General features: G+C 51.5%; 1 protein-coding gene across 1 annotated transcript; it reads right to left on the reverse strand.

The window, feature by feature from the left end:
* Positions 1–11,255: 11,255 nt before the first annotated feature.
* Foxo6 (forkhead box O6) lies at positions 11,256–31,567 on the reverse strand. The gene is made up of 2 exons (XM_059256092.1): positions 31,154–31,567; positions 11,256–13,327 (listed from the first exon to the last, which is right to left on the reverse strand). Exons 1-2 carry the CDS (start codon positions 31,565–31,567, stop codon positions 12,062–12,064), a joined length of 1,680 nt encoding a protein of 559 aa, XP_059112075.1. The 3' UTR covers positions 11,256–12,061.
* Positions 31,568–71,518: the final 39,951 nt, after the last annotated feature.

Below are 71,518 nucleotides of genomic sequence, written 5' to 3' on the forward strand. Positions count from 1 at the left end.
GCTATGTAAATGTGGTATTTCCCTCTCATCACCCCGACTGCCTGCCTGGCTCACATTTAATTTGATCCACAGAGGCGTCTCTACAGAGTCACTCATCAAAGCTTGAAGACAATTAGGTGAATGTCAGGGTGGCCCAGGCTCCTCGGGGCAACCAGAATCTGGAGCTGGGCTGTGAAGGATGGGGATAAGAGGCCAAGTTAGAATCTCAGCCACCCATGGGGCTTGCCCAGGCTTAATGGTCCACTCCTGCTGGGGAACCAGAAGTCTGAACCAGTGTCAGCTGCCCGGAATCCTACCTTGAAGAGAGCATGGTGCTCCTGCAGCGGAGGACTACTCCTCCTGTCCCCACCCAAGGCACAGAATGCAAGAACTACGGTTTGGAGGAGCCAAGCACTATACTGGGTCAGGGTCCCCTGAGAAAACCACACATTCTTTTCCCAGACACTCCCTGGCCCTGCCCAAGTCTGCTCCCAGAGGGTCTGTCTGCCGAGCTAAAGTCCAACCTTGTAGCCCTCCCTCCTGCCTCTCTGCCTCTCCAGTGTTTCTTCATAGCTTTGATCATTTTGTGCTGTTTTTCACCCGTTTCCACTGCCTTCCTTCACCCTCAAACCTCTTTCCTGGGCCCTTCCTCTGCGTCCAGCCTCCTGTAGCTTAAGCCGCTTGACTCTAATTTGCCATCTCAACCTCTGGGGCTGACTTTGCTCTGACTTTGGCCCATCCTCCTGGATGCCTCTCCACTGCCCCCTAGTTGGCCCCACCTCTCTCATCAACCTCTCTAGTTATTCCCCTCCTGCTCAGCTCCTACCAGCAGGCTGTCAACACATTTACTCTCCCCCTTTTAATGAGAATAAAATAATTTATTTTGGGTTCTTTTGTAAGTGCGGTGTTATAAGTATGCACACACTTGGGGTGGGGTGGGGGCATGCGTGCATACTTATACACGTGCAGAAACAAGAGGAAGACACTGGGTACCCTTCTGCATCACTCTCTGCTTTATTCCTTTGAGACAGAATCTCTCGCTGAAGCAGGAACTCACTGTTTTACCAGCCAAGATGGCAGCCAGCAAAGCCCAGCAATCCTCCTCCCCCTACCCACCCCAGCACTAGGGTTACAAGCATGTACAGTCATGCCTAGGTCTTTACATAGGTGCTGGGGATTTGAACTCAGGTCCTCACACTTGAGCAGCAAGCACTCTTATCCACTGAAGCATCTCCCCAGCCTTTAAAATATCTTTTAAAACTACTTTCTCTTAATAGCCCAACTTCTGCCCTATTCTTCACTCCATAGAGAAGCTTCTAGAAAGCTGTCTACACTAGATGCTTATACTTTTTCTGCCTCTCGCGTGCTCCTCAGCCCATTCCAGTGGAATCATCCTTGCCAAGGTCACTGGCAACTTCCATCACTCTATCCCTGGCCCCGCCTCAACTGGATGCCAAGGTACCAGTGGGCACTGCTGCCCTTGCCTTTCCTGTTGGCTCTCGTTGCCCCCACCCCATCCTCTGCCACATTTCTAATGCCTCCTCCGCCCTTGCCTCACAAGGCTCCAGCCCAGGCCTTCTCCCTGCTCATCTCTCACAGGACCCTAGTCATATACTTCCGGCCCAAGGCTTCAGAAACTTCCTACATCCGCAGTTCCAGCACAGGGCTGTCTCGTGAACTAGGATCTGACCATCCACCTTTATCTCACGGCATTGCCTTAACTGTCATCAGACCTCCCTTCTGACCTTTGCTCCTGGATCCCCCAACTTGATGACTGAATGGATGGTCTATCACTTCTCAGTCTCCCCAGACACAGCCTCCTTCTCCCATGCTTCCACACAGAATATTGAGGAGTTGTCTCTGAGACTGCTCTTTCTGTCTGCTCAGGCCACAGAGTACCCACGGTGCCCTGAGGCATCATAAGCTGTCTACCTTTGGGTGTTTATCACCCTTCCACACCACACCACCACCACCACCACCCCACGGAATGACATCTTCTTTCCTGCTTGTCTAAATCCATAAATCCATCCTTCCTCCTTTTCTCCAAAGCTGGTCTCCAACCCTTTCCCAGGAAGCCCCCGATTTCGGGCCCAGCTGGCACGACTGACTCCCACCCAAGCTGAGCATTCAGCAGTCACCTCCACTCTCCTCCATGTTCAGACTCCGCGTGATTTCCCAGGCTACTAGCTGGCAAGTGGGCCATGTGACTACCCCTAACCAATGAACTGTGAACAGGGGTAAATGACTCCTATCTGGCCAATCCAGAGGAGCAGGTATCTGGCCTTCTTGCTGTGATAAGTCTTCAAGACCATGGCAGCAGAGAACACCAAGTTACTCCCAAAAGGACAGCAGCCCTGAAGAGAGAGGCCTGTTCTGCTGCAGGCTTGGTCTGAACAAACAACAAACCTGTATTCATATTCTAAGAGGGCGGGGGAGGGTTGTTTGTTACATCAGCCTTGTCTTTCCTGTCCTGACTAACAAAGTCATGTCTGCTACTACTTTCCCTGGAGGTAGCTAGGGGATGGTCCTCAGCTCCTCATGGGGTGGGTTTGAAAGTCTCACACTCTGTGAGTGCCTACTGAATGCCAGACTCATTATGAGATCTTCCAACACAGCAGGGCTCAGTGTATCAGAGAGAAAAAGACAACTATATTCAGCGGCTGGGGTTCTGGGCACTGGCAAAGTCTGGAATGGGAGTCACTTTCCCAGAGTTGTGAATTGTAGTAGCCCTATCCTGCCCAATTATAAACATTACGACTTTGGTCCCTAGAGAAGGAAGAATCGGGGCTCTGGAAAGGGCACAGGAGAAATGGGACCCATGACTGTAATATCCTAGTGTTAATATCATAACTGTGACATCAGAGACATTCATGTGTGAGTGTCGAGCACTACTCCAACGACATTCCCTAGATACCCGTATGTTCTCCCAGCAGCAGCCTATGAGGCTACTCACTCACATACTACAGACAAGGGTATTGAGGCAGGGCGGAGGTAAGGAAGTCATTATGAACAGCAAAGCCATGACTTTAAACTAGGATTTGGCTTCATCCCCATAATAGGGTTCCTGGGACAAGGGTAGTGTGGGGTTCTTCCCTCCCCAGGCCAGAACCTGGCTGGATTTGGGCTTTCAGGGCTAACGTGAGGGCAGAAGCCAGGGGAACTGGTTTTCTGACTGTGTCTTGGGAGATCACACACACACACACACACACACACACACACACACACACACACACACACAGCTCTTTGCAGGGTGGGGGTGGGGGAGCGGGGAGCAGGCATGAAGTCCAAGCATGGACACAGCCTGTTACAACCTTTGCCCCAATGCAGGCCCTAGACTGTTCTGGCACCCAAATGGCATAAGAACTAAGCCAGAGGCCGTCCGTTCTGTGACATGGGTGGGAGAGACAGATGTGGTGGTGGTGTGGGGGGTTGGCTTCCAAAAGCATGCTCAGGGACAGCAGTGTGTAAACAGGCCTTTGGAGAAATAGGCCGGAGAATGGTGGAGAAACAGGTACACACGCCATGGGATACTCACCTGCCACTGCCAGGAGCCTGCTGGCAACGGGTATTCCCGATGAGGAGAATCCAAGGCTGTGTTGTGACTATGTGGGCGCTGAGGTTCCTCAGCTCTGTGACACCTCATTCCAAAGAGCTCAATTAATCGCATATCATAACCTCCTTTACAAATGAGGAGGCTAAGGGTCTCTGAGAAGCTGACTGCCCAAGGTCACTCCACCAGTGAAGAGCCGAGTCTGGCAGAGTCCAGGTTCATGCACTGCTCACAGCTCCAGCTGTTCCCAGCAGTGCCAGTCCTGATGAGAGAATTCCCCACGTCCCCAAGGATACCTCCTACTGGGGGATCAGGTTACCTGGGCCTCCTGAAGCCAGGGTGAGCCCTTGCCTCACACGCCCACCCGTGTGCTAGGGACAGAAGGGGGACTTTATGTGCAATCTGCCAGACTCTCCAGAAAGCACTTAGGTTTACGATGTGCATGAAATTGATCGCCAGTTGGCGCGGCCCCCGCTCACTCAGTGCCAGCCTCTCGCTGGCAGGAGGCTATCCCCACCCCCACCTTCAAGGAGCATCAAAGCCGCCTGCCAAGGCCCCTTGTGAGGGTCCTTCTCCAGGAACAAGTGCGGAACGGAGGGAGGAATTCTGCCCAAAGGCCTTTCCACTGTGTACACCCCCCTCACTCGCCCCGTGAGAGTTTAAATAGCTACGTGTTTTATGCCAATTTCAGCCTCTTCGGCTTCCTCTCTAACGAGCCCGATGCTTTCAAAGGCCCCACTAATTGGTGTTTGTGCCTCACACGCCACGACACTTTGATAGTCACTTAGGACGTTGGTCCATCTATCACAGCCCCAATACGACGAAGTTCACCTGGCTGCACCAGGGTTTCCAGCCTGTGTGCGCTGGTGCACGCATGCACATAAGTGTGGGTGTGTGTCTATGTGCCACGTGAGGACACACAGTTGTCTTCTTTCCTGTCAACAGGCTGTCTCTGTCTGGGCACACCCCTGTGCACATGTGCACAAATGCTCCTTAGAGGGTAGCTCTTGTGTACCTCTGTGTTTGTATGTCAGTGTGAGTGTGCATGGGGATGTGAATCGGCATATATGTAGGCTTTCCTGGACAGGAGGATCTGTGTGCACATGTAGCAGTGTATGTGTGTTCATGCATGTACATGTTGGGGGGGGTGTTTGCCCATGGGTATGTCCATGAGAATACTTGCAAATCTAGTAATGAGGTAGTTCACGTGGATGTGTAGGGTTATGTCCCTTAAGCACAGGGGAAGGTGTAGCTGTCATGGAGGGCATGCCGGCAGGGTGATGAGCAAGTCTGGTCCCCTGTGTGTCCCAATGCCTCTGTGTGCCTAGGTGACTGTGTATGTGGTATCTGTGAATGGCATGTAGAGGCAGGTGGAGACCAGGCTAGACCCAAGGCTTTGGGTTTAAGGCTTTGCTCTGCCATTTGCTAGCTCCACGACTTTGCACAACCTCTAGTCTTTGGCTTTCTCATTTGGAAAACGGATAATAGAAGTTTTTACCCCATCCTGACATGCAAATGGGGAAAGCTGGTGACTGTGTGAGAAACAGGACAGAAGATGTACCTGTGTGATGGGTTATGTTGGTGTATGCCTTTAATCCCAGCACTCAGGAGGCAGAGGCAGGTGGATCTCTTGTGAGTTTGAGGCCAGCCTGGTCTAAAAGCGAGGTCCAGGACAGCCCGTTACAGAGAAACCCTGTCTCTAAACAACAACAACAAAGATGTGCCTGTGTATCAGGCAGCTGGGGCAGGCTCTCCGCTTGGGTTTGTTCCTCCTCCCTTGGGCAGATACCTTCCTGGGGGCTTGCTATGCAGCCAAAGGAGCTGCCTGGACACCTGGGGAGAGAACCAGAAGAGCGGTGGTGGTGAAGGCTGGCCAGGCCTGGAGCCATAGTAGGCACCTCTGAGATCTTAGTCACTTTCAAAGTGAGCTTACGCTTCTATTACCTACCTAGTGCGCACGGGAAACTGAGGTACAGAGGTAGTTGGGGACTAGAGAGAGCAGGGTTTGTTGTCAAAGGCTGAGCCTCTGATTCTGGAGGGAGACAAAGCATGCACACTGTCACACACCCCACACACAGACCTGTAAGCCTAGAACAAGGGACTCTTCATTGAGCCTTGGCCTGGGGTGCATGCCTTGGACTGTGAGGGCAACCTGTCTAGGAGCCCGGCCCTGTTCTCTTCTATAAACACACGCAAACAGCTCTGCTCTCAGTCCATCATGTACTCACAAAGGAACCTGCCCAGAAAGGGCAGGGACAGGGAAAAAAGCGAAGGGCAGAGGCCCTTGTACCCTAGAATATAATTCCTACCCTACGTTCCCCTTGTTCGCCACACTGCCCCTTAATTGGCTGGGCCTGGCAGGTGGGTCATGACAAAGATGGGATTCTACCCTTGGGCAGGTCACAGGGTCTTTATATCCACCTAGTGATCAGTCAGGTGATCTATGGTGCTACCACATGAAAGAATGGCCCCTAGATCCGGGCCACACTGCCTGAGATTGTAGCCAATACATGTGCCTGGTGTGTGTGTGTGTGTGTGTGTGTGTGTGTGTGTGTGTGTCTTGTTTTGTTTTGGTTTTGTTTTTTGTTTATATTTTGCAGGGTACCTTCTTAAAAAATACAATTTAAATTCGAAAATTATGACTAAAAATCCCACCCATCCATAATAGCACTTCAGCCCTATTAGTTGGCATTCCCATCATTAACACCACAAACTTCAAAGTCTTCACCTGCTCCAGCATCAGGGGTGACTGTGCCCACTCCCACCAACCCCTAGCCTTTAAACTTATTGGTATACCCGTTTCCCTAAATGTCTCCGGCATGGCTCTAAAACAAAGCAGAACTGATGCTCTACCTGTATCCTTCACTTCTGTCCCCTCATCTCACCAGACTCATTCTGGCATCCTATGACAGAAGCTCTCCCTCGATTAGGACCCCTCCCCTGCTCCTAACAGCCGGACCCAGCCTACCCTGAAGGACCCTCGTGTTGGGCTTGGGCCCTGAAGTCCTGACTGGGGCTGGCAGCCAGCAAGGGGAGCAGAAGGGACCCAAGGGGCTAGTGGCCCCCTCCTCGGTCCTGTCGCCCCACCCACCCAGCCGGTGGCCTGTCTGCCTTCCTGAGCTCATTAACTGCAGGTCACCGTTCAGCAGGAAAGACAAGGCGTGGGTTCTGCGGGCGTTCATTAGCCGTGAGAGGAACAGTGTGTGTGAAATTAGCAGTCACCTGAGGACCTCGATAATTTCATAATTAGGAGGCCTAATGGCTCCAGCTCTGGATGCCAAATGACTTAACCCCTCGCCTGCTGGGCCCCCAGCCCCCAGACCAAGGCTGCAGGGGAGGGCCAGTAGGAGCCCTTCTCTTCCAGCTCCCTTCCCTAGTGCCCATCCTGCTCGTTTGTGTCACCCAAGATCTAGCACAAAGGCTGGCACAGACACAGGGGTTGCAGGAGCAAGGTTTATGAAGTGAATGAATGAATGCATGAACGAATGCACAGGTGTCTGGATGGGGAAGGCACTGCAGCCCCTACTGCTGCAGGTGCTCAGAGAGGAATGTTCCAGAGAGGGAAAGGAAGGGTGCTCCATCTGCCTAGGAAGGGAGTGGCTGAGTGCAGGCGTGTGTGTGTGTGTGTGTGTGTGTGTGTGTGTGTGTGTGTGTGTGTACACATGCAAGCATGAGGGCACACACATGTGGATGTAGGATGTCAGCTTCTAAGGACCTTGTGTGTGGCCATGCCCAGGCTGCCATCTGGGAGCATGTTCTGCTGCCTCCTGTCTCTGTGGCAGGACCCAGGTGCCTCTCTCCATGCCAGCTTCTCTTGGCACCACCTGAATGACCACATCCAGAATGTCTATACAGGGAGCTTGGGGGCATTCTTGGCCAGGAAAGGAGTCCTAGGGGGCTTGCTTTCAATCTTCATTTGCATTCCAAGTACAATGTTTTCACTTAGAGAGAATATTTATTTGGAATTCTGAGAAATCTATGCTAATACTGGGGGACTAAAGACCCACTCCTTAGCTCGCATGGCAGTAAGACAATCTCCTGTGACCCTTCTTCACCTTTCTCAACCTGGCCTCACTCCTCCCAACCTTCCCATGGCCCTGCAGAGACAAGCACTGATGGAGAGATGGTGTCCTGCCTTACTCCCTGAACTGTAGAAAAGAAGCAGCGTCCTGGAGCTGAGTAGGGCCAGAGGGAAGGAGAATGAGGCAGGAGCAGAGATGAGAACAATGAAGGAATAGAGAAGAAAGGGGGATCAGGAAGAAAGGGGAGGAGGAGAAGGATAGGAAGTCTGAAGGAGGTGAGAGAGGGGAGGGAGAGGAGGGAGGCTGAGAGCATTATCGGCACTTAAAAAGCGAGCAGCTCAGTTCTTCTTTGGCACAAATAATGGCTTTTTATGAATAAATCATGTGTCAGACGCCTCCCAGGGAGTGAGCATGGAGGGGGCCGCGTCTGCTGGGCTCCAAGGCTGGTGGGGAGGGCCAGTGACAGACCCCCAGCTGTAGGGGTGTTGCTCCCTCTCCTGATGGGGCCCAGAAGGACAGGAGCCGTCTCTGAACCATCTCTTGAGCTAGCCCAAGCTGGGCAGAGCTCAGTTATCACTCTGAGGTGGTCTCCTGGCTCTCTGCTCATGATTTGGGCTGGATCCCAGGGCTGGAGTGCCCCTCTGCCCCTCTGCTCCCACAGACAGCAGAACAATCCAGAAGATGTTTCTGGCAGGGGAACACCAGCCTGGTGCTCCCGAGAGAGAAGGATGTGCCAAGTCAGGCAGGCACACCCAGAGAGCAAAGCACGCGGTGCACATGTGGAGACAGAGAGAGCAGTTCACACAGGCATGGCATCCACACATGTGGGCACACTCAGAAACGGATACACTATAATTCACACACTTGCATGCACATATACACACTCAGCAATACGCACTCAATAGAGACCTCAACCCCCCCAACTTGTTCACTAACACTTACACACACACACACACACACACAGAGAGAGAGAGAGAGAGAGAGAGAGAGAGAGAGAGAGAGAGAGAGAAAGAGAGAGAGAGAGGCCCACACAGACAGATGCATATGGAGCTCCATGGACACACACAGACCTGCACATGCACACCAGCAGCCCACCCTCCAGCAGCCTAGAGTGAGGGCAGCTTTGCAGCCCATCTGGAGTCCAGACTCAGTCGCTCAGTCGGGCTGTCTATGTCTTACTGTCGGGTGGAGCTGGGGCATTATCCCAGTAGATGCCTTCCAGTCTCTGTGTGCTCTCCAGTGGGCAAAGACACCACAGCACAACAGTGAGGTCTCAGCTCCCCAACTCTGAGCCTGAGCCTGTGTAGATCCTGCTGGCTTGGAGCTCCTTCACTGGCCTGGCCTCAGCCAAGTCCTTGAGGCAGAGGCACCACAGGGGAACCTGGGCATTAGAGGCATGAAATCAGGGCAGAGAGCCTGGCTCTATCTTTGGCTGGTAGTGTCACTTCAACAAAGCCAATCTGATTTGCTCCCCGAACAAACCTACAAGACAAGCACTATTGCCTAGCCTTCCAGACAAAAATGTGGGGGGGGGGCACTCCTGGAATTGGGTCTCCTTTCTAGGACCTGCCAGTCTTTTGCAAACAGCAAGGACCTCTGTGTCTCAGCCTTCCTTCTCCCCACTCCATTGCTTAGCTGGTGGTCTTCTCCTCTGGTGCCAAAGGAGTTCTAGAGCCAGACACCAGAGACAGTGCAGTGTTTATCCCACTCTGCAACCCTCCCCCCCTCCCAAGTCTTCTCAACTCTTTGCTTCTGATTCTCTGAACTCCCTCTCCAGTTCAGAGGTCTACCTGAACTCTGACTTCTCCCTACCCCAGGGAGACATCTGCAGCCCTCCATGATGCCCGAAGCCTGAGAATGTCAGTCATATGATGGAAGCGCTCCTGAACATCCCTCCTGATCCCCACAGGCAGTAACTCAAATGGAATCACATCCCCAGGGGTGCTCCTGGTCCTGTGCTCCTCATCTCAGGTACCCAACATCATTGACTCATCCCCTTACTCCACTCCACAACCGAGTCACAGGCATTCCACACACAAAAATATGCCTAATCCTTTCAGTTCACCCCGCCACCCCCCCATGCCCTGGTAGTCACAATGAGTACCTATGCCCTTGCTGTCTCCTTTCCTTGACTGCCTGTTGGAGTCTTCGCACCACTGGCAACCTTTCCATTTCTGAGTTTTAGCCCAACTCAGCTGCTTTTGGCTCTGTAATCCACGAGCTTCTTGTCTCTAGCTATGTCATTTCCTGTCTAAATCTCGCCCTCCCCCAATGCCAACCATCCTTCAAAGCCCAATGGTGAAAGTACCCCCACAGCATCCCCCCCTCATTCATTACAGCCTTGATCATCTATTGTCATTTTATCCATCCCAACACCCAGGAGCCTCCAAATGTCCCCAAGGCAGAGACAATGTGCTACTCTTGGTACAAGAGCTGGCTTTCAATGGATCCGCCCTATCTTCCTTCCAGACAAATGAACCAGGGCGGGATCTGGCTATTTCACATCTTCTCTCATCTACCTGAGATGGAAGCTAGATGCTATAGTACAGACTAGGAAAACAAGGCTAACAAGGGTGAGCCGTGCCTGGGACAGTTAATCATTGTCAACTTGATTGGAATTAAAATCACCGAGGAGACACACCCAGAGGCATGTATATGAGGTTGTTTCCAAAGGGGTTGGACTGAGAAGGGAAGATCCACCCAGAATGTGGGCAGCAACTGTCCTCATGAGCTCTGGGGATCCCAGACTGAATAAAAAGGAGAAAGCTCAGTGGGTAGAGGGGCTTGCCACCAAACCCGATGGCTGGAGTTTGATCCCCAGGACCCACATGGTGGAAGGAGAACCACCTCTAGAAACTTGGTCTCTGACCTCCACATGTGTCCTGGGGTGTATGTGCACTCGTAAAAAAGGAAATTTTGACTTGGGCACCAGCACTCCTGCTTCCTCTGCTTCCTGACTATAGATGCAATGTGACCAGCTGCCTCCCATTCCTGCCGCCATGCTTTCCTGCCGCCATGCTTTCCGGGCTATGATGGACTTCACCTTCAAAGTGTGAGCCCAAATAAACCCTTCCTTCCTTCCTTCCATCTGTTAGTTTTGTCAGGTACTTTGTTGCAGCAATGAAAAAAAGTAACTAACACGGTGCCCTAGGTAACACAGCTGTTCCAGGAAGGGAACTGGATGGATTCCTACAGACGTCTGTGTTTCTAACACTTTTTTTAAAAAACACCCCTTACCTTTCAAAAATTATTTTCCCTCTCTGACCTTGTGTTCTCATCTGTGTAATGGGAATAAAATTCATGCTAATACAAGGCTGGCAGTTGCAGAGTCTCAGCAAACACCCCTACCACTCTCCCAATCCCTAAGGCTTGATTCAGGAATTTCCCCAGGCAGGAAATCTTCTGCTTGCACGTGTTCACAAGAAAACAGGTGCAGAGCCCCCACAAAGACTATTTCCAACATTAGGAGCTCGGGAGGCGCTTAACCAATGTGCAGCTGAGTAGCTCTCCGGCCATGTACCCAGACAAAAAGCCGCAACAGCCGCAACAACAGGGACCCTGGCTCACAGTCACCCTCTAAAATCTCTTTCATCACCACCACCCCCTCCTCCTAACCCAAGGCGCGGGAAATATTTAAAACAATTTTATTCATGAAAATATGCTGTACAATGCACTCTACACGGCCTCGACACGGCACACACGCACACGCACACGCTGACGGCACGGCCACAGTACACTGCCTACGATACGCGCCGGGGACGCCGCGCCCACCGCCCGCCCCGACCGGACACTTATAAATATGGGAGAGAGGGGCCAGGACTGGCACGGAGAAAGGGGTGTCGGATTGGGGGCTGGATCCGGAACTGAGGCCCGCTGGAGAGGCTGTGACCAGTACTGCAGGAGTGTGGGGTTGACTGACAGGAGAGAGGAGATGCCAGGACTGGCAGAGGTGGGAGACACTGAACCAGAGGGTAGCTGAGGACCGACCGGAGGACTGAGCAGAATGGATGACCAAGATAGGTGTGAACGAGAGGGTTGCTGGCTTCGTGTGGTGGTTCTATGGCCAGTGAGGGAAAGTGTCATTTGAGAATCAGATTGGCGTTGGGTGGGCTGTGCGTCACATTACCGCAAATGGCCCAGCAATAAGAACTGAAGATTCAGAAACGCCCCCGCCCCATTTCCTAGGTGGCTTCCAGCATCAGCATCCACAGAGGGCCATCCGCCTCGTTCTTCCCCAGTCCCACCTAGCCGGACCTCAACTACCTCTCCCAGGCTTCCAGCCCCAGCAGGAGGTCTTAGGAGTTCGAACAGGAATAACAAGGTGTCCCGGCCGCTCCCTCCCACCTCCCTCTGCGCTCAGCTCTGAGGGGATGTCTCCAGCTGGGCTGGGATTGCCTCCTGGTTCCTCCCGTGGAGCTGGATCGGGGAAGTGGGGACCCAGGGATCGGGATGGGAAGACAGAGGCCCCTTGGAGACGGGACCGGGGCACCCAGGCTGAGCAGGGTGGCTCTCAGCCCGGCACCCAGCTCTGGTTAGGGGGTGGCGCCCCGGCCAGGCCCGGGGGCGGCGGAGGCAGGGCTGAGTCGAAGTTGAAGTCCATTTCGTCGCTGTCCATGAAGTCGTTGAGGATGATGGACTCGACATCACACTCGAGGCTTCCGCTGAACATGTCGAGGTCCAGGTCGGCCGGGAAGCGGTCAGGCCCGGCACCCAGCGGCCCGGCTGCAGCAGCCGCGTAGGGCCCGGGCAGCGCGTCCAGCAGGAGGCCGCCGGGCGGACCCCCGAAGGCTGCGGCGTGGGCCGGTGGGGCCAGGCCGGCGGCGCCCGCCTCGCCGGGCAGCGTCATAAGGCTGATGGGGTGGGCTAAGGCACTGCGCGAGGGCGCCGGCGGCGCGTACGGGGCCGCTCCCTTGCCGGGGTAAGCGGGGGCCGAGCCAGGCAGCGCCAGCTCCCCGGGCGCGCCCAGCATCGGGCCGGGCCTCGGTGCGGGAGGCGGCGGTGGCAGCAGCGCGGGCAGCGCCCCGGGGCGGAAGGGCGCGGCGGCCGGCGCGAAGCTGGCCTGCTTGTTCTCCTGGATGGTCTGCATGGGCAGACGGCGCAGCGCACCCAGCGCCGGCGGCCCGAAGCCCCCGCCCCCACCGTAGGCGCCCGCCTTGCAGCCGCCGAAGTAGGCGGGAGTCCCGGCGCGTGCCCGCGGCCCGTACGCGTCCTGCGCGCCGTCCAGCAGGGCGTCCGGTAGCCCCGCGACGCCGCCACCGTGCAGGCCCAGCGGGCCTCCCAGCTCGGCCAGACGCGGTATCTCGCCAGGGCAGCGAGCACCCAGGGCGGGCGACAGCGCGCTTGCGGGACTCGGGTACATGAGTGGCGAGGATGGTGCCAGGGCCTCCAGGGCCTCGTCGTCCTCCAGCTCGGCCGCCTCCCCGAGCAGGGGTCTCCCGCTGCCGCGGAAGTCGGCCCACGCCTCGTAGTCGTCGCTGGCATGTGAGGCCGGGCTGGCGGCCCACTTGGCGGAGGCCGACAGGGGCCCTGGAACCGGTGCACCCGGAGGGCTGTCGTCCGGGCTCCGCTCCGGCAGGTGCAGCTGCTTCTTCTTGCTCGCTTTGCCCTTGATGCGCAGGAACTTGGCCCCGTTGTCCATGGACACGGCCCGGCGCCGCGGGGTCTTGCCAGTCTTTCCGCCCTCAGGGTTCAGCATCCACCACGAACTTTTGCCAGTGCCCTCATTCTGCACGCGAATGAACCGGGTGTGCAGCGACAGGTTGTGCCGGATGGAGTTCTGTGGCCGGAGACAGGGGCATGGGTGGCAGGAAAAGGAAAGCCAGGAAGCCAAAGGGATCAAGGGGAAAGTGATGGGAAGATGGGAGGAAAAGGGGGTGGGGGAGGTCAAAGGAGGATGGGAGGAAATAAGATCAATGGGTAAAAGGGGGTAGAAGAAGAGAGAGTGCAGGTGTAAGTATCACTTTGGACAAAGCCAGAATATCTATCATTTACACTCCCAAACATGCCCTCACCCTGCCCTGTCCACCTCCCATGTAGACACTGCCCGAGGGGCTGGGGCTTAAGGAATATGGCCCACTTTGAGCCCTATTCTGAACCTGTGTCGCCCCTCAGCAGGGGAGCAGGACCCCATCTCCCAAACTCAGCCAAGCCTCTGGAGGGGCTGGCTAGACTGTGAGCCCCCCCCCCCCGCCCCCCAGCAGATTATGTAAGGGCTCATGCCACCGCCGCGGCTCATTTGTCCGCCCCCCTCCCTCCCCAGCCTGGCATGGAGCCAGGAGCCCGAAAACCCAGGGCTCCAGAAATCAATCTCGCGGTGACTGATTAAGCCCTGTTTAGAACTAATTGCTCTTTCGTGTGTGGGGAGAATAAATTACCTGCTTTAATTTCGTGTCTTTAAAATGCAACTGCAGGTAGAGAGGACTGTTAACCCTTTGTGGGAAAGCCTGGCCAGAGAAAGCGGAACGGGCTAAGGGGGCCCCAGGACAGGTATAAGCCTATAAGCCTGAGACTTTTGGGAGATTGACTCCCAATTCTTCTGAGGGCCTGTAAACTCCAGAGGCCCTTGATGGACCCTGTTCAGAGGCTGCCTGTCCCTCTGACCCACCTGGCTCAGCTCTGCTCTCAAAGTCCCTTCCTCATGAGACCTTTATACAATTTCCCACACATTCTGAATTTACAGTCAGGGACACAGCTTCAAACAAGCAAAGAAGCTTGCTTAAATAAGGCTCCATAGAGCCTGTCTGCTCTCGCTTAGTATCTCCTGGCCTTTACCTCTGCCACCCTGCCTATATCCTCATCTGAATTCCTACTGTGCCGATCGGGAGTGTCCTTGGGGTCACTACCTGCTTTGGACAGCCCTGTCCTGAGTTCAGAGAAAGGCACGGTGAGCCCACAGCTCCACCAGCCTGACTTCCACAAAAACCTGGTGTAGAATTTCTGCTGGGTCCCCTCTCCGGGAGCCTTGACCTTCCTGATCAGACACTGTTGTGCAGCAGACATTATGGGCCTGGTTAGTTGAGGACTGGGCAGAACGCCAGGCTATTTGGTCACTTGGCTGTGTGACCATGTCTGTCAGTCTCTGAGCTACTCTGAAACACACGCTGTCGTCATCACCTCACCTAAGGCTGTAAGATCATTACACGAGCTAATGGGTGTGGTTCAGTGTTGGCGAACACTCCATCCAGGTGCTCTTAAGCCTCTGTCTGGTCAGAACTTACCCCTAGACTCAGCAGACCTGCTTGGTCACCATCTCCTGAACACCAAGACTTAAGTGCAATTGCGCTGGGCATCAACTACTTGGGGAGGCCAGAATTACCCTATTTCGTCCACCGCATGACAGAGGCCCAGAGGCATGATATAATTTGCCCATAGCCCCACAGCTAGGCAGTGATGCCAGGCACCACTCCAGCTCTGCCCAGGCCACTGGACTTGCTCTTAATTTGCTAACCCACCTAGGCACACCCTAACCACTAATCTTCGAGGATTCTCCCTCTTGCCTCCTGTCCCCATCAGTCTCCAGAGATCCTTTCTCCTGCCCATTATTATCTCCATCATCCCAGCTCTACCAGGCTGGCTGGCTGTCCATCATCCCAGGTCCACCAAGCTGGCTGTCTCTGACACTTTATGGGCTTGGGAGGCAACAGCTGGAGCTTGGCAGCCTTGTCCTCCCTGGCTTCTCCTGGGGCTCTGTGAGGAGGGGAGCTGGACCCCCAGGGAGTGATGTTCCCTCAGGTAGATACTCCCTTCCCTGGCCCGCCCATGCACCTGGCTCCCTGCCCCTCCCCCACACCTGTGTTCAGTTCCTAGGAGGCCTCAGCTCTCTTCCCCCAGGACTAGCTAGCTGCCTTGTCAGAAGCTCCACCTCCCACCTTCCCAGTCCTACTGGAATGGAAGTCCATCAGGCAGCACAGCTTTATAGCTCAGAGTGCTGGAGGGGGTGGGGAGAGGACACTGCCAGGTAATTGCACCTAGATAGTACCACTCCATTTGGCCCTGGGATCCCTGAGTACTTATCTCCTGTAATCATTATGCCAAACCCTATAGGGTCGGATTGGGATCCTTAGCTCCAAACGAGGAGGGTGTGGCTCATAGACTGTGAGTTGCCAAGGTCACGCAGCTTGTTTGGCATAGAGCCAAATATGATTTCAGGTTGGTCTTTGTAGAGGACATTCCATTCTGCCATAGGCCAGGGAAGGTCAGAAAGTTTGCAAAGACTCTCAGCCAGTACTCACATGTTCCTCAAACCTCCCATGCAGACCATGCCCATGAGCTGCGCATGTGGAAGACTGGGTGTGAGCTGCAAGGTCAAGAGGGCCTACAAGTTCTATGCTTCCTTTTTAGAACTTTGCGTGTGTTTCAAACACACTCCCATTCTTTATAACCTTATAAAGGCCCATGAAGGTTTGCAGCTTTCTCCCCTTACCCTAACTCAGACAGGAGGCTGGGAGCTCAAGCCCCAGCCTCGCGCCATGGCGCTTACAGGCCAGGGGAAAAGAAAGAGCTTATCCAAGGTGGCCCAGGACCTGGTGTCATGGGATATGCCACCCAGGCCTCCTGCCCCCCAGTGTGGTACTCCACCTACCCACTCCACAAAGCCTGGCCTAGGGGAAGTCCATATTCTTCTCCAGGGCTGTCTCATTACCCACGCTGATGACCTGGGCCAGTTGCACTCTGTGGAGTTTCCCAGTTTGACCCTGAACAGTTTTTGAAATGGTCTAATCTAGAAGTCTGCAACTTTTTCCCCTTTAAAGTAGGATTCTCTTTTCATAAATGAAATCTGATGTAAATCTGAATCATTACACACTCAAGTCCTCAGCACAGGGAAGCCCTGCCCACTCGGCACCCTCATTCTCCATGAATGAGGCCCCGTGGAAGGGTTCTGCAAGCCAGATGGATGGGGCGGCTGAGCTCAGAAGGGTGCCAGGCTTTGCTCAGGGTTACCCAGAGAGGTGGTCTGGAGCTGGGGTGGGGGAGACTTAGGCCTCTGACTACTAAGCTGGGCTCTATTCTAGATGCGCACTGGGGCTGTGCCCCTGAGAGAAGCCCACAGCCTGTGTCCCAGCATATCTCCTTAGGGCCTAGTCACCTGGTGCCAATCAGAGCTCGCAGCCAAGATCCAGTGTCAAGCACTGATAACAACTCTGGCTTGCCCACAAGGCCTCCTGGGAGGCCAGAGGCCATGAAGGAGGGGAGGGAGGTAGAAGAGGGAGATGCCTCTGCCAGGCAGCAGTAACCAGGGCTCCCTCTTGGAGTCGCTTAGCAACCCACCACCACAGCTACGGCCCAGGCATGCCCAAGTTCCCTTGATGCCCAGGGCTGGGCTCAGCTTCTGGGGCCTCCCACATCCCACATGTACATCTAGGTTTGGCACAATCTCCTAGGGAAGATAGGACCTCCCTGATTTGGGGGGCCCCAGGGAAATGATGTAGGGGCAGAAGAAAGGACAGCAGGTTATAGTCATGCCCACCCCATTCTTCCTCGGAACCTGGGCCTGGGTGAATACCCTCCTGGGGCCCACCCACTAGGGAGGGAAGCCTGACAAGAATGGCATATGGCCAAGCGCATGGGCTCTGGCACTGGATCCAGATGTCAGTTTCAGCTCCAACACACACACACAAACAGCGCAACCCTGGGGCAAGGCACTTTGAAGCTCCAGTTCCTCCAACAGCTATGGGTCCCACCTTTGCTTCCCTGCAGCATCTTCACACAGAGATGCTTAAACACCTGAGGTCCCTCCCTGCCTGACGCCTCAATGAACAAAGGCCTAGTCACAGCTCAGACACCCTGCATGACCCCTTAGATGTCACCCTGCACACCTTCTCCTTTGCTTCCAACCCGCCAGGCCAGGTCCCCCCCCCCCCCCCAGATGCTCACAGAGCTCTCATCTCCCTTCACATCTGTTCGCCAAGCACCTTTCCCTTGGGGCCCAGTCCAACAATTCTCTTAAAACTTCTCCCTCTTCCTTGCTATGTCTTGGTCCCCAGCCTGACTTGTTCTAAAGCTATAACCTTCTGGGTGCATACAAGTTGAAATGAACACAAACTTGAAAATCCTTTATCTGAAGAGATCCGAAATCTAAATCTGCCAACTTTTAAGTTTATAGCTTTCAGATTTGTGGCTCAGGGATGCTCAGTGTCTATGCAAATATCCCAAAATCCAAAGGAATTTTGTAATCAGAAACAGATATGTGGCCAAGCATTTTGGATAAGGGATACTCAGCCTCTGAGTAATGTATTGATCATGTTTTGCTTACTGTCTGATTGCCTTATAGTAGAACTTTTGTGAGGGTAGTGATTTCCATCCCCAACCCAGTTTTTACTGTACTCCATGTGTTTGGCAAATACTAGGCACTTAAAAGTTTGTTCAGTGAAAGAATAACAGACATTATATACAGACACTGGGTCATAGGCAGATCTGAGTGAACCAGCCCTGGCTGGCATACAATAGGGACTTTTCCAAACTGCATTTGGAAGCAAACCCAGGATAGGATGAAAAGCAAGCAGGGATGTGGGAAAAGTAAAGCCCACCATGGTGGAGGAAGGACAGGCTTCCCAGCACGTTGAAGAAGGGCTCACAGGCAGTTGCTGCTCTCCCAGGCCTCCCTCCACCTGCTCCCAGATTGCCCCAGGCTGGCTCACACCCAGACCTCCCACCCACACCATTCCCCTAGGCCGGAAGACACTCTGAGAATGACCTCGACCTTGGTGCCTCCTGCATGGATAGGGTCTGCTCCATCTGACGGTGACAGCTCATCTATCCATCAGGACACCCTCATCTATTCCCAGGACACCCTTCGCCCACGAGCAGTAATGCATTCATCTGACAGCACAACCCCATTTATCCAGCACACCAGTCCCATTTATCCAGCAAGTACAACCTCATTTGCTAACAGCACTCCATTCACCTGACGGGGCCCCTCATTTATCCAGCAGGACACCTTCATTTATCCTCCAAGTCGGACACGCTCCTTCCTCCTGTGGTGTGGCTGTGTTCTCTGATGGTGCAACCCAGCTGATCCAGCAGGACGTCATCTCTCCTACAAGTACACTCCATCCCCCTGACAGTACAACCTCATTTATCTAATAATGCACCTTACCTTGCCTCCTAGTACCACCTCATTCCCTGACAGTACCACCTCGTTTATCTTCTGGTACAACCTCATTTCTCCTCCTAGCACAGCTTCATTCCCCAACAGCTCAACCTCATCCAATCTTACTTCTCCAGCCAGGACCTGCCAGGTTTGGGCGGAGGGGTGGGGAATGATGAGTGGAAAGAAGAGCGATCTACCCCCTCATCTGGTGTTCCTGCCGGCAAGGGGCTGCATGATGCTTCCAACTATATGCAATTTTTCCAGACCAAGAAGGGGCTATGGACTTTGCCTTTTAAGTTGTTTGGCCTAACCAGAGCTCCACCACTGTCTCAACTCTCACTCTGTCCCCACTAGGACCACAGAGGGCCGACAGAGTGTAATCTGGGACGTGGACATCCATGTTCTCTGCCGTGGTCCTGTGGTCCTGGGAAGGGGGCATGAGGAAGGCTGCCCTCTCTGGGGGCACATTCAGTGGTAAGCTGGTAAATGTGTAACAACCAGCTCTCCAGGAGGGGGACATCCAGCTGACTGATTTGTAGCTGCCGCTGCCTCGTGGTATGGGTTCTCCTACCATACATAGCCCGGCGAAGCTGCCAGTGTGAAGTCACAGAGTGAAGAATTGAAAAGAAGTGTGCACAATTGCTCTCGTGAGCCAGCTCGGCTCAAGCATGCTGTTGGCGTGTGCTCCTAGTACTGAGGCAGGAGAAAGGCGCCACCTGCTTACATACCAGGTGTAGGCGGGGTTCTCTTATCTTGACAAGCATCCCACAGGAAGGGACCACTAGTTTACAAAGGGGGAAATTGAGGCTCTGGTGAGTTGAATGACTCCCATGTGGAAGCCCCAAAGCTGGAAGTGAGGAAGCTAGGTTCGGGTCTCGGGTTAGGAGACTCCAAAGCCTATGTTCTTTCCTCCCTGCCCCCACGGGGGGCAGGGGATACTGTTATGCTCTCTATCCCAGCAACTATCCCTGTCTTGGCTCACAAGCTCAGGCTTTCCTGGTTTTCATCAGAGGCAGGATATGCAAACCCTGTACCCACTGCCTAGCCACCAACCCAGCATTGTCTTCTGGTCTCCCTGGTCCCTGGGGCGATTCCAAGATGGTGAGTTCAGTCCTGGGTCTTCCATTCTCCCACCCAACACCATCAGGTATAGATGCCTCTACAGGTTCCATCCCAGGCAAAAATCTCAGCTCAGGCCGGCCCTTAGGAGTCTAACCTTATCTGTATGATGGTAAACAAGGACCCAGCTCCAGCCTCAGTACTTTAGAGACCACCCGTGGGTCTCTGATCTCCCTGATATCACTCCAGTGCTCACCGGGAAGGTTCCACAGATTCAGCAGCTCATCCTTCCTGGTTCAGAGTCCCATCAGCAGCCCCAACCCTGTCCCTTACCCCTCAGTCTATTCCTAGAGCCCCTGCCTTTCCAGGGGCACACATCTGAGTCAGACCCACAGTCTGGCACGCGGGGGTGGAGAGGGTGGGGAGTCAGGGGAGGGGTGACGCTTGCCCTCTTGTCTGGGGTGGAGTTGGGGTGTTCACTCCAGGCAGGTTTCCTGGTAGATGATGTCAGGATCTAGAGGTCATGTGCAAATCCTGGGTACTAAGGTCTGCAATGGAGGAGGGGTAAAAGGGCGAGCAGATGAGGGCAAAGAGCCACAGGTGCCCATTAAGTGGCCTGAGGGTCATCGGTGGAACAGTATGGGCAGCCAGAGTCCAGGAGGAACCAAATACTGAATGAAGCAAGACATGAAGTCAAGGGTCGGAATACACAAGCCTATTCCTCCTTTCCCTCCCTTCCCCCCCACATGAGAGCTCACATAACTAGCCCAGGCAAACAACAAGAGTCCAAGCTCACCCCTGCCCCACAGCCTTGGGCTTGAGTACAACTGGACACTCAGGAGCCTTATTAAGTGTCTGTCTATCCAGCCACATTCACCAAACCAGCAGACCTGTCTGGGCTTCCAACCACCATAAATGTCCACCTCTGGTACCTCTGTGTTCTTTGCTCCCATGTTCCTGTCCTTCCCCCTCGCCCCACAGGCTCTGTTCCCCCATCCAGGACTGCTCTGAGCCCCTTCCACAAGCCCTAGAGATAGCTGTCTGCCACACCACAGTGCTAATGACAGACTGAGTTCAACTGAGTCTGTCCCCTCTACTAAAGTTGGTGGGGCTCACAGGAAGCGGCGAGGAAGGAGGGGGCCCTCAGTAGTGCCTGACTGCTCATGCTTGGGATTAGTGAAGGTTTCACTGAGCAACTCCTAAGAACCTGCCACCGGCTGCTGGTCCTCTTGAGCCTCCCCTTGGGTCTCCACAGGGGCTCCTGCTACCATGGCCTCCTGTGCCTTTCTCAGTCCTTCCTGGCTTCTCAGGAGAATTCAGCATAACTAAGGGGAAAGACTACTTTTTGCTTTTCTTGAAAAAGGGTCTTATGATACAGCCCAGCTGCACACAGTCTTCCTGCCTCAGCTTCCCCAGCGCCAGGATCACCATGCCGGGCTAAGATCGCCATATATTAAATATTATCATTTTATTACCATATGTTATGACTACATCACCAAGTCTTTGAGCCAACCTTCTGAGCTTAGTATCCTCATTTAACAGGTGCCAATCCAGCGCCCCTTGCTCTGAAATGCCTCTAAGGCAGTGGTTCTCAACCTGTGGGTTGCGACACCCCCCCAGGGATTTGCATATCAGATGTCTACACTATGATTCATAACAGAAACAAAATTACAGTTACGAAGTAGCAACGAAATAACTTTGTGGTTGGGGGTCGCCATAGCACGAGGGTCACAGCATTAGGAAGGTTAAGAACCATAGCTCTAAGGAGACGCCTAGGCCAGGCAGAAGCTCCTGGGTTGTCCTGGAGCCAACTGGCTCAGCTGCCCCTCCCCAGAACTAACTGCAAAGCCATTCAGACTTGGCATGGCACCCCTCTAGCCTGATCACCTCTCTTATCTGCAGGCAGCTCCTCCCTGCTCCCTTGCCCAGGCCCTGGGAGCAGCTGCAGTGACCTCACTCAGCCCTGCCCTGGGCCCAGCTCTGGGGAAGGCCTAGCAGCTGGGCCCAAGCCCTGCAGCCTGGCTCCTGAGGGAGAAAGAGGAGGATCGGGCATGGTGCCAAGAGAGCCATCTGCTCTCCCAGGGGCACAGCCACCCGCACAGACACTGCCCTTGCCCCCAGGGGCTGCCCTCGGCCCTCTATTTCCACGACAAGGGACTCCAAGAGCCCAGGGCAGCCCACCCAGACCAGGGCAGCAACCTCATTTGCCATCTGTCTCCTCCCGAAGCCTCAGAGGTCCTTCAGGACATACTGGAGCACCGCAAATGTCCACTGAAAAAAATGAACAAGTGCTTGGGTGAGGTCCAGGGCCAGAGGCCAGAGGCCAGGCTGGGTGTGCAAAGTATGACTGCCCCAGTGCCGGCCTAGCTGGCTTTAAGTCTTCAAGTCTCCCTGCCGGGGCCTCCATCTCCACATCTGCTTAGCTGGCAGGTGCCTCTGGCAGAGGGCAAGCTCCTCCTCCTCAAGGCCCAGCTCAGGTTACAAGAGGAGGTGGTGGCAAGGCCAGCTGAGGACAGAGGAGGGGACAGGAGGGAGGCCCCAGAGTTCCCCAGATTGCTGATGGAGGAGAACCAGGAGACAGACGGGGAAGGGTCTTGCCCAAGGTCACACAGCCTGGCAGTAGGGCAAAGACAGCCTAATGTGCGGGAAGCAGGCAGCCCCTAGGCTGGAGGATTACCTTGGACAAGCGGCTTTCTTATCTGTGAAAATGAGGATCCTTGGGGCTGAGGGTCTGTCTCAACGGGAAGGTGTTCACTGCACAAGCAGTAGGACCTGAGCTCGGATCCCTGGCATCCACGTGAGAGCCAGAAGTGGAAGCACACAGCCATAAGAGCGGTGCTTGGGGTCCGAGACAAGTAGATCCTCTGTGACCAGCAGCCGGACAGTCTGGAGCAGAGAGCTCCAGGTTCACTAAGAGACCTTGTGCCAAAAATAAGGCTGGGAGCAACACCTGACCTCTATACATACAGTGCACCTGCACACACACACACACACACACACACACACACACACACACGCACACGCACACGCACACGCACACGCACACGCACGCGCACATGCACACGCACACGTCCAGCCTTAAATCTGCTCTTTATGCTTCCCAAGGCCACAGGGAAAGTTCTGGAGACTCAAAAGTAATAGATCAAACTAAGGGCAGGTAGAAGATTGGACTGCCAACATTCTCACATATTGTATTCAGGGACCAGAATCAAGAGGGACTCCTCTAACACACACACAGGCACATGCACGCATGCACACGTGTACCCTTCAAGGGCATGCACAGGGAGTCCTATCCTATATGCTGGCAGGTAGCTCCCTTCACAGAGCAATGAATAACAGTGGTGATCTGATAAGACTTCTTGGGGGGACTTTATAGGCATTTTTCCTGAAATTCTAAGAAAGCTTAGACATAGGACTGTCATTGTAGAGGAAGAAACTAAGACTGAAGCTGCCCTGGGTGCCACAGAGGCAAGCATAACTAGACTCTGCCAGTGCCATCGGCTTCCCAAGTTCCTCACTGCACAGACAACCCGGCCAGTCTCACCGCGAGTCTTAAGGCATGGTGGGATGGCTGCAGAGAACTCAGCCTGACATCTGGGACCTAACTCTTGAGTGACTTGTCTTCTGATGTCATCCCATCTCCCACTCCCACTGGGGTGCCAGCTCCCACGTCTGAGCTCGCCGGCCATTCCAAGCCACTCTTGCTTTTCCAGCTTCTATTCTTGCTGGGCTCCCCAAAGAGTCCCAGGAGTTTGACCTCTAAACCCCCACAGCTGATGATATGACCCTCTCTGTCCTGTCCTGTCCTGACTGTGTTTGTCCAGAACCAGACTCTTTGGGTCTTCATCACCCAAGCTTGATCTCCCAGCCCCTCAAGGTCAAGTCCCGTCCTGATAGCATTGCACAGTAGGTGCCCAATGGTGTAGCCTTGGATTACAGTGCCCTCAGCCCTGGGTCTGTAAGCCAGGGGGACAGGAAACTGGCCTGCTCCTGCTCTGGGACAGGGTCTGTCTGGGAAAGGCAGATTGGAATCAGGACCCATGCCCCATGCTAGAAGCCTTGGTGTCAGACTTCAAGGGAGAGCATAAAGACCATTGCAGGGGCAGAAAGCCAACTTGGAATGACCTGGCCAGAGTGCTGGACTAGAGAGAAACCAGCCCTGGGGCATTCCAGTACTGACATGCATAGCTGAAGCCTCTTAATTTCTTTTAGTATCCTCATCTGCCAGTGGGAGAGACAGCCACAGTAACAGTATCATGGAGCAACTGTGAAAATCCAAGGAGAGAATATATTATGTGTTGGCACATGGCAGGTGGAATCCTGAGCTAGAAGTTTAAGGTGGCTGAAGCATGTGTCAGAGGACTGAAGGGGTCAGGAAAGGTTGACAAGGTTGGGAACCAGGGCCTGGAGTATCACACTAGGCTCCCCCAGGGATGGACAAGTAATGCTGGGCTGTACATATGTTCTCTCTCCCACCAGGGGGGAATTAGCTAGGACAGGGTCTGTGACTGTCACTTTCTTCAGACTCCAGGCCTGGAGGGATGAATATCACCCTCCAACACCTCCCTCTGCCCTGCATCAAAGGCTGGCAGGAGCAGCATGTGCCAGTTCTGGCTGTGGCTCCCTTCTCTCCAACCACATCTTGTACAGGGTGGTTCTGCTACATGGGATAGACATAGGTGCTGGGCAGGAGCTCAGTCTCCTGAAACTGATGGCATGAGGTCCAGGTCTCTAGGCAGGAGGGAGGAAAAGGAGCATGGGCTTAACTAGGATGCAGGTTAAAGAAGAAGCTGACCCACAGTGAGCGCACAGGGGGTGGGGGTGGGGGGCTGGGAGGCCATCATCGAAGGGGTGGCTTCTGAACGACTAGTCACCCAACATACCTGTTAAAATATAGATTTCAGAGCTCATGCCCAAAGAATGGAGATGGGGATTGGACAAGTGTGTTGGTGAAAAGCTTCTGGGGACTCTCTGATGACAGGCCTGTGGACAGCCAAGGATGTAGGCAAAGATCCTCAAGGATAGATATGTTGGCTTCTAGAACCACCTGGATGGTGGTGGCTTCAATCAAACTACTCTAGCACCCTGGCTAGTTTCCCTGAAGGGCGTCCCAAAGGGACCAAGCAAGGAGAGCTGTCTTGGTGGGCATGTGACAGTGGCAGTGGGTGCGGGTTGAGAACTTCAGCGTCAGCTGTGAAGGTGGCAGTGCCAGGGTGCCTGAGCATTGAGGCGGCAGGAAACACAGCCGGGAGGTGGGCCCTGGAGAGGGCCCAGGGACCCAGGGTAGTTCTGGCTTGGTTGGCTCCCAGGGGGAACTGAGGAACCTTAAGAGTTCTAACGCAGATCTTGAAGCTCTTGCAGCAGGAAGGACGGCTACTATTGTGGGAGTGAGAAAGCTCTGGCAGCGGGAGATGGGAGAAACAGGGTAGAAACAGACAGGTCCCATCTAAATCTAGGCTCTCCCAGACAGGCCTTGATTGCCTCAACTGCAAAATGGGACAACAAATGCATAGCTCACAGGATTAAAAAAGGAATTCGAGAACATGTGCAAATGAATAGGACCGATTGCCTAGCATCCAGGCTCCCTTCTCATTCCCCTTCCCACAGGAGGCAGCCCCCTTAGAGACCGGGAAGGTTTCTCTTAGTAAAGAGGGAGGCCCTGGGGGTAGGGTGTGGGAGGCCCCACCCCCACACACCACCTGGCCCCCTCCCACCTCCACATATGGGTTGGGGGGTGGGGGAAAGGCAGCAAACAGCCAAACCCTCCCAAACAGGAGTGTGTTTCCATGGTAACCGGGGTGCCAGGAGAAGGAGGGTGCTCCAGATCCAGCTGTCCCCTTGAGCACCCTCCTCAGGCCCTAGAGCCCAAGCTGATGCCCACCCAACACCCTGAGCCCCCCATCTGCCTGCTCCGGGGCCAGCTGGGGCTGTCATGAACACTCCCTTGTGCTAGCAGAATGGTTGCCACCTGGGTGCTGCCATGGGTAGGACAGGCGTCTTTACGCAGGAGGCTCTGGTTCAAGACTATCCGCGTGCATACTCACAGGTGTCCACCAGGGAGAAGTCCTTTCAGTACCATGATCCTCTGGGCTCCTGGCACCGAAAGACTGGTAAGTCACAGTACTGAAGGGTCCAGAGACTGTGTTAAGGTCCTCTGGACTTAGAGGAGAACACCAAGGACTCATGTCAGCTCACACATACTGAATCATGTTCCCCATAGGGGCTCAGTGCACCCTCACCTAGCCCTGACTCCAAGTGACCACAAAGGGTTACACCTGGACACAGTGAGTGATGCTACAGGGCACTGCTGGGGAGAAGAAAAGTGTCTTTCCAGGCTAAAAAGGTGTGTCTTGCCATTGAATGACAGTCCCAGGGGGGAATGTGTTAGAGGGGGTAAGCGTAGCTAGCATCCAGCCTTATACTCTTCAACTTCCTCGGTGACCCAAAGTTTGACCTGGAGGTAGACGGGGCTCTAACGAGGAGGTGTCAGTCCCACCCTCCTCTGTTTCCCGGTCACTCAGCCCCAAAGTGAAGGCAGGCCCATGGCAGGTGTAGGGAGGAGCTGATAAGTTTGCTAAGAGGTCAGAGAAGCAGCTCTACCCCGGAGGCTCACTTCCACTCACAGTTCCTGACTACCCTTAAACCTCACCAGCTGTCACTCAAAAACAAGAGAAGGTGAGCCCCAAGCCTTTTCAAATCCAAACCCAAACCCTTCTCAACAACAGCTAGGGAACACCACCACCCCCCACTCCCCTACCCCCCACCCCCACCCCATCCTACCCAACGGCACAGAAAATGCTGGAGTCTGAGGGCTCGAATTGGGTTTTAACACTTAGGACTGGTACTTGCTGGGTATGCGACCTCAAGGCAAGTCGCTTCCACATCTGGAAAGAGGGTAGCGGTGAGAATCTGTGGGACATGTGCTTGGTGCATGGGTCTCTCACTAGTCCTGTACTCTGGCAGGGCCTCCCTGCTCCTCAGTTCCTCGGTTCCCCTCCACGCTGCACCCGAGTAAGTCCGGAGGCTAGAGCCCTCAAGGTCTGCAGAGAGCCCCCCATCCGCATTAAGTGGGGGCTGGAGGGCGCTGAACTTTCGAACCCACAAACCCCCCGCGCCGTTCATTACCTTAACGCGAGTTAAAAATAACCGTCTCATCTCTTTAAATTAGTCTGTCTGCAATTACCGCCTGGCACGGCGCTGCCCGTCATCGTCCCGCTGGAGCGGCGCCAGGTGGCAGGCGGGGCCCTCACCCTGTCTGTCGGTCTGTCTGCTGCCTCCCGGCCCCCCTTCCCCCGCGGCGCGGCAATCCCGGAGGCCCTGCCGCGAGAGCTCCCCAACTTGCGCGGGGTGGGGGCCTGGGGTCGCATAGGGCCGGCCTAGGGGAGCCAAGAATTGGGGAGGGGGCTCTGAGCACGGCGTCGGGGGAGGGGCGCCGGGAGGCCCGGGAAGCCGGAAGGGCCCGCAGCGCGCCAGCGCTCGTGGGTGGGTGTGAGCAGGTGGCCGTGGGAGTCTGCCGGGCGTGCCAGCAACTGTGCCAGGAGCGGCTGGCACGGGCTCGTGCCCAGGAGGCGGGCAGCTGCCAGCCCCTCGCTCGTGCAGTGAGGGGGGTGAGGACACCCCCCCAAACGGGGCTCACACCGCCTCCTCCCGCACCCCCACAAGCCCTTGAGGCTGGGGATCCCCGAGGACAAAGGAGGGGGAAGGCGCCCTGGTGGAGCGGGTTGGGGGAGGGGGTACTACTCTCCAAACCACCGCTCAGGTCCAGGAGCAGGACCCTGCTGCTGGCCTCTGGGATCTGCCCCCTCATTCAAGCCCCCGCCCCACCTGGAACTTACAGGGCCAGGCCTGGGCCAGATGGGGCTAGCACCCGCCTTCTGATCCCACCCCTCAGCAGCAAGGCTGCTCCAGCCCCTGAGGGAGAGGGGAAGTCCCCATCCACTGGGCTCCTCCCCTCTGGGCCTAGGGACAGAAATGGGAGGCGCCCAGGCCTGGCCTGGGAGCTCCCCAAGGACTGGCAGCCAGGAAACACAAAAGGAGTTGAACAACTCCAGAGGCGTTCAGTGGAAGGAACAGCAGGGCAGTGCAGCCAGGAAGGCTTCCCGTAAGAGGCCAAGGCCGAGGGAACGTGGAGTTTAGGGAGCAGCTGAGAGGGAATGGGAGGTTCTACTCTGAGAGCACAACTCTTGGGCCACTACACTCCTGGCCAAGCCCTGAGCCCAGGCTTGATACTCTCTGTCCCCAGGGGACCTGCACCAGCCCTTTCGATGGAACCCCCTCTCGATGGAAGTCTCCATGCCTCTGTCTGGTTTGGGTGGCCTAAGCCTGATCTGTCCTCTGCAGCACTGGGACCCCCTCCACTCATCACAGATGGGGCTTCAGGGCAAAGGCCCAGTTCATCAGCTCTTCCCTTCCCTTCCCTTCCCTTCCCTTCCCTTCCCTTCCCTTCCCTTCCCTTCCCTTCCCTTCCCTTCCCTTCTCTTCCCTTGCAGAGGTGACCACTCCACCTTTCCAGCACCACTTTCTTGCCAGCCTGAGAACCCTAGGTTCCAGTCTGCAACTGCAAAGCACCCCCAAATCCGGCAGGCACAGTTCCTGCTCACTGCCATTGAACATACACTCACTTTACCCCTCACAAAACTATCTCCCTAATTTTCCCTAACCAAGAAGACAGCCCAGATAAGTGCCACTTCCTCTGTGAGGGAACATCAGACTTCCCAGAATATGGAACCCACTTTCCCCAGCCCCTGCCCCACCCACCAGCCTTTCCTGTCTCAAAACACAGGGCCTGGTTGCGGAAGCTGCTCAAGGTAATGAATGCATCCTGAAGATGGGACCAAGAACTTAGGTCCCCTTAAGGAGTCACAGTGCACTGCCCCTCCCCATGGAATCAAGATTTGGTACCCCTCAGGGTTTCAAGGGCAACACTTTTATGGGGGAATGAAAGGGATGAAGGAATAATGGATCTCTGGTCCTGGCACCTGAGGTGTACCCAGCCTTGGTCAAGCTGAGATCAGGTGAGAGTTGGAGATAGCTCCCCCTCCAGGCCTCTGGAGGAATTGACTGGGAGTGCCAGAAGGGCAGGAAGTTGTAGGAATGAGATGGAAAGGAGGGACTCTGGGGGAGCAGAAGGGTAAAGTGGGGACATCCACTGAAGAAATAGCATGGATTAGAATCTCTCCAGAGTCTAGGTGCTTTCTGCCCAGGACCAAGAGCAGGAGTCCAAACTTGGGGCTGCTCACCCAGTGGCCCAGTCTAGGACTGGGAGCAAGGGACAGGGAGGGCCAGTGTGTCCTCAGCAGTGTGGTGCAGAGGGAATTGCATTCAATGGGCAGACAGGAGACTTGGGCCCTTGTCCAGGGCCTACTGCTTCCTGACACCCTCAGGAGAGAGAGAGTCCTATTACGCCCCAGAGCCTCAGTCTCACTGTTTGAGAAATGAACTCGTGGGGCTCAATTACCTCCAAGCACGCTGCCATCACATTCTAAGATACATGTCTGCCCCTGATCAACAGTCATCAGCATCTCACTCCCACCAGGGCCAACAAGACACTGTTCCAGAGGCTTGATGGGACCCAGAGAGGTGACACACCTGGGTTGGAGTCCAACTTGTCCATTTTCTAGTTGTGGGACCTTAGGCAGTTGGCTTTTGTCCCCTGGGCCTCAGAGCCCTCTCCTGTAAATGGTTATAGGAAAACTCAGCTCGGGGACGCCTGAGCACTTTAAAGATACAAGAAGAGCCTGGCACAGGGTTTGGCCCCAATATGCTTGCTCAGTGAACTGCAGCTGTCTCCTCCTGGCTTCTAGCTCCAAGTGCCTGCTTCCCATCTTCCCCCGGTCTCCTTCATCCATCCAAACCAACTGGAGCGCTGCCTCTTACAGGAAGCCCTCCAGATCTGCTCTGGTCCTGGTATTCTTTCCCAAGCCACACCCACTGAACCACCCACTCATCTTTTACTACACATACACTGATGGCTTCTGGAGCCAGATTCTATATAAGGTGCCATGGGTACAGAACAGCCCTGACGCTGTCACTGGCTTTCAAAGATGAAGGACGGACCGAGAGGGAAGCATGACACACATGATTGATCCACCATGCATGCCTTGGGGCCAGAAAAAAATGGGGAGTCCTGAGCTGGCTAGCACAGGCTGGGGAAGGCTTCCTGGAGGAGGCATTGGGACTCTATACCCCTAAGGATAGTGACTGAATCTCCAGGAAGGAGTGGAAGGTGGACTTAGGAAACAAGGGAAGCGAGCCCAAGGGCAGGACACACTTGAGAGGAAGTTGTATTCTGGTGGGAACTGAGCTACAGGGGACTGGAGGACGGTATGAGACTCAGACCTACTTCTCTGTCCCTGCTCCATAATGGTCAAGGAGGGCCAGAGAAGATGCCAGCATACCACCATCCCAAGAGCTGTGGGCTCCCAGGACAGCCAGATGCATTTGGAGCTGTCCATGGCCATAGCCCCTGCCCCTCTTCTCAGACCCCGCTGCCAGTCAACACCCTGCACACAGCCTTATCTCCAGACACAGGCATGTCTTCTTCATAGTGGCCCCCCTCTCCCACGAAGGGTCCCCCTCAAGCCTTCTTGCCCCCAAATGCATAAGCTAGCCCCATTTCCCAACAAGATGGCCAGAGGAGGAGCAGGATCTAGAAGCTACAACCCAGTGAAGACCCCCATCTAAGTCATCTCCCAAGATGGCTCTCCCCTTTCCACTGCCTGCCACTGAGGACTCCCTGGGGTACCCCACTCCTTAAGTGCATCTGGGCCCCAGGAAGCCAGGGAGGTGGGAGATAAGTTGCATAGAGTGGGCAGAGATAGACGCCCAGGTTTCAATGTTTCCCCCAAGTAAGAGCAGGGATCACTAAGCAGCCCCCACCCCACGCTGTACCAGGGAAGGGGCTGACAACACCTGCCCCGTGAAGAACTCATCTCAGGTGACCTGCAAAGCTTTACACCCCGTCTAGTTGGTGCTCCTGGACGAACTCTTGACACCCCAGAAAGAATTCCGGACCCATGGTCTGTTAGCACTCTTCACCATGGGGCCGGCTCCAGGAAGGGCAAAAGAGATTTGGGAGGGAAAGCAGCCAGGAGCCCCAGGTCACGACTCCAGCTCTTTCAAGCTGGTGCCCTGGTGGAGAGGGTAAAACAAGTCACACAAAGCGAAGGGGGCTCCCCAGTGTCTGTGGCCTGGACATGAGTTATGCTGCTATGCCCTCAAGGACAGGCTAGAGATATTCTTCTGGGATGTCTCAAAAAGGTAGTCCCCTTGTTGCCCTACCAGACCTCCAATCCCGCGCATCCCTCCTAGGGGACATGAATGAACACAGCTACCGCCAGCACGCCCTCGCCTGTCAACTGACCTGCCTCACGCCCTGGGCGCGCACTCCAGGACCCCTAGGGGTGTTCCAGAGCCCCCCTCCCCGTGGCCTGCCCAGAGCCCGAACGCCCCCACCTTCCAGCCGGCCGAGCTGTTGCTGTCGCCTTTATCCTTGAAGTAGGGCACGTAGCGGACCATCCAGTCGTAGATCTGCGAGAGCGTGAGTCTCTTGTCCGGGGCGCTCTCGATGGCTTTGGTGATGAGGTCGGCGTAGGAAAGGTTCCCCCACGCGTTCCGTCGGGAGCTCTTTGCTTTCCGCAACGGTCCGACCTCCGCGCCCAGCGGCGGCGCTGGGGCCATCGCCGGGGCCGTCGCCCTGCGTTCTGGCCCGCAGTCTTCAGAGCCTTCGGCCACCCCTGCGCCCAGCGCCCCGTCCTCGTCGCCGGCCAAGTCGGGCTGCGGCAGGGGCCAGGTACACGAGCGCGGCCGGCTCTGCGGCGCGAAGTCCGGGTCCACGTCCACCTGATGCGCTCGCAGCTTCGCAGCCATGGTCCCGCCCGGCTCGGGCGAGGCAGGGAGGGAGGCTCCGCGGAGGGTGGGCGCGCGGCTCCGGGATCTGCGCGCCCCGGGGAGGCCCGTGGGAGGGGTCCCTGGCGGCGCCGGCTCAACCGCGGGGCGCCATGGGCCGGGGCGCGGAGGCAGGGGGTTGGACGCACTGGCGAGCACGAAGGGAGGGAAAGACCCAAGCAGTGAGGGGGCGGCGGCCCGGGAGCCCAGCGGGCACACACCTCGCCCAGCCCGGCTTCTAGCACCTGCCGCCTGTCTGCGCCTGCAGCCACCACCGCCACTGCCGCTGCCGCCGCTCCGCGGGCACCAGTCCCGCGCGCGGACCCCGCTCTCCCGGGACGAGGCTGGCTTGCACCATGCCGGAGCCCGAGCCCGTGCCAGAGCCCGCGCCGCCGCCTCCCGGTGAATGCCGCCGCCGCCGCCGCCGCCGCCGCCGCCGCTCCTGCTCCAGCGCCAGCTCCCGCGCCTGCCGCGCTCAGCGCCGGCTGCACCTCGAGATGGGCGGGGGGGACGGAGACGGGGCGGGCCCGGCGCAGAAGGAGGCGGGGCGTGCTCACCCGGGGCCGCGGAATCCTTGCTTACTGGGTGCCCCGCCTGCAGACTGTGGGGGGCGCGGAGCTCCCGCTAAGGGCGACCCCGCCAAAGCCCCGCACGCCACAGCGCCCCCTAGGGAGCAGGCGAGAAGTGGCTGGCGCGGCCCCGCCCCTTGCCAGGCCTGGAGGGAGGGCGACGTGGGGGCGGATCCCGAGTGCTCCCATTGGTGCACAGCGGGACTGCCCCGCCCACAGGCTCCATAGGATCCCTCCCAGGAGCGCGTCAGCGGGTTATTGTTACAACCCGGGGTTTCCCGGGGCAACAGGAATGGGGCGGGGCCCAAAACACTGGTCCCTCCCTCCTTCTACCACCCTCAGAAATGCCCCGCCCTCTGATTCTAGACCCCTGACGTTTTCAAGTCTTCCTTCCAACAGCCAGACCAAACGTTGATCTAACTCTCCTCTCTCTTCTTTGTGCCCTGGACCGGTCTGGGAAAAAGGAATGGTTTGATAATTCCTGGATTGTAGGCCAGGCGTTGCCACAACCCTACCTGTTCCGTATGCAAATGAGCTTCCTAGATTTTTATGGCGCTTGCAAGCACAATTTTAGAGCTTTGATTTTTCAAAGTTCAGCGTGTGGCAGGGTTTATCCTGCATACTATTAAAAAAAGATCCCTGGACCCCCACCCTCGAGTTTCTGGCGGTGGGTCTGTGTTGGGGTGGAGACTTCACATTTCTACCAGCTCACAGGCACTAGGGACCAAAATCACTGTCTTTCAGTAAGTATGTGGGAGCTTCCCAAATATGAGCTGTTGGGACAAGTGCCTATCCCCAAAGTTCAGAATGTTTGAGGGAGGAAATTCACTCATTTAATGGGTATTTATTGAGCATCTTCGTTGCTCCTGTCTCCTTCCAGGGCCCTATGGCAAGAACAGCAACCAGAGACAAATGAGGTCCCTACTGTATAGACTAGGGGAGGACTCAGATGTTAATCCCATCATCACGTGACCTCAGAGGGAGCCGCTCCTGAGAGGTTACGCAGTCCATTACCTCATCCCAAAGGGTACAGGAGGCTAAGTCTCCAGTCACCGCTCCATCTGCCAGCCTTTGCTCAGGCTATGCCGTACGCTTAGACTCAGCCATGCCCATCCACAAGGTCCCCACCAAAACTCAGCTTAAACACCAACCTTATTCTGACACCTCTTCTAACTACAGCTCCTACACATGCCTGACTGTCCCCTGCTTGCTCAGAGCCCTCACTGCCCTGCCAGCAAACCTTCATGTCCCTTTGGCACAGTATCCTGTTTTGCCAATCAGGAAACTGAGGCCCAGAGACGGGTAGCAACCTACCAAAATTAGCATGGCTAGCACTAGAAGTCTAAGTTTTAACCCCTTCCTGGCCAGTACCTGGTTCCTGGAGGAGCTAGCGAGGTAGAGTTCTCAGTGGAAAAACTGTGTTCTCACCAAGGGAGACCGTCTCCTCTCTAAAAACTTCCTCCCCTCAGATAAAAACCCAGGGAGAGGCTGACTGCCAAGGGTGAAAGTAAAGCTTGGATTGCAAGGCTAGAGCCGCAGCCTCCCCCCACCCTCCCCAGCAGGGTTGGAGCAGGCCCATCTTTGCAGATGACTGGCATGGCATCAGCCTGAGTCACTTGCCAAAGGCAAGGGTGGGCATGGGAACTGTGGGCTACCCCATACACACACGCTCCAGGTGGTTCTGTTTAGAGCCATGCAGGGCTGAACTCTCACACTTCACAGACCCTCTTCTTGCCTGGGGAGCGGACACTGGGCCTGCTTCTTGGGTTCTCCAGAGGCCAGGCAAGCTTCCTGCCATCCTTGAGGTCAGGCCTGCCTCTGAGTGTGCCATGGGAGCTTGCTGGGGACCATACTAGGACAGGAAGAAACTTAGCTGGGGGCTCTGGCACAGGCTGCCACTGCAGAGCTAGGAACCCAGGTTGGCAGAAATGCCCAGAGGCTGACTCGGCTCTACTCTGCCCCTGCCTGCCTAGTGGCCACAGCTGCTGCCTGACCTCTCCTCTGGGGCCTATGTCTGTCACAGTCAGTGCTCTATCATACCCACTAGGGCACACTGACTTTCTTTTCCATTCACAGGCTGGCCCCTGCTCACACACTCATCAGGAGGCAGTCTCACAACGGTTAAAAGGAGTGTGGCAAGCCATTTAGCTGCTAGAAGTCCCGTTTCCCACCCTGTCAGCAGGTATCACCATGGTACTGCATTCATTGGGCGTCTGAAGTATGAAATAAGATTCTGAACAATAGGCTTAGAACAGTCCAGAAATGCTGTCTAATTATTATTGCTCATGTGTGTTTTCCCATCTCTTGTATAATATTAGAGGGACCAGCCTTAATAGTATACATCCCAGGGGCTCAATATTCCTGTGGCCCGCAGCACCCATCCTGTTTTTCCCCAATTCATTTACCCTTCTCCACTGCTCTTATGATGAACACATACCTCAACTCACATTCACTGGCTCACTCACGTGCACACTTGCTGCATGCCGTACACTCAAAACCGAGTTACACGACCCTTCTCTTCCCATAGTTCTCCTGACCATTGGCTCCCCCTCCCCTCCCCCATGCAAGCTCTCCAGCTCTGCATTCTTTCACCGCCACCCACTCCCACATCCATTCTACTCTCCGACAAGCTCCTACTTGCTTACCTTTCTACGTCTGCTTCTTCTTCCACACACAGGCACACTTGCTTTCACACCTTCCTCGTCAGGAACGATGCACGCGCACTCGTTCACTTGTATACTTAGGCCGTGTGCTTGCCCATACAACTCTATAACTAACACTTGTGCATATGTACCCAAACAACGCCAGCAGCCTCCTCAGTACCTCAGCTGGTCCACCCCTCCCCAGGCCATGCATATACCACACAACCGTCCCAGGGCACCCACCTCAGTGAACACCCCCCCATCCTGGCCCTCATGAACTGTTTCTTCTCCTGTCTAGGCCCTTCCCAGCCCTCAGAACAGCCCCTGTCACCACTGCTGCCACCACTGCTGAGCTGTCAGGGCCCGCCGGAGCCTGCATCCCACTGCTTTGTGCCAGCTTTCCTGGCTCACTCAGGGGCAAGTGAGGACAAGAGGGAGGCTTCTCTGAGGTCTGATGTGTAGAGCTGCTCTGTACTCCAGGACCCCTCTTTCAGAGCCCACCTGAAAGGCCATCAGTCTTTGGGGTTGGCTGCTGCCGCCTGCACTACCCTGCCAGGGTATCCTGACCATCATCCTTCTCACCCCGTGAAAACAGAGAGGCCACCTCCCCTCCATAAGCTCAGAGAGGAAAAAGTTTTCCTTGGTCAGAGCTAGACCATGATAAAAAACAAAAACAAAACAAAAAACAAAAAACAAAAAAACTCATCTGGCCCTCCTAGGCCACTCAAGAGGACCCTTCCCTAAACCACAGTTATCACACAAAACAAACAAACAAATGAGGAAAAAAAAAAAAAAAACTACCCTTCTGATGTCCAGCAGAGCCTGGTTGACATTTGATGCCACAGTGGCAGGGAAAAAGAATAGCACAGGGGTGATGTCTGGGGACACCTCTGGAAAGTGGGGGAAGGGCGGATGTCCAGAGGAGGCCTCCAGGTTGGAAGGGGGAGTGTCTGTAGAAGGCAGAGGGGACATCAGGACAGCTGGGAGTACCTCCAGGGCAGGCTCATGCCTGGCTCAGCCTGGGACAGTGCCCGGAAGCGGGTGGGGCTGAGCTGAAGAGGCAGAGCCCAAGGGACAGAGCAGCATAGAGGGCCCCTTGAGAAGAACCAAGGCCCCTTCAGTTGCTTCCACAAACTATTCCTGGAGCACAGGGTTCACTGCTTTGGAGAAGCAGCTCAAGCAGCCACGGAGGAGCTCGTGAGAATATGGGGACTGGGCCCAAAGCACCTGGTGTTCTCTTTTGGCCAGAGAACTCTCCACCAGAGAATCAATATCAGAGTGAGTCCTTCTCACCCTTTTCCAGCCCTCAGTTCCATGGAGCACTTACTGAGTACCAGTCTCTGTGGAGCTGCTGCCTGAGAATCTGACTCCTTGGGGGCAAGAACTTGGCCCTCCTGTTCACAGCTCTGTCCTCAGGAGTGAAAGCATGGACTCACACTGTGCTTACAAGCACCTGAGAGACAGGTCTGCTCACTTCTCCTTTCTGAATGATAGAAAGAGGCTCAGAGAAGGAAAGTGAGAGCCTCCTGCCTCCCTGAGACTCAAACTGTAGTCAGGGCCTGCTTTGTGTGTGTGTGTGTGTGTGTGTGTGTGTGTGCGCACGCGCATGTGTGTGTGAACAGGGCATGTAAGGGCTGTGGCATGCATGTGTACAGAGGTCTGAAGGTGACTTCTGGTGTCAGGGCTTGCCTTCCATCTTGAGGCTTAGTCTTTTTTTTGGTTGTTCACTGATGAGTGTGCTGGACTAGCTGGCTTGGGAGTTCCCAGGGGTTCTCTCATCTCCTCTTCCCATCTTGCCTTGGAGCATTGGGGTTACAGACACATGCTACTGTGTCTGATTTTATGTGGGTTCTAGGGATTCGAACTCAGGTCCTTGCACTTGTGAGGCAAGCATTTTAGTCACCGAGGCATCTCCCCAGCCCTGGGTTAGCTTCTTGCAGTGCCTAGGGTATGCTTGTGATATGGGAAATGAGCTAGAGCTGGGAAGTCCCTTTCCTTTCCCCGAGCCTCTGTTTCCTTATTGTGCAATGAGAATGGCCGTCCTTGACTGGGGTATGATGAAGATGCCCAGCCAGAGGGTAGAAATGTAGCGGAGTTGGTAAACTGCTTGACTACAAGGTACGGAGCCCTAGGATTGGTCTGTAGCACTGCATAAACAGCGTGTGTGTGTGTGGGGGGGGGGGGGACACCTGTCATTTCAGCACTAGGGACGTAGAAGCAGGAGGATCAGAGGTTCAAGACCATCCCAGCTACACCGGGAATTTGAGGCCAGCTTGGAATATATGAGGCACAATCTCAAAAACAAAATAAAAGCCAAGCCCAGAGCCCACCATGGAATAAATGTCAAACAAATGTACTTACCTCTCACCTTTCTCCTTTGCCCTGAGTCTACCCAAAAGCCCCAGCCCTGTGAGGTACACCTCCTTCTACACCATGGGAGGAGGCACACTCATTCTAGGGCCACCATAACAAAGCACCTCAAACTGAGTGACTTGAAACAACAGGGATTTGTTGTCTCATAGCAATGGAGGTTGGAAGTCCTGAGGTTAAGGTGGTGGCAGAGCTGTGCAGCTTCTGAAGGCTCTGGTGACCGTGGCAGAGCTCTGAGGCCTTATCTTGACGGCACGGCACTCCAGTCTCTTCCTCCCTCTTCACTAACATAGTGTTCCTCCCTGCCTGTCTTCCCAAGGCCATCTCCAGTTGTCTGTCTCTATTTTTCATCTTTCTATAAAGGATATGGGGCTCCTGCTATTCCAGCATGTCCTCTTCTTAATTAATTACATTAGTTAAGAGTTTATTTCCAAGTGAGTATCACATGGTAAGGTTCCGGGAAGGGCTTCCATTTTAAGGAGTGCTAGTGAACAGAGAGGCTGAGGTGTCACAGAAACTGTGTGGACTGTGGAGGCAGGCAGGTCTGCATTTCAATTCTGCCTGCCTCACCAAATTGTCTGACTGAGCTTCCGAGGTTTGTGCCTCACCAGCCTCCCGTGGTGGTGGCAAGGGAAACATGGCACAGGGATGATAGAATAAGAACTGGTGTGTTCCAGAGCCTCACTGCCCTTCCTTATGACCTCTCCTCAAGCTCAAGTCTATTACCATCTCTCTGATTCAACAGTACTATTTAGGCTTTGGAGACAAACGTTCTTGGCTGAGTTACTTGTCTCTGAAGCTGGTCATCTCAGAGGTAGATGGGTGCAAAGCCCTGAGGCCACTTTGCAAAATATGATGTCATTTGGAACTCTCGAGAGCCAGCCGTAACCCTCAAGAGGAACCATGAGAAGGGTATGAGATTTCTAGAGGGCTTCCTCTTCCTCCTGTGTCCCCCTAGCCAGGGCCCTAGGCTCTCCAAGTCCTACCAGACTTTCCCAAGCCCATGAGCCTCTGTCTCCAAGCAGCCCCCGGTACCCAAGCTGGCTGTTGCATCATCTCTAGATACTAGGCAGCTATGGAAAGAGACAGAAAAGGTCAGCCTTATCAGGCTTCTCCTGTGTGACCCAAGACAGGCCACTCACCTCCATCTTCCTATTTTCAAGGTAGAGCTCAGACAGCCAGCTCCAAATTAGGTGCAAAAAAAGTAGATGAAAAGGAACTGTGTGAATTTTGAGCAACTGTAACTTTTCTGGCCAATAGCTTGGCCTTGCCTGTCCTGTGTCCTTCAAGGTGCATGGAAAGCCTCACTACCTCCTGGGCTACCTGTGAACCTCAGGACCCTATGGTAAAAGGCATCTCAGCACAGAAGCCATGGCCTCTGGTGAACTTGGTAGTTAGAGCAAGCAGACTAATGGAGGTGGCCAAGAGGAGTTGGGAGAAGGCCTCCTCTGTGGCAGGCGTGTGCTGTAGGTCCTGAAAGTCATGATCTGCACTAGCGGCCACTACTCCCATCCTGTAGATGGGGAAACTGGGGGCATCATCCGAGGAACTGAGCGTCTCAGTCCCCTTCCACATTCTTACATTGAAATCCTCACCACGTGGTCATGTGGGAGGTGGCTAAGCCAGGGGGATGAAAACCTCACCAGACACAGCCTGGCCAGTGCCTTGATCTTAGACTAGTTACCAGCACTCTGTGAACTGCCTGGTTTCTATTTCTGCTGCGTTCGTCCTCATGGATGATGACAGTGACGAAGGGACTAACGTTTACTGAGTACTGCAGGCACTCTGCTGGGCAGCTCCACGTTTCTCCCTTGATTCTTAATTGAGCTTGAGAGTTTGACAATATTTTAGAAGGGATAGCAGAGGCTCAGAGACAGAATAATGTTCCTTGGGCCACAGAGCCGGGCTCTAAGCCAGGGTTTTCCCACTGCAAAGTCTATGCTTTCCCTACTGCAGTTGATATTTTTTTTAAACCTGGCTGCTGCCTATACAGGTGGGTGATGCCAAGCATGGGTGGTACAGCCTGCTCATACCAAGCATGTCTGACACAGGGCTTGCCACTTTCTACCCTGAGCGTTATCTGAAACCACATGCTTATTTAACTTCGTTTTTTAAACATTGCAATGTGATACTTGGGTTAGACCCAGTGAGGCCAAGCCATGAACATGGCCCACACCAATGCTTCCAGCCTATTCTTTCAAGGCTCTGATGAATCCAAGTGTCAATTGGCAGCCCCTTAGTGGGCTTATCTCTGCCTGGGGTCCTGAGACCTGGGCCTATCCTTACCTGCCTGGCAGCCTCTTTTATACTGCTCCTCTTGTACGGACTAAATGAAGCTTGCCCCTGCCCATCCACAAGGAACACAACCTTGCCTGCAGGGCCCTGGGCCACATGTGCATCCTGGTTTTCTCTTCAACTACATTCAAAGGCACTTCCCCTAGCAAAGGGACCTGAGGCCATACACATTTACCATAAGCCTGGTTGCCTTCTGCTTGCTTGTCCTCAGCCATCATTTTTTTTTTCTCCCAGCCTCTATCTCATAATGTGGAGAGGGCACAGGAATTGTGCCCAATGACCCTTAGTTATAATCTTGGCTTCAATTTAATGCCGTTAGACATGTCACCTTCCTGAGCCATCTTCCTTAGCAAGGAGGCAGCATTGACAATACCTTCTTCATGGGGCTGTGGTGAAGACGGTAAGAAAAAATATAATAGCAATGACATTTCTGGAGGGCTGATAGCATGCAGCCTTCACCTGGGACACCTGAAGGTGTTTAGCTGGCTCTGAGACACCATCTTGGCAAGTGGATCATCTAGCCTGGTTATTTGCTCTGAGAAATCTCACTCTCAGCTCTCTCTCCTGGTTAAGTAGGTTGTGCTGGGGCCAGTGGGTCTAGGACTCTGGGATAACCGGATACTGTTTGGCTGTGTTCCTCAGCACCTGCTTATCCCCTGTGTACGTCACAGGACGGGGTAGTTGTGAAGGAGGGGCCAGAGTAAGTGCTCCAAGACTCTCGACTTCCAAACCTTTTTTTCTAGCTTCATCATATGAATAAGGAAGGTGTGATACAAAAGTACTTCTGCACACCCACTAGCAGTTAGTCAGCTTCCCCTTACTATGACAATATACCTGAACTAGTCAACGTCTGAGGAAGAAATTGGTTCCAGAGGTCTCTATCCATGCTCACCTGGTGTATTGCCCATGGGCTCATGGCAAGGCAGGAGGACAACATGGCGGGAAGGATGTGTCAGAGGAGGCTTCTTAGTGTAGCTGGAAAGTGAAGAAAGGAAATAGAGACCACGGTCCTCTAAGAACCAGAGACTAGGGGATAGCTTCTCAAGAAAGTGCTTGCCTTAACAAGCACAGGGACCTGAGTTTGACTTCTAGCACCCAGGTAAAAATGCCAAACATGGTTGGCATGTACTTAAAATTCTAGTGCTGAGGAGGTATAGAAGGGGCCCTGGTGCTGCTGGCCAGTCAGTCTAGCATAATTGGTAAGCTCCAACCCAATGAGAGACCCTATCTCAAAGGAAATGGACACCATTCCTGAAGATGACACCCAAAGTTGTCCTCTGACCTAAACACAAATGTTTGCACCCCCTACACATGCTCAACTTCACACACGAACACATACATGTACACACACACACACACACACACACACACACACACACACACACACACACAAAGAGCATGACCCCCAAATGATCTAACCTCTTAAAGGTTCTGCACATATACATGCACATAGAGCCACAGGCTGGAGACCAAACCACCATCATGTGGTCCTCAAGGTCCAGATGACAGCATCAGATAAATATATAAGAGTGTCAGAAACACATGACCGTGGGGTATGCTGGCGATTCTGGCTCTTTGTCGCCACAGCACAGTAGGTACAACAATGTTACCTTGCTGCCTGCTGGGAAGTGTGGAGCTAAATCTTGTTTTTGACTGCAGTAACTACCCTCAGTTTAAGCTTATGGCTCATTCCCTCTTCCTATTTTGTTATAAAGCCCTTACTCCTTCCCCCACTGAATGGGCCTATTGTTATTGTATGTGTCATTTTATAAAAATTAGAGTCTACCCCAAATCCTTTTTAGGAAGTAAATGTGGCAAGAATGATGAATGAGGGAAAGAAACCCAGATGCAGGAAGCAAGTCACATGTAGTGGAAAGACACTGGAAAGGCATCTCTCTCGTGCCTGACAAGTGCTTCCCATCTTGGAACTCAGTGAAGCTGTCACCTCCTCTAGGAAGCTTCCCTGGGACTGATCCCTTTGGACATTTCATTCATAAGAGTTCATCAGCAAAACAGAAGCAATAAGAAACAGACACCAGATGATAGAGACAGACAAAAGATAGGTAGATCTGGAGAGAGGATAGATAGGAGACAGACAATAGATGATAGAGACAGACAAAAGACAGGTAGATCTGGAGAGAAAGTAGACAAAAGACAGACAATAGATGATAGATAGATGAAAGATAGGTAGACATAGAGAAAAGATATGTATTGAAAACCTGGGTCTGTAGTTCAGTGGTAGAGCACTTGACTAGCATGTGTGAAACCCTAGGTCCAATCTCTAGCATTATTTCTGGTTAAAGTCCCCCAAAATAGATATAAATAGAAGATAAATATATGTAGAAAGAAGATAGATGGATATAGATTAAAGATTATAAGGTAAACAGTTATAATAGAAGATAAATAGACATAGATGGATAGACAGATAGATAATAGATATATAGATGGATGATATATAGATGATAGATAGATAGATAGATAGATAGATAGATAGATAGATAGATAGATAGATAGATGATAAACTGATAGATAGTTAGTAGATAGATAGTAGATAGGTAGATAGTAGATAGAGGATAGCTAGACAAACAGACAGATAGACAGACAGATAGATAGCACATAGTGAACAACTGGCTCGTGCAACTATGGAGATTAAGAAACCGCACAATCTGCCCTTTTCAAGCTGGAGATATAGAGTACCAGTGGTGTAGTTCTAGTTAAAGCCTGGAGACCTAAGAACCAGGAGGGCCAGGAATGAAAACCCTAGTCCAATGACAGGAAGGTGGTCAATGGCCCATTTCCAGCAGGCAGTCAGGTTCAGCTCAGATAGTGCCCCCACACACTACAGAATCCAATCTCCTCCCTCAAGTTCACTAATTCAAAGGCTGATCCCTTCTGGAGACACCTTCCCAGATACCAGAAATAACATTTAATCTGTGCACTCCTGGGCCTAGTCAAGTCCACACAAAGTTAAGCACTACAACGCGTCAATAACTCTTCCTTTGTTCATTGGGCACATTTTTGTTGTTGTTTCAAGGTTCTCTGCTGTAAATCTCCACTCCCATCTCCACTCCACTCCACTCATCTGTGGGCTCCTGCTGAAGAGGGCCATTGTCTTCCTCATTTCTCTCTCAAGCCAGCACAGGACCAGTGTGAACAGAGAAGATGTAGATGAAGAGAGGGAGACGTGGGTCTCCCAATGGACTCAAGCTACAGCTTATAGAAGAGACTTAGAAGAAGGAGTGTAGCCTGTGGTGATTTGAGTAGGTATGGCCCCAGAGGCTCATGTGTGTGAATGCTTGGTCCATAGGAAATGGCACTATTAGGGGGTGTGGCCTTGTTGGAGGAAGTATGTCACTGTGAAGGCAGGCTTTGAGATCTCGTAATGCTCAAGCCATGCCCAGTGTGGCAGTTTACTTCCTGTTGCCTTTAGATCAAGATGTAGAACTCCCCACTCTTTCTCCAGCACCATGTCTGCCTGCACGCTGCCATGAAGATAATGACCTAAACCTCTGAAAGTGTAAGCTAGCCCCAATTAATGTGTCCCTTTGTAAGAGTTGCCGTGGTCAGGCTTGAGGTGTGGCTCAGTGGTAGAGCACTTGCCTAGCGTGCACAGAGCCCTGATGGTCTGATCCTCAGCACTGCTGAAATACACAACAAAGAAGCAGAAAGACTCTGGTATCAGTATGCCTGGGACAGTCCACAATATTAGAATGGATAGGACTTACCAGACATAGAATAATCCTTTGGAAAAAAAAAAGAATTTCTATTTGCAGTCAATTTATGGGCTGGAGAGATGGCTCAGAGGTTAAGAGTACTGGCTGCTCTTCCAGAGGTCCTGAGTTCAATTCTCAGCAACTACATAGTGGCTCATAACCATCTATAATTCGATCTGGTGCCCTCTTCTGGCATGTAGGCAGAACACTGTATACATAATAAATCTTAAAAAAAAAAAAGTTGCTGTGGTCATGGTGTCTCTTCACAGCAATAAAAAGCCTAACTAAGACAGTGCCTTTAGCAACCACAGTGTGGAATGGTGCAGAGGGCAAAGATCTCAGGCAGGCCGATTCTAGGTGAACACTACATTACTCCTTTCTGGCTTTGTGACTTCAAATATGGCATTCTCTAAGCCTCAGTACCCACTACCGCTGCCACCACTAACAGGATGTGTGTGCCTGTTCCTAGTCTTTCAGAACATATTAAACTTCAGATATCACAGCACCCAGGGCCACCTCCATTCATTTGTGCCCTGTGACCACCATTCAGGCCCTGATCTTAGAGGTCCCTGTCCTAACACGTTAGTTGTCAACTTGACACAACCCAGAGTTACTGAGAAGGGAGTCTCAGTTGAGAGACTGCCCATATCAAATCAGGCTGTGGGTATGTCTGTAGGGGATTGTCTTGATTGTCCATTGATGTAGGAGGACCCAGCCCACTATGGGCGGCATCATTCCCTGGGCTGTATAAGAAATTTAGTTAAGTGTGAGCAGGAACAAGCCTGTAAGCAGCATTCCTCCATGGTTTCTGATTCAAGGTTCTTGCTCTAATTTCCCTCAGTGGTGGGCTGGGCAAGCCCTGCCAGTGCCAGCCGAACAAACCCTTCCATGCTCTAAGTTGCTTATGGGTGAGATGTTTCTTCCAGCAACAGAAAAGCAACTTAGAACACCCCCTCAGATACCTGATATTGTGATTTCCTATTTCTCCTTCAGTCCACATACTTACTAGTAGTGTGATCATAGGCCAGTTATCTGGCCTTTTGCTGGTACTAACAACGTACTTGCAGTGAAATAATTAAGATAGTAACTAGTTTATAGTAGCTATGAAAATGAAGGGCATCCTGTGGCTTGGAACAGTGCATTACATAAAGTGCTCTATGTCAAGGCCTGGGTCCCAACTCAGCGTGCTATAACAAGGGCACCAGTCTATCTTAGTCCACAACCTAATCTGCCTCTTGATCGCCCTTTCTGTTCAGTTCTATGGAGGACTAAGCACAGGGCTTGGAGTCTCAAAGACTTGGCTGCCCATCCTCAGGCACCACCTGTCACCTGTGGGACTCTGAGCACGTTGCTGCTCCTGGCTGCCTCTTCCTTTCCATGTCTGGAATCTGGGAAAATCCCCTTTGAGGAAGTAACTGAGAGAATACCTGTGAGTGAGTCTTGCCAGGTGTCTGCGGAATGTGAAGCTGTGAGTGACATTGGCTGTGGCTGGCATTTTCTGAGTCTTATTTTTATTTTTATTTTTTGTTGATACCTACATTTCACAAGTCATTTTTGTATGCATGTGTGTATGTATATGTGTGCGTGCATATACGTGTGGAGGGCTGATGTCATGTCTTCCTCAATCACTTCTCCAGTTTACTTTAAACTTTAAAGACTAGATCTTTCACTGAATTTAGAACTCACTGATTGGCTAGACTAGCTGTCCAGCAAGCCCCAGGGGTCCTCCCATCTCTACCTCTCCAGCACTTGGATGACAGGTACACACTTGCTTTTTATGTGGGTGCTGGAGATTCGAACTCAGGTCTCCATGCTTGTGCAGCGAGTGCTTTATCGACTGGCCCATCTCTCTAGCCCTCGACTGGCCATTTTAGAAATTGTTTAGTTCTCCTAAACCGCCACCTTGACATTTGATTTGGAAGTAGCCCGTCAGCCGATGAAGCTAGCAGCCCTCCTTTAGCCGGGCTTGAGCTACAGCCTTTGGTGGGTTGCTTGGTCTCTCAGAGACCTGATTTTTAATTTTTAAATTCATTTTTAGCTGTAAGGTAGCACTTGGGATACTTACTTCACAAGGGGTCCAGATCTGGCTTTCCACCAACCGCTGTGATGGAACAGCCCTGTGGTGACAGGCCACACACCTGGCCGATGGGAATATTCTCACTAGCTCACGACCACCTGTTCCCACACCTCAAGCTCTGCCCTTGCCTATCCCTAGGCTGTTCCCTGAAGAAGTACAGTGAGGGGGGGGAGGCAGGCCCAGGGCTCATGTCGTGGTCAGGCTTCCACAGAACCAAGGAACCAGCCTGCGAGATCAGTTTGCCAAGTGGAGTCTCAGAGCCAGCTGGACACCTAGAGTTGTCCGTGGTCGGAAGAGCTAGCTGTGTGCCCAGGCTCGGATTGATCAGAGCAGATTTAACTTGTGACATTAGACAACAGAGACATCCACAGGCACAGAAAGAACCGTCCTAGTCAGCTGTCCACTGTGCACCAGGAACCTCCAGCGCGCCTTCATCCGTGAAGTGGGGATGACAGTAAGGCCTGAGGTTGCCTAGGGACCAAGTGAGAGTCATGGATCACTGGGTGGGGAGGCGTCACTGCTTAGCCATGGGGTGTCAGGGAGAGGTATATGGGGAGACTCCAATCCCAGAACTGGCAGAAACACTAAAGAAAGATGCTAGGGTTGGCCTAGTGGTGAGGTGAAGTGTTGGGATAGCCAGGGGGAGGCATCCAGTTGGGCAGGCTGTGGACCCATGTTATGGAGTTCAGGGAAGAAGTCTAGATGGGAGACGTGGATTCCGGGTCCTTGGTACAAAATGGCGAAACTGTAGGGGCAGCTAATCCCTGAGAGTGATTGTGGAGCAAGATGGAAAAAGAACAGGGCTGAAGGGGGACCCTGCAAGAAACCAGAATATTCTAGGGATACACATAAGGACTCCTGTCAACCAGGGGCTCTTGTATGCTCTCAAGAAGCTACGAGGAGAAGGGGGGAGTATTATGATCAATCCACATGAGTCTATTTAATGGGTAAAAGGGATTTATTAAGATATAAATTGAGGAAATACACTCACAATTACAGAGTGGATTAGACAGCAGAAGTCGTCCTCTGACTGGGAGCGAATCCACCTCGCAGGCAGGAGCAGAGAGAAGGGGCATGCGACCCTTCTCTAATTCCTTATAAGATGTCATGTACAATGACAGGAAGCACCGCCCCCTTTGGGCCACATAACCCAAGGTCATGGGCAGAGCAAATACTACTACAGGAGAGGGATCTCTTCTTCATAAGACTATGGTAGGTCTGTAAACATCTCCAAGCCTCAGTTTCCTCATTTGTGAAAATATCATTCAGACTTTGGTCAGGGTTGTCCGAGACCTGGATGACCTCCTCTGACAAGACACCCAGGACAGAGAGGGCCCTGAGCAAGCACCAGTACTCCCCACTCTTCATCATAGCAGGGAAATGTGCACTCAACAGTGGCCCTGAATCTTCCAGAAGCACCATCAGGTCAACTATTCTCATTTTGGAAACTCAGGGGAGGGCAAAATAGTCTCAGTAAAAAATCATGTCTATTGTTTTTAAAAACCACTTGGTCTTGGTGATGGGTATACCAGGGCAAGGCTACCAACCTCTCCTCCTGCTCTGTTCCTTGGCTATTCCTGGAGCAAAGTAGCTACCTGCAGCTGAGCTCTCTGTCTAGAGATTTGGTATTTGGGACGTACTAAAAGCCCAGCAAGGGCTGAGTGCAGCCAAGCAAGGCCAAGTTGTTCTACAAGAGACTTCTGAAGATGCAGCCACAATGACCACATACTCAGAGCATAGAGCAAGGTACAGCCATCTACCCTACCCTGTCGATGGCCACTGTGCCAGCATCAGAGGAGGTAGAATTGTTCCCTGTGTTTCATGTGGAAACAGATTGTGTCAAGGGTCATGTTCTGTTCACAGGTGGCTCTCCCTAGGATTAGAAGGAAGTCTGTGATCACAAACAGAAAGTCAGCTGGGTTTGAGGAAATGGGGAGGATACAGGAGAGAGCAGGGAGCCTAGGGAAGTGCTATGTCTGTGTCCCATTTGAGCAGGAACAGGTACAGGGAGGAACCGAAACCTGGTCTCACAGCTAGCCTGCTGGTGGGCCAGCTCTGGAGGGACCACCTGCAAAGTCACCTCAGGACATGCCGCCACCTGTGCCTTGCTCACTCCTCATGGGAGAAGCCATGGGAAGGAAAGGACGGAATTGGGGCTACATGTTGGTATCCGTAGTGGCCAAAGAGGCAGAAGCTACCAACTCACCAGCTGTGTGAATCTACATCCCTGGAGTGAGTGTTAATGTCAAGGCTGAAACAAGGTAAGAAGACATACAAGATGGGCTTTCCTGAGAAACATGCAAGAACACACATGACAGCAATGGCTCCCCAGCACAGAGGGGATTCCTGTCACCTCATCTGCCAGATGTGGAAATGGGCCCAGAAGGAGAAAGGGATTTTTCATGTATGTAGTGTTTCCAAAAGGCTCCCGGGCTGGAGGCTTGGTCCATAGCTGGCAGCGCTGGTTGGGGGAGGGGAGCTGGAAGCATCCTCAGTTGGGATCCAGCAGATAAAAGTAAGTCACTGGAGCCAGGCGGTGGTGGCGCACGCCTTTAATCCCAGCACTCAGGAGGCAGAGCCAGGTGGATCTCTGTGAGTTCGAGGCCAGCCTGGGCTACCAAGTGAGTCCCAGGAAAGGCGCAAAGCTACACAGAGAAACCCTGTCTCGAAAAACCAAAAAAAAAAAAAAAAAAAAAAAGTAAGTCACTGGGGTAAATCTGTGGGATATTTTGTCCCAGGCCCCCACTGTCTTTCTCCTTCATGGCTCCCACAATACTCCACCATGCCCTCCTTGCCTCAAAGGGCTGAGCATTCTGAAGCCACAAACCCAAATAAATCAGTTTTTTCCTGTCTCGTGTTTGGTCACAGTGACAAGAAGACCAACTAATGTGTGTGGTGAGCTAAAGACGGAAGCCAGGCTGGGACCTGGAACATCTCACAGCCAGGGCCCTAACCTCAGGCCCACGACAGCTCATCTCTCCTAGGTCGGTGCTGTATTAGCCACAACCCTCAGCCAGCTCAGGCTGCTTTCAGAGGTACCATGGAGAGCTGTGCACCCATCCTCATGGCTGCTACAGTGAGTGGCTGTGAGGGCAGGGAGCATGGCTGGTCCACAGTGGGGTGTATTGTAAGTGGGTATGTAACACATTACTTGAGTCTGGGGGTACACATGCATGTGTGTTCATACATATGTGTGCTTGCATAAATGGACAGTGCATATGCATGTATGTGTGCATGTTAAGGCCAGAGATTGACGTTGGGTGTCTTCCTTAATCACTCTCCACTTTATATATTGAGGCAAGGTCTCTCACTTGAACCCAGAGCTCACTAATTCAGCTAGTGTAGCTGGCTAGCTTGGTCCAGGATCTCCTGTCTCTGTCTCCAGAGTGCTTGGATCACGTGTGGGTTGCCACACTCATATGGCATTTAGATGGGCTACAGGGATTTGAACTCCAATCCTCAGTCTTGCATAGCAAGCAAGCAAGCATTTGACCCTGAGCCATCTCTCCAGCCCCAAGATCCGGAATTTTTACATGAATAAAAATGCTTTCAAGATCTCAGTAAGGATTTCTGATGTTGACCCATGCCAAATGGCACTCTTTTGAATAAATTAGGTTTAATAAAGATATTTTAAGGGGCTGTTACCTATTTGCTTTCACTTTTACTAAGTTGGCTACTAGAAACTGTGAAATGACACGTGTGACTCCCCCGATGTCACTGCTGAATAGTGCAGGTCTTCGTAGGACTATACAGGAGACTCGGTGGAATACAGGACTGCACATGTCAGGAGGAATCCTGGCACAGGGTCGCCTGTCCAGAGGGGGCGAGTACAATTGCAGGCCCTCAGAACAAGGATGTATGACTGGGTGACCTCAGGAACCATGTCATATAAGGGACAGTTGAAAAAACTGGACATGACCCACTTGGAGAGAAAGTACCTTAAAATAGGAAGGAACTGTCACAGGACAGTGGCAACAGGTGCTCTGTGTGGCTGAGATAGGAGAGCTGGGGCTGAGAGGGAGCAGACTTCCACTCTCTGGAAGGCTAGGGCTGCCTACAGATGGGCCCGGCTGCCTACTCAGGATGCAGTAACAAGCAAAGCCTGGGATTTCTGGGTGGATTGGCCTGGACTGGAGGAACAGAAATGTCCGGTTACCTCAGTGGAACAGATTTCGTTCTTTAACCAAATGGGCCACTGGTGGGCTGGGTGGCTGACCTGGGAGTTCAGGACAGAGGGACTCTGAGGTGTCTGCCTAATAATAGCAATACCTGCAAAGCCATTTATTGAGCATATACTACAAGGCAGGAGACGAACATGCTAACAATGAGCCTCACCCACCCTGGGGAGGTAGATAAGGAAACTGAGGCCCATAGGGGCACCTTGTTCAAAGCAACACAGTCTAGACAAACCGGGATTTGAACTCTCTCTAGCAGACGCCAGTGCCCGCTGGCATGGGGGGGTTCTCCTATGGGAGTCAGGAGGGTAAGGGCCAGCTGGAGTCCTGGGGGATCTAGACTGGTTCTTCCCGGGAAGCCAGGGCCCCACTGGGCTCTCCAATTAGCAAGAGCAGAGAAATCAGAGGCAGCAACAAGCTCTGCTAATGAGCCGCCACATTAAACAATGAGTCACACTTCCATACGGTGCCGCTCCAGCCCTAACCCGGAACAAACAAGCTGTGAGAAACAGTTTACAAAACAGTGAGGTGTGACTGTTCCCTGCTGCCACTGCTGCTGCCACCACCAACGCCACCACCACTACCCCGTCGCCCTCACCATTACCACCCACATCACCACCACCACCACCACCACCAGTTAACACCACCACCACCACCACCACCAGTTAACACCACCACCACCAATATCACCACCACTGACGACACCTCCATTACCGCTACCACCACCGTCACTGAGGCACTGCAGCCACCAACACTCTGCCTGGTGCCTGTGTGCAGGTGCAGAGGAAAGGGCAGAGCTGGGAGGGGCTCCTAACTCATCTCTGACTTCCGAGCTCAGGAGAGTCCCCATCTTCAAAAGGACAAGTCCCCGACCTGCGATTTCTACTGCTCTTCTAGCCTTGTCCTAGGACCCACCTGACATCCCGTGACTCTGTGAACTAGTGCATGTGGCTTTATCTCTCCGATCTCAGAGTCCCTTATTTAGTTGCGGAGATGACAATACTGTCCTGCACATTCTCTCACCTGGACTAACTGAGGTCACCAATCATGTGAGCTGCCTCCACAGGGGGCCCTGCACAGAGCCTGCCTACACCAATCACCTCCCCGCTTTTCCCTGTGCAGTGAGGGGGACCATATCACACTTGTGCCCCTGGCTCACACTGGGGGCTTGGGGTCAGGGATGATCTTACCTTATGTCTTAGTTAGGGTTTCTATTGTTGTGAAGAGACACCATGACCGTGGCAACTCTGATAAAGGAAGACATTTAACTGGGGCTGGCTGATAGTTCAGAGGTTTAGTTCATTGTCATCATGGCAGGAAGCATGGTGGCATGTAGGCAGACACGATGTTGGAGAAGGAGCTGAGAGTTCTACATCTGGATCAGCAGACAGAAGGAAGAGAGAGTGACATTGGGTGTGGCTTGAGCATTTGAAACCTCAAAGTCCAACCCCAGTGACACACTTCCTCCAACAAGGCCACACCTACTACTATACAACAAGGCCACGCTTCCTAATAGTGCCAATCCCCATGGGCCTATGGGGGCCATTTTCATCCAAACCGCCACAACTTGTCACTTCAGTCCAGCACAGAGAGGCAGACGGTGCAGTGGGAAGAGACAGACTCTGGGGACAGCAGCCATGGATTCAGATCATCCCCTAGCAACTTTCATCTCTGGGATCTTGAGCATCTATGGTAAAAAGCCAGTGATGAACCCTGTCCTGGGCCAGACTGTGTCTCAATGTTTAATGCACTGTGCACGACCACCATTCACCCAGTGGATGCAAGGAGAAGCATTTCTATCCAGCCCCAGAGAAAAAGACATGGACTCAGGACGGTCAGGTAGCCCAGGGACTCCAGAATCTGTTAACTAAGGCTGGCTGAACCACATTTCCCAGAGTCCCTTTCCTGTATGTCTCAGGTAGGAATCTCTGCTTCTCTAAACCGACCTTGACTGACACATGGCCACAGTTCCACACGGAGTTAATGATGGAGCAAGGATTCAAGTGGGCTGCCCATCACTAAGCCTAGATGTTGAGCTAGTCTGCTCTGACGAGAGCAGTTAGTATCTCTTAGATGCCACTGATGTGGTACCTCTGCCGTTTCCTCCACCATTCCTTTTAGCTCATTGTGGTTGTCACCATCCCAATTGTTACAGGTGAGAAAACCAAGGAGGAAGAGGTTAAGATTACAGCTGGTAAATGGGGGATCTGAGAGTCAAATCTAGACTGTTGAGCCCACCAGCCCAGTCCATCTTCTTACCTAGTACAGTCTCAATTCTACTTTACTACAATTTACTCTCTAAATTGCAGTTTTCCTTACCTGTAAAATAAACTGCCCTACCTAACATACGGGATTATTAGGATAATTCATTGTGAATATGTAGTTACAGGGCTTCTGGGAATATAAAGCAGGATGCCAATTTACTCTCTGTCCTACAACCACTGAAAAGTTTCCAGACATTGAACATCAGGCAGCACAAAACAGCAGTCCCTGAGAGAGAAGGAACTAATGAGGTGAGTCCTAGGATTGCCAGCTTCCACCCGGGGAGAGTTTCAGACCCTGCTCAAGGCAAGGGGATCACAGCCTCCTCTCTGAGTTCAGGAGACAGACCCTGGAGCCTGAGCAGCCAACACAGCTGGAGTTACAGAGCAGAGACCTGGAGAGAAGAGAGCCGAGTGAGGGGGGGGAGCTTCAAAGACCCGCAGGGCTCCCCGCAGGCCTCAACATGGGCAGCACTAGTACGTGAGGAGACTGCCCAAGTACAAGGAAGGACCATCCCAAAGGAGCCAAGGAAATCATTTCCAAAGTTCACACAGGCCTGGTACCTTTTCCATGCCTAGCAGCCGAGTACAAACCCCCTCAACTCCCAGCACATTAAGTAGTTTTCTTAGAAGGCTATTGCTTCTGTACTGGAGAGGAGAGGGTAGCTCTGCCTGAGAAGGTGGCAAAGCAGGCCTCAGAAGAACGCTCTTTTCAAGTGTCTTAGCCGCATTCCGGAACAAAGCTCAAGAATATTTATCAGAATACTAAAAACGATCAGCTCACACCAAGGTGAAATTCACAGTGTCTCCCACCCAACCAGCAACCACCAGACCTGCAAAGACACAACCTTGGTGAGGATGCCATGACCTGCTAGACATGAAGCCCCAAATAGCACAGAAGACATTAAACAATTATACCAACTATGGCCCGCAGATTCTGAAAGCTAGGGCAATGGTTGATCATGCTAAATAGTAAGAAAGGAAAAACAAACAAACAAACAAACAAACAACAAAACAAAACCAAATTGAACCTCTGGATGAGGGGAGGGGAGCCAGTGTTTGGGATAGAAAGAGTACGCTGGATGGGACCAGCACATTGGAAGAAAGGATTAGTACATTTAAATGTCCCAATAGACAAGGCCAGTGAAGAGAGATGCTCAGCAGGGAAAAAGGCACTTGCCATGTAAGCCTGGCCACCTAAGTATGGTCCCCAGAACCCACATAAAGTTAGAAGAAGGGAACTGACTCCACAAAGCTGTCCTCTGACCTCGGCACACAGTCCCCGCTGATAACAAATTCAAAATAAAAAAAGGTGTCACACCAGGCAATGGTGGCGCACACCTTTAATCCCAGCACTCAGGAAGCAGAGGCAGGCGGATCTCTGTGTTCAAGGCAAACCTGGTCTACAGAGCAAGTTCCAGGACAGCCAGGGCTATGCAGAGAAACCCTAGAAACACCCCCCCTAAAGAGGGACGTAGCAATGTAAACTACCCAAAATTAAATACAAAGAGAAAAAATATTTCTAAAAAGTATTAATGAGCTGGAAGGCAATATCCAGCAGCAATATCTTACAATATTGTACGACAGTATCTCTGCGTAACTAGAGTTCCCAAGAGCAGGGGGTTGGGGAACAGGGGAGCTGAAGAGATGGCTCAACATTTAAGAGTACTGGCTGCTCTTCAAGAGGACCCAGGTTCAATTCCCAGCAGCCACATGACAGCTCCCAACTGTCTGTAACTCTAGTCTTAGGAGCTCTGATGCCCTCCTCTGGCCTCTGAGGGTACTGCAAGCATGTGGTGAGCAGACACAAGCAGGCAAAACACCCATCCATACACATTAAAAAAAAATAGTTTTTTTTTTTTAAAGAAGGAACATAAAGATATTTGAAGTAATCACATAAAACTTCCCAAGTTTGGTAAAACAAAAGTGTGCATTCTAATATTTCAGTGACCAGTAAGCATAAGCACAATCAAACATAAACAAAGCTTCACTAAGGCACACAATAATAAAATTGTTTACAAGCAATAATAAAGAGGAAATCTAAAAGGCAGTGGAGGAAAGAGGAGTATTATATACAAAAGAACAAAGAATGTTGGAAATGTTCCAAGGCAGAAAACACTGGAACATCTTTATAGCACAAAGTGAGAATAAAGACAAAGCAAAAACCTGTCAATCTATAATCCTATACAGAGTAAAATATATTTGGAAGCAGAGGCGAAATGAAGACTTTTTTATAAGATATAAAAAAAAGGCTGAAAAAACTGACTACAAATGGACATGGTCTACAAGAAGATTGAAGGAGTCCTTGAGACAGAAAGAAGAATGAGCCTCAGTGGAATCCTGGGTCTGCAGGAAGGAATGAAGGCCTCTGAGAACACATGGACAGGGGAAGTATCAGACACTCCTTTCCTATAATTAAGCATGTTGTGGGGGTGAGGAGATGGCTCAGTGGATGAGGCATTGACTGTGCAAGCTTGAGGATTGGACTTCAGATCCCTGAACCCACTTAAAAGCCAGGTGGAAACTGTGGCCCACTCACCCATAACCCCCGCATGTGAAGACAGAGACAAGAACTCCTTGAGTAAGCAGGCTAGTCAGAACAGCCAGCTCCAGGTTCAGCAAGAGAGCCTGCCTCAACATAGAAGGTGGGAAACAACTGGGCAAGACACCCAGCATCAACTTTGGACCTCCCCATGCATGTGCACATATGGGCATGCCCACATGCATACGTGCATGGACAATAATACATACATATACTAATAAAAATAATTTATTGGATAAAACAAAATATTTCGGTTTTATGGTATACAGAGTGTAAAATACATCACAAAATATAAAAGTTGACAAGGAATTCATGGAAATTCATTATTAGAGGGCTCTCTCTCTCTCTCTCTCTCTCTCTCTCTCTCTCTCTCTCTCTCTGTGTGTGTGTGTGTGTGTGTGTGTGTGTGTGTGTGTGTGTGTGTGTAAGTATGGCTGTAGGTCACAGGTTGATCTTGAATGCCTTTCTCACTTACTCTCTACCTTATTTTTTAAGACAGGCTCCCTCACGGAACCAGGAACTTACTAGCAAGCCTCAGAGCTCCTCCTGTCTCTACCTTCCCAGTTCTGGAACTCCAGGTGTGAGCTGCTACACTCAGCTTTTTCTACAATGTGCTATGGATCCAAACTCAGGCCCTCATGCTTTCTTGGCCAACACTTTATCAATGGAGTCTTCTTTCAGCCCCTGGCAGGTACTTGAAGGTGCTCCTGGATAAAAAATGTATACTATCATTTCAAAAGCAACCACTTAAGCCAATAAAAGAAATAAAATATAAAATTATTCAAGCCAAAGAAAAAGAGAGAAAGGAGCCACCACGCAGAGTAAATAGAAAACAAATAGCAAAAAGACAGATTTGAAACTCATTCATATCAATGACTTCATTAGATGTAAACGGTCTAAACACCACAGTTAAAAAGTTAAGACTGCCAGTTGGTTTACAAAAAGCAATGTTTAGCCCTATATTGCATACAAATACAATGATATAAACAGATTAAAAGTAAAGCAAACAAAATATCCCTCTCTTAAAATAATCAGCCCCAAACTGAAATGACTACATTAATATGAGACAAAATAGATTTCAAGTAAACAGTATTATCAGAAGCAGCATTGTTTCATAAAGAGATCAAGTCGCCAAGAAGAGATAATAATCCCAAGCATTTATATTTCTAGTAGCAGGGCATTAAAATATATTAAACAAAAACTGATAGACCTACAATGATAAATGGATACATTTCCAATTAATATCTTTCTCCCAGTGACTGACAGAACAAAAAAGCAGAAAATCAGCAAAGGTATATCGTGGTTGGGTGGCTTTTCCTGGTGGGGAGACATGAACAAACAACTCTCACCTCATGTTTAACCAAAGACATACCAAATAAATTACTCCACCCAAGTCCGGCCTGGTGAACTGATGAGCTGACTAAGGTCACTTACAGGAGTGTGGGTGACACAAAAGCAGCTGCATCATTGAAAATCCCACCCCTAGTGTGATTGCTGACTCATAAAAGCTATATTCCCAGAGATCCCTACAAAACCTACAGGTTCATGAAGACAGTTCTAACCAACAGTTGTTACTGCTTATATAATATCAAGAAGGGGCCTTGTGAATCCTGTAATTTTCAGGAAGCTCCTGTGCCTTGTGTATTTCATTTACTTTAGAGTCTTGTAGACTTCCCTCCAGGAGGGGATTTTTCAACTAGGAGGAACTACAGGGTAGTAATAAACTTGAAGGATGCTATCAACCCACTTACCTAACTTGACTTTCATAAAACACTTCCCACAATAGTAGAAGAAACACTTTAAAGTGAACATAAAATTGTTACCCAAACAGATATTTCGACCACAAAACCAGGTGCAGTAAGTTTAAAATGGGCCAAAGTGTGTTCTCTGACAATAGAATCATAAATCAATAGCAAAAAGATGTTTGGAACTCTCCCACTCATATACCCTCAACGTTTGAAAGAGAAATAACATGAGTTAATAATAGAAACAAAAAAAAAGACATTGGAATGTATTTTGAGTGGAGTGAAAGAAATGGCTAAGTCAGTGTAAAGTGCTTGCCTCCCAAGTACGCGGCCTGAGTTTGATCCCCATAAACCATGTAAAAAAGCCAGGCATGATGGTGCATGCTCATAATCCTGGTACTGGGAAGGCAGAGGCAGGAGGACCCTAGGGGTTCTCTGGCCAGTCAATCTAGCCAATCTGGAGTTCCAGTTTTATTTAGAAACTCTGTTACAAAAGAAGGTGGAGAGCAAAAGAGGAGGGCACCCAGAATTGTTGACTCTGGCTTCTGCATGCATACATAGGAGCATATCTGAGTGCACACAAATTAAAAAATTGGGGAAATATAACAAAAGCATAAAAAACTCCAATATATTTTATGGCTGTAGTCACACATGGAATAAAAGTATAAAAATATACAATAAGGCCAAATATGCTGGCACACACCTTTAATCCCAGCACTAAGAAGGCAGAAGCAGGTGGATCTCTGAGTGTGAGGCCAGCCTGGTCTACAGAGTGAGTTCCAGGACAGCCAGAGAAACCCTGTCTCAAAAACCAAACAAACAAACAAATAAGAAAAGAAAAGAAAAAAGGAAAACACATAATGCCAGATTTGTGGTTAAGGAGAAGCAATGGGAAAGGACACAGTGTTGAGCTTTGAGTATGTCTCCAGTATTTTATTTCCTACAAAATGAGAGAGTTGTGAGGTCAACATGTTAAAATATTAATTACACCTTTCTTAAATGAAGTGAAGTCTCCACAGAAGCCAACAATACTTTCCTGCATCTTTCCAAAACCCTTGAAGTATTTCATACAAGTGAATTAGTTGAAATACAAGGAAGAGGAAGAAACCCAAGTTCCCCTTCTCCACTGGCACACAATGGCGAGTCGCATGGATGCTGAGTGAGATACAGGTGTCTGCAATCCAGGAAGACAGCCCGTGGCAGACACCACACCAGTCAGCACTCAGACCTTGGGCTCTCCAGCCTCCAGGGACTGATGTGGCCAAAGCCACTCAGAGCAATTTGAGAAGAGCAGACTAAGACAGAACAGGTACCCCAGTGGATGTGATGCAAAGCGGCATGGCGGCTTTGATTGGCGCTTCCCTAACAACTAATAGTGTCTTCACATGTTCTTCAGCAGCAGCCATTTGGTTCAGGTCTCTGAAGACAAGTCTGTCAACATACTCCAGTTTGTCTGTCTGTTTGTTTGTTTCCTGATTGGTTTAGATTCTTCAGTCTACAGAGACCGTTGCATTCATGTGAAGCAATGCACACAGAGCTGTCTTACCATAGCATTGTTTATAATATTAGACAGATTGGGAATAACCCCGGCACTCATCATTAGGAGCTGTGGAGTTCATCTATATATGGAATAGGAAAGAGCCAGTCACAGAGAACTTTATGGAAAGCACCCCAGGATATGTTATTAAATGAAAATGTTAAAAAGACATAGAAGAGCCGGGTGGTGATGGTACACACCTTTAATCCCAGCACTCCAGAGGCAGAGGCAGGCGGATCTCTGTGAGTTCCAGGCCAGCCTGGGCTACAAAGCGAGTTCCAGGAAAGGCTCAAAGCTACACAGAGAAACTCTGTCTCGAAAAACCAAAAAAAAAAAAAAAAAAAAAAAAAAAAAAAAAGACACATAAATAGATATAATTTATTTTTAGAGGAAAGAATAAAGGTGTTTATATTTTCATGTAGAGCCATTTAGAATGATCTACAAGAAGTTTTAATTAACTAATTAATTAAGTTAGTGTGTGGGAGGAGGTCAGAGAACAACTTGCAGGAGTTGGTTCTCTCCTTGTATTGTGTAGGTCTCGGGGATTGATCTCTGGTCCTCGGGGTTAGACGCAGACTCTTTTACCTGCTTATCCATTTCACGGCCCTCATGAGAAGATTTTAAAAACAGTTGCCAGGCTGGGCATTGTGCCAGATACCTGTAATCCCAGAACTCAGGTGGCAGAGGCAGGGGGATCCTTCAGATTGGAGACAGCTACAAAGTGAGTTCCAGGACAGCTAAGGCTGTATAGTAAGACACCATCTCAACAAACAGCTGAACAAGTAAACAAAACAAGTAGACTGAGTGATGAGACCTGTACTGACAGAGACAGTGGTTAAACCAGGACTCTTTATTATACAGCTTACTGCATCATTTTTAAAAAATCATTTAACCATGTTTCTTACTCAACACACACACACACACACACACACACACACACACACACACACACACACATATACTCCTTAAACTTTAGGCAAAGTGGTTGGCCCTCAGCAGGTGCATCAACTGGGAAGCCTTATGACGATCCTGCCCATGCTGTTATCCTCACACTTGGGGCAGCAGAAGAAACTGCAGCACAGAGAGGCTTGCCTGAGCTCATCCGTGCCCAGCCGATAGATGCCACAGCCATGCAAAGTGCCAGGCTTACATCATTCTGCATCCCAGAGGAAGGAGAGGCCTCTTCTCACCCAGTATTCACAGATGACAATCTCAGGGGAGGACTCTGATTGGCTCTACTCAAGTCACGTGATCATCCTTGTGCTAAGAAGCAGGAGCTGCAACTGAATGCATCCCAGGACCACAGGGGTGAAGGACGAAGGAGGGCCACTTCTTCACAGGGAGGAAAGGGTGATGATTAGGGAGCAAAAGGAGCCCTACACAGGTCATAACAGGCATCAAAAATGGCAAGTGTTTGTGTGGCATGTGCCTGTGTGTGCGGGCTATGGGAGCCCAAAGGAGGCAGAAGACCAGCAAGGAAAGCATCTTGAAGTCAGGAAGTTCTGGCAGAGTTTTAAGTGACAAACAGCAGGTCTTCACAGCAATGCTGCTGGCAGTGAGGGCCGTGACATCAGCAATGGCCCAAACAAGGAAGGGAGTGACAGAGCTGGGCGACGACATTCCCTGAGAACTCATGCTGGAGGAGCCCTAACCCTCATGTACTTCAGAATGTGGCTGCTTTTAAAGAGAGTGGTTAAGTTAAGATGAAGCCGATTGGTGTCTTTATCCCAAGAGCAGATTGCCAAAGAAGCCCACAGGACCAAGATGAAAGGCTGTGTGAGGACTCAGGGAGGCCATCTGCAAGCCAAGGAGAGGACCCCTTGTACCACTGTGTTTCTGGGGCTGGCCTCTGAGCCATGGAGATCTTACTCCCTCTGTGTGAGTTTTGCACAGTGAGGACTAGGTTGAACCAACAGGTATTTCCCATTGTCAGCTAGCCTTGCCTCTGCTAATGACCTCTCGAGAGCTGGGCAGTACACTAAGCACATCTTGTAGAAGAAAAGAACTGAGTTTTGAGCAAGGAAGGGAGGTGGCCCTGGAACAGGGCCATAGCCCATTCCTTCCTCCAGCCAGGGCCTACATGGAGAGGGATTGTGAGTCTGCTCCCCATGCTGAGGCCCGGTTCAGACCCACAAAGGCAGCACTATTAGCATGGGGTAAGGAATACACTGCTGAGGCTCCCAGCCACAGCCAGTGACTCCTCACCCTTGTCACCCGTTTCTCTCACCCTCTCACACACTGTCACACTCATTAAATGAGATAATCTGAGTAAAGCTGTTAGCACTCGGCCTGGGTATCAGTGAGCGCTTGATAAACATCTCCCAAAGACACATACTCAGAGGCAGGCTCCTCCACACCACACACACCCTCTTTCCACTTCTTTCTCTCTGCTGTTGTCTCTCCCTGGCAGGATTCTGGGTAAGGGCCAAGAGGCTGGGAGGGGAGAACAGTGTGGTGGGGTAAGCTTGCTGCCCACGAGCCAGCCCTTCCCCAGAGCTCAAATCTGGGAAACCCTGGGAAAGAAGCTGAGACTTGTGGGTGGAGGTGGTAGTGGTGGTGGTGGTGATGGTGGTGGTGGTGGTGGTGGTGGTGGTGGTGGTGGTGGTGGTAGTGATGGTGGTGGGGGTGGGGGGAAGTGGGGGGGAGGTGGAGGTGATGGTGGTGGTAGGGTGGTGGGGGGGTGAGGATGGGGGAGGTAGAGGTGGAGGTGGGAGGTGGTGGTGGTGGTGGTGGTGGTGATGGGGTGGTGGGGGGGGTGGTAGTGGGGGAGGGGGAGGTGGTGGTGGAGGTGGTGGTGATGGGGTGGGGGGTGGGGGAGGGGGAGGTGGTGGTGGTGGTGGTGGTGGTAGGGTGGTGAGGATGGGGGAGGGGGAGGTGAAGGTGGTGATGGTGGTGGTGGTGGTAGTGGTGGTGGAGGTGGTGGTGGTGGCGGTGGTGGTGGAGGTGGTGGTGGTCGAGGTGGTGGTAGTGGTGGTGGTGGTGGTAAAGACAGCAAGAGATGAAGGCTTTGGGTCTCATCCCCCAGCCTCCTCACAGGGCTGCTGAGAAGGTCACACAAGGGACAAGTCTCAGAAAGAGACTCAGCAAAAGTCAGAGAAGATCCATTCTTTGACTTGAGAGAAACAAACCAATCTGGGAACAAGATTGTGTGAGGACTATCCCTGATCCATGAGGTCTTCCCACCTCAGGTAAGAACCACAATTCTAACCCTGAAAACTAAAGGCTAATACTGGCCTGGTGGGGGTGGGAGGAGGGGACAAGAGGGAACCTATAGGGACTTGGCCTCCCTATCTCCTACGCCATCGCCTATTTATGAGATCCCTGGTCCTTGATCAGATATTGATAAGTAAGGAGAAAAAAAAGCCATAAAATGTAAACAGGAACTTCAGCCTGACCCCCAGAAGACCAGGGGAGAAGAGAGGCCCACCCAGGGTTCCAATCTCAAGATCATCAGCACCCTCCAGATATGGAACCCTGCCCAGATACACAGGCACACACAGCTCATGTCGGACACCATCAGCACACATTCAACCTGGATTTCCTGTGCAGATAAATAAACACACACACCACACACTTGATACTGATAGCTAGCACACACTCAACCTACTCATACCTGTAGACACATGTAGCTCACACTAACTGCCATCAACACACATCGTGAATTTCCTGTACAGAATCATAAACATACACAGCACAGATTCAACACCATTAGCACATACTCGACCTAAGTTCCCTAACAAATATGTAAGCAGGATGCACGCAGGAACAGGGGTGGAGCACCTTCCCAACAGCCACATATGAAGCACTCTAGCTAACACTGAGCACACACCCCAGCAGGTGGTACCCAGGGACAGGCATATGCTAGAATGTGTTTGCACGTGTAAGCATACAATCATGTATGCCCAGACGTGAAAGAGCTGCACACCCTGCGCAGAGAGTTCTGGGTTTTCCTTCCTGTTCTCCCCACTGCTTGTCTGCTTCTTTGGGTCCATCCTGTGTATCTTCTCAATAATTATTAAGCCAGGCCAGGCCTGTTTTTTTTTTAAAGACTTTATGTATTTTAAAACTATATATATATAAACATACCCAGGATTGCAGTGCTGGCACCCGAACCTAGATTCTCCAGAAGTGCAGCCAGTGGTTTTTGTTTTGTTTTGTTTGTTTGTTTGTTTGTTTGTTTGTTTGAGACAGGATCTCTCTGTGTAGTTTTGGAGTCTGTTCTGGAACTCACTTTGTAGACCAGGCTGGCCTCGAACTCACAGAGATCCACCTGGCTTTGCCTCCCAAGTGCTGGGATTAAAGGCGTGCGCCACCACCACCCGGCATAGCCTGTGCTCTTAACCGTCTTTCCAGCCCCAAGAACCTGTCTGTTCTTAATGCTTCGCTGCTCCTCACCTTCTTTCTCACCAAGGACTCGTACACACACATGCACACTTATGGGGGAGCCCTAGAGAGGTCTCACCACTTTGGGTAGCTGGGAGGCAGAGGGTAGGGACTTCAACAGGGTGACCACTCTAACCCGAGAATGCGGCTTTGGTTCCTCGTTTAGACCCACTAGAAGCTCCAGCCCATGTGTGCTTGCTGCTGGTTGGCAGTTTCAGGGCATACCATGCTGTTCTTTGCATGTACAACTTTCCTACCCAGATGTCTTCCAGCCCCAGCTGCCAGCAGTTCCCAGATCTGAATTTCATGAACTGGTTAAAAACTTCAAGGAGAAGTTAGGATGCTGATGGAAGGTCATCAAGTTTTCCTTTTGCTGGTAAGGGTGTTTACAATACAGAAACCATCCTCCATCCACAACCATCTTTGGGAAAAGATGCTTTGATGCTGACAAAGTAGGAAAGACATAATCTCCAGATAAAAGTAATCCTTGACGTTAAACATGATGAGTTTTATGCAAACCCTTTGCATGTCCTTTTCCTCATTTGACCCCATGGCCACTGAAATGTCTCAGATCTGCATTTAGAACCACTGAGTCCAGGGAGCCTGCCTCAAACTCTCAGGCCCCAACCACATTCTTCCCAGCATGGGTCTCCTTTGCATTGCACACACAGCCGCCACCATTGTTCCCCCTCAAGGGCCTGCCCAGTTAAGCACTGCCAGGAGCTTAACACGGATTATCCCATTTTATCCTCATAAGCCTGAAAGGTGAACGTTTTGCAGATGGGAAACTCTTAAGTGGCTTCCCCAAATCCTGTGCCCTTTGCTGGAGACATGGACAGGGGAGTGGTGAAAGGCACTCAGAGACAAGTCTCACTGCTGATCTGGTTCCCCTTTGGGCTATATGACCAGTTTGAGCCTTGGTTTCCTTATGCATGGAATAGGAATGGTAATGCACACTTTAGAGTGCTGTCCTGGGGTAAGTCCTCTGAGACAGTGCCTGGTGCAGAGAAGATACTGGATGTGTGAGCCAGCTTCTCTCCTGCATGGCCCATCTCCTTTCCCCACCTCTGCATCCCTGTGGCTTTCCCTAGACCTCATCCTCCTGATTATCTCCCAACCCATCCTTCCCAGGTCCTGTATGCTAAACTCTATGGCTTTCCTCCCTTCCCAAAGTGGGAGTGGCCCAGAGAACAATCTTTGGTCCTCTTCTTTCTAGTCTTATCCAGTCTTTCAATATCATCTGCATACTGACTCCAAATTCGAGTCTCCAGTCCCTTTCTTTCCCTACATTCCAGACCCATACATTCACTTGCCTGTTGGACAGCTTCTTGTGTCGCCTTATGGGTCTCCTTTCTCATTCTATTTAGTTCTTCTTTCTCTCACCCTCATTTCCAACTGTCGGCAAATCTCTCTGCCTCTACTTCTAATATATATATATAATCCTCCCTTTTTCCCACCTCCACTACTGTCCCTGGGTTCTGAGGCTCTCACCATCTCTTAACTGGTTCATGCTAATAGCATCTCAACTGGTCTCTACGCCTACTCACTCCTTTAAATTATGACAGGGCTAGGAATAAAACCTTGTTTCATCTCTGTGGCTTCCCTAATTCAACTCCAGAAACGTGAGCTCTGTGTGCCTGTTGCAGGTCTGTCTTTTGGTTTTATTTATGATGACACTGTCATTGGTTCAGGGGGACCTAGAGGAAAAATAACTTCTAGAACAACTGATGTCCACATGAGCCAGGCACTCTGTGGCTTGCTATGAACTCACGCATTCATTTGCACACTCAGCTTTGCAGACCTTTGTGTTTGGGTTTTGTGACGGCAACTCACTATGTCGCCCAGGTGGATCTCAAATTCACGGTCTCAAGTGATCCTCCTGCCTCAGCATCCCCAACCACAGGGTCCACAGGTGTGCGTGTGCCTGGTTTTAGCTTTACAGGTATTAAGAGTGAGACACAGTCCCTGATCTCTGTGGAGCACGTGGTGGTTTTCAGAACACATAATTAGTAAATGTTCGGAATGAGAAGATGGATGGTTGGTAAGTGGGTTTTCATCATTGGTCTCAGTAACATTTAAAAAGCCATCTTTGGGTCAAGTGGCATGAGGCCCTCAGCTTTATCGTTTTCAAAATTACCTAATTCCTTTGAATGTTCACATAATTTTAGAGTGAGTTTGTCATTTTAACAACAAAAAAGGCCTGCTGGGGTATTGACTGCAGAGTCCACAGCTCATTATAGATGTGGTGGAATCTTAACCATAGTGTGTCACCCTGCTCACAATGGTGGTCTTTCGTGGGTTTGTTTAAGTCTTCTCTGGTTCAACAGTGTTTCTAATTTTCTGTACAGAGATCGTATGTGTTCTTGCTAAGTCTGTTTCAAAGTACTTAATGTTTCTATGTTAATTTAATAAGTTTTGAAGTTTCACTTTTCCAATCACTTACTGGTAATATAGAAAATACCACTGATTTAAAAAATAAGATTTATTAATTGATTTATGTGTATGAGTGTGTGTCTACGTGTGTAGTCACACATGCATGCAGATACCTGGAAAGGCCAGAAGAGAGTGTCAGATCCCCTGGAGCTGGAGTTACTGGCAGCAGTGAGCTGTCATGTGGATGCTGGGAAAAGAACTCCAGTCCTCTGAAAGGTCAGCAAACACTCTTAACAGCTGAGCCATCCAACTCCCTATAGTTGATTTTTATGTTTCATGTGGACTTTATATCCTGCAACTATGTTAAATTCCCTCCTTAGTTCTGCTAAGTTTCTGAGGACTCTTCATGATTTTCTACATACATAATTACAAGGGCTACAAATGAAAACAGTTTCACTTTGTCCTTGCCAGTATTTGCATCTCTGTTTCTTTTTCTTGCTTTATCACACTGTCAAGGACATCTAGTGAAATGCTGAATAGAAATAAGGAGAGCAAGCACCTTTGCCTTGGTCCTAAAGAAGAGAAAAGCATTCATTCTTCCACTAGATAGTATGGAATGATGTATAAGCTTTTTATGGATGTCCTTCACCATGCTGAGGAAATTCCTTTCTATCCCTGGTTTGCTGAGAGCATTTTTTTTTCAGATCATGAGTGGGCACTGAATTTGTCAGTTCAATGCTTTCTTGATGCTCTTTTTCTCCACCTATTGAGCTGATCTTAGGGTTTTACCCTTGATTCTGTCAATGTGGTAATTAAATTAGTTGGTTTTTTCAATGTTATGATCTTCCTAGAATAAACCCACTGAGTAGTCATTCTGATCTCCCTGGTACCTTGTTCCCTGTATTTACTGCACTGCCTCCTTCCTATCACATAGATCTCAGCTCAAAGATCTAGCCACCTCCTAGGGATGTCTTTTTGACCAACAAGTCAAAAACACTCTCTTGTCTGTCACCCATCCATTTAAAATTTTATATCACTTATCACTCTCTGGAATTATCTTGCTCTTTGTCAACTGGTTTATCTCTAGATATTCTCCACAGCTTTCTAGAATTTCAGACCTGTGTAAGCAGGGGCCTCATTGGTCTTAATTTATTGCTATCGGTCTGGAGCATAGGACACATAGTCCTAGGGATGGTAAGTGCATATTTACTAAGTTATTGACTTGCTGTTCTGGACCCTCTCACCCACCTTGACCCGACTGTACTCACTCTTCTCTGATTGGTCCCCCAGAAGTGGGCAGCATCAGATTTAAAAAAATTATGCCCAGCAGAATTATGTCCTGGGTATTGGTCACCTACCAGGCACACACAGCCTCATGGAGAAGAAAGAACCCAAGTGAGGATAGAAAAAAAAAAAAAAGCGGTTCCCAGGGGCCACACCAGCCCAGCCCATGGGGATTCTTCTGTCAAGGTGGACCACTAGTCTGGCTCTCTAGCCCATCACCAGATGCAGCAGAGCCAACTCCAAGGCCTTTAGGAGACAGAAGCAGGTGCATGCAGCAGCCACTGGGAGAGAAGCTATAGTTACTGGTTGTAGTTTAGAAACCCTCAATCCTTGTGTGTCTTTGAGTAAGTCACTCCCCAATCTGTCTCTTACATTGTATAGATCAGTTATGCTTTAATACAAATCAGTCTTGCCTTCTTCTTCTTCTTCTTCTTCTTCTTCTTCTTCTTCTTCTTCTTCTTCTTCGTCGTCGTCATTGTCGTCTCTTCCTCCTCCTCCTTCTCCTTCTCCTGCCTCTTTCTTTTCCTCCTCCTCCTTTCTCTTTTTCTCCTTCTCTTCCTCTCCTCCTCCTTCATCCTACTCATCATCTCATCTTTTTCAGGGCTGTAGCATGAATCTTAAAAGGTCTTATAAATAAAAACAAACTCAGAGCCAGATATGGGGTGAACACTGGAAGATCAGAGAGACAGAACCAGCCACAGCAACCTCACCTTGCCAGTTCCTCAGCTGACCCTGTTTCCTCAGACTGGAAGCCTCTGTGTCCTCATCCAAATGGGTCTCAGCTGAACTGCTGCTCAAAAGTCTAAAAGCTTAACCGCTCTAGTTCCTGGTCCTCATGCTTTATATACCTTTCTGCAATCACTTCCTGGGATTAAAGGTGTGAGTCACCATGCCTGGCTGTTTCCAGTGTGGCTTTGAACTCACAGAGATCCGGATGGATCTCTGCCTCCCAAGTGATAGGATTAAAGGCATATGTGCCACCATTTTCTGGCCTCTATGTCTATCTAGTGGCTGTTCTGTCCTCTGACCCCAGATAAGTTTATTAGGATGCACAATATATTGGGGGACACAATATATCACCACACAGGGCTGGGGATAAAACTTAGGACCTTGCTAACATTAGGCGAGCATTGTCAGTGAGATGCCTTCTCATTTCAGGCTAATATTAACCCCACGATCCTTCCACCCCCCACCTCTCCAGTTCTGAGATTACAGGTGTGCACCACATCCAGCTTCACCCCCACATTTCTGTGGATACAACTTGCCCCAATACTGATTACCTTGCTATAGACCAAGCAACTGGGGCTCAGAGAGGCTCGGTAGCTTAGCCACCACTGCACAGTAAAGTATCTGGAAAAGCTGGAGCTCGGATTTTTCCCCTCAATTTATGATCCACCAACAAGGGCATCAATTTCAGAGATTAACAGCTGCAAATGATGGCATCAAACTGGCTGGCCCAGCAGCCCTCCAAAGTGCATCTCCAATTCAGGTTTATCTTCATTAAGCAAGTAATTCATTACGGGCGGTAAGCATTCACATCAGAGTGAGAATATTAAAAAAGTAATTATATTTTTCACAGTGCAGCTTTCTGGGTAAATTGTATGCAAATTGCTGTCTAAATCAGGCTGGCAGATCCCGAGCAAGTCTCTGTACTCTTTGGGGAGCTACTCTGGAGGCTGGCCTAGTCACCCTCAGTTCACCTCCGTGAGTGTCCAGCCCGCACCTCTCATTCAGTCAGAGAAGGCTCTGAAGCAGTAGCTGTTATGTTATAATTCCAGAGAGCCACAATTTTCTCACCTTAAAGTGGGTTCCGACTTGGAATGGACAGTCCCTGGTATGGGACCTGGCTCACACGGGTATGGTGGGCAGATCACTTTGGAAAATGGAAAGCGTGTCCAGGAAGGACCACAAGTTGTAACTGTGAAGTGCTGGTACCTACGGCTGAATGAGGGTGGGTCAGCTACTGGAGCGGAGTGCACCCATCTCACTATTGACCTCAACTTCACCTCTTCTCCCCTCTGGGCTCTGCTTGATGCCCAGCGGAATTATGTCCTGGGTATTGGTCACCTACCAGGCACACACCACCTCATGGAGAAGAAAGAACCCAAGTGAGGATAGAAGCAACTCAGAGTCACTCACTGGGCAAGGAGCCAGAACGCCAAACCTACACACTCTTGATACTCATTGTCAAATGGGCAGCCCTTTAAGGCCTGCAGGGAAAACTGAAAAAGCAGCTTGACTATCTGAAGCAGCTAGCTTTATCCTGGGCTGGGACATGATGCTGGGCTTGGATCTGGGCAGGTTACTTCCTGTCTGAACTCCACTTTCCCCGTTTGTCAGAGGAGGCCCCTGTAGCAGGAATCTTAAAAGTTCTTATTAATAAGATCAAACCTGAGGCCAGTTATTGGGGTGAACACTGGAAGATCAGAGAGACAGAACAAGCCACACCTTACCTCACCTGGCCAACTTCTCAGCTGGTCTTGTTTCCTCATACTGGAAGCTTCTGTGTCCTCATATCCAAATGGCTCTCAGCTGAACTGCTGCTCGAAAGCCTGAAGCTTAACCAGTCCAAATGCTTCTAGTTTCTGGTCCTCACGCCTTATATATCTTTCTGTTTTCTGCCTCACTCCCTGGGATTAAAGACTCACTTTCTGGGATTAAAGGCATGAGTCACCATGCTTGGCTGTATCCTTGAACACATGGATTTCTGCCTCTGGAATGTTAGGATTAAAGGCATGTGCTACCACTGCCTATCCTCTATGTTCAATATTGTGGCTGTTCTGTCTCTGATCACAGATAATTTTATTAGAGTGCACAATATTTTGGGGAACACAGTACCACCTCAGGCCCCTTGGCAGTTGAGTCTCGATGGACCCCTCCCATGGGAGTTGCTGACTAGGTAGGATGTTAGCCTCATCCTTTCGGTTCCCCTTGGTGTAGGATCTGGAAAGAAACCTGGAACTTCTCAAGATCCTAGAGGCAGAAGCAGCTGGGTTTGGACTAGGGTGTCTTGGTGCCAGATCTCAGCATACCCGGCTCACCAGGGGACACCACTGTGATGCACAGTGCCCCTTGAAATGGGGGAACCTGTTACAGAGTCCCAGGGCCAAACTTACCCAAAGATCAGTTTAAACAGGACCACGCAAGTCTACACAAATTACCACACTGGAACAAGGAGTAATGTTGAGGACCATGGCTATTCCTTCAGCTAAGGTCACTAGCAACCCAACTATACCCTAAAGCACACGTCAGACCAGCATACACAGCTATACCCATGCAACATGCAAATTGGGCCAGCTATGTCCAGATATGACTACATTAGTTACAGCTGGCCACAATGGAGTCCTGGGTGGTGACTGCCCAGAGGAGTACTCCACAGTCACACTTGTCTTTGGTTGCACCTGGACGCTGACCCTGCTTGGGGAAGAGATGCTTCTCCCTGTCCCGGTTCTTGTTACACATCCTCAGCTATGCAGGCTCTGATGAGACTCCTGAAAGCCTGACCACCACCCCAAGATAATGGATGTTCAGCCATGCACATGAGCAGCTGATTCTGTGTATGGCCAGGTGCTCATCACTGATGCACCTGTACCTCTGAAGTGCTTCTAACTCTTCCGTTCTTACTCAGGTACCGGGTTAGAGAAGCCCAGACACAATGCCTACCTTTTTTTGCCCTGATACCACGAAACACAGCCCAGGCTATGAGCTATGGCAGGCCTGGCCAGGCTGCCTTCTATATCCTTTGCTGAGGCTAGGGCTACACGGGCTTAGGGCTAGGAATATACTGCGGTGCTTTCTCCAGGCTGTGAAAATCCCCCCAGGCTGTCAGAGCCTCTTCTGGCTGGCTTTCCCTTAATTCACCTTTCAAGAGGAATCTCAAGGCTCCGGAAGCCTTTCATCACTGTATCTAGCAGTACCTTGATCCAGGAGTTCAGTGCCTAGAGATGTAATCCTAGCACAGGCCCATCTACTCTCTACGGACTTTGGTTTCCCCTTCTATATACAGTGCAGTGAGCAGAATGGAATAAGAATCACTTTGGACAGAGCTTCAGAGACTCTCCGGCTCCATATTTCTCTCTTTCTTTGTGTGTGTGTGTGTGTGTGTGTGTGTGTGTGTGTGTGTGTGTGCATGCATGCCTTCATGAGTTTATGTATGCACCATCTGTGTGCAGGTACCCACAGAGACCAGAGGGCATTGGATCCCCTGGAACTGGAGTTATAGGCAGTTGTGAACCACCTGGTTTGGATGCTAGGAACTAAACCCAGGTCCTGTAAAGAGTATGAAGTGCTCTTAACACCCAAGCCATCTCTTCAGCCCCCAGCTACATGTTTCTTAGACCTAAACCTCATATTACTGTCCTTAAGGATGGAGGCAGCAGGCCAGATCCTATCTCTAGATATCTGTTCTGGTGCCCTTCCTCTACTGTGAGCTACAGAACCAGCCCCACTGGCAAAATGAGAGTGGCACACTGGCCAGAGCAGTGACATGCAATCAGAGATGACTGTGGGTACACAGTGTGTCTGGAGTCCCTGTCTGGGTCTGCAGCTTCCCCCTGGCATCAGGAGTCACTCCGCAAACCTTTGCTAAGTCAAATCTAATTCTCTCCTTCCCAGACGTGTGGCCTTGGGCTTGGAGCTTTGTGTCACTGAGCCGCACTGTCTTCAGCTGCAAAGTGGAGATAACAGCCTGGTTACAGGTGGCCGTGGGGATCTCTAAGACGTGGTCTGAGAAGGGACTAGCCCGGCTCCTAGCCTGAGGATGTGTGTCAGGGGGTGCCAACAGGTACCTCTGCGTCCTCCCCCATCGAACCTGCACTGTTCCTTCGCTGGCCCAGGAGTCTAGCTCCCTGTAGCCTCCAGGCCTGCAAGGGCGAGCTTAACCTGGAAGGAAGAGAACAGAATGGGGAGAGCAGACGGAGGAGGGGCTGGGCGCGCCAGTATCCACGCAAAGAGCTTGAGCTAATGGGAGCAGATGTCTTCTCTTTCTTGCCACATCCAGGGCACCCCAGGATTCTGAGCAGGCAGCAGGGTGTGGGAGAGAGAAAAGGGGAGAACAACACTCTCACCTACTCACCACAGATACTTGGGGTCTTAGCTTCTGAGGTCACTGGTGTGAGTACCCACTGAGAGAAGAAAGTCCTCTGTAGCAATGGCAGCATCTTCTCTCGGGCAGACTGCTCCCATTCTCCCAGAGTCCCCCATGCCATGGCAGGGCAGCCTTCATTCTGCTAAGTGAAGCCTGTCTCCTTAGACATTCTGTGTTGGTTTCAGCTTTGCCCTCTAGACTATGTGAATGCATCTGCTCAGACAGCCCCAGGACATGCTGACCAGCTAGATGGCCTGACCTGCCCTCACCTGCCTTCACCATCCTCCTTGAAGACAGACAGCAAGGCAGCTCTTGCTGTCATCTCTGGGTCTGAGCCTTCTCACCTCCTTGGACACACTCCTGTGTATCTAGGTTCTTGTACACATATGTGCACACATGCACAGTCATCCTGGAAGTGCAAATTTACTCTCTCCAGCACAGTAGCGTGTGCCCCTCCTCTCCTGGATCCCTCCTCCATGCTGCATGAACTTCCCTGGAAGACAGAGAGCTGGGGAATGAGGAGGGGTCTCTGGGAGGACCCGTTTGCCTCCAAGAGTCCTTCTCTCTCCTCCTCCTCCTCCCCTGCCTTCTGCCACTTTCCTATGTCAGGGCCATGCTGATGACACCAGAGAATCCATCAAATGCCACCCCCATGTCAGGTCATGTCACAACATAATTAAAGCATTAGATCTTCGTGATGAAGCCGTTGCCATCAATTCTGAGAGTGACTGATCCAATCTACAAAAAGAGGAAATTTCTCTCCTCCGCCCGCCACAACTGCCACAGCTGCCTTCCCCTCCCCAGGAAGGGAGATGGTACTGCTTGCTCCGTCTGGGGCTGCGGGTCTCAGCCTGGATACCAGGAGCTGAGCCATGTGGTAA

Source organism: Peromyscus eremicus, chromosome 2 (assembly GCF_949786415.1).
Source record: "Peromyscus eremicus chromosome 2, PerEre_H2_v1, whole genome shotgun sequence".
NCBI classification, from domain to species: domain Eukaryota; kingdom Metazoa; phylum Chordata; class Mammalia; order Rodentia; family Cricetidae; genus Peromyscus; species Peromyscus eremicus.

Bases quoted from the DNA above. Each gene is read 5' to 3' on its own strand.
- Foxo6 (XM_059256092.1), bottom strand. From the start codon at position 31,567: ATGGCTGCGAAGCTGCGAGCGCATCAGGTGGACGTGGACCCGGACTTC. The intron at 13,328-31,153 runs GTGGGGGCGTTC...CTCCGGCCACAG, and splicing joins ACAGCTCGGCCGGCTGGAAG to AACTCCATCCGGCACAACCT.